The 71,551-nt window shown below is 39.5% G+C and overlaps 4 protein-coding genes, 1 long non-coding RNA gene and 1 pseudogene across 7 annotated transcripts in view; 3 read left to right on the top strand and 3 right to left on the bottom strand.

The window, feature by feature from the left end:
- The window catches only part of LOC143529277 (serine/threonine protein phosphatase 2A 55 kDa regulatory subunit B beta isoform-like), a 6,049-nt pseudogene extending 1,063 nt beyond the window's left edge, over positions 1-4,986 (bottom strand). Inside the window, exons 1-10 of the transcript XR_013134627.1 lie at positions 4,711-4,986; positions 2,954-3,057; positions 2,735-2,833; positions 2,527-2,646; positions 1,905-2,111; positions 1,593-1,684; positions 1,212-1,330; positions 964-1,087; positions 745-868; positions 1-58 (exon numbers count right to left, since the gene is read on the bottom strand). The exon at positions 1-58 is cut by the window's left edge and continues 11 nt beyond it. The product of XR_013134627.1 is annotated as a serine/threonine protein phosphatase 2A 55 kDa regulatory subunit B beta isoform-like (transcript). The remainder of the gene's footprint in view (positions 59-744; positions 869-963; positions 1,088-1,211; positions 1,331-1,592; positions 1,685-1,904; positions 2,112-2,526; positions 2,647-2,734; positions 2,834-2,953; positions 3,058-4,710) is intronic.
- Positions 4,987-30,127: 25,141 nt separating this feature from the next.
- Positions 30,128-31,272, top strand: LOC143529208 (uncharacterized). The gene is made up of 3 exons (XR_013134616.1): positions 30,128-30,458; positions 30,602-30,651; positions 31,174-31,272. It is a non-coding gene; the product is annotated as an uncharacterized LOC143529208 (long non-coding RNA).
- A 3,163-nt stretch (positions 31,273-34,435) lies between these two features.
- Positions 34,436-39,067, top strand: LOC143529276 (inactive protein kinase SELMODRAFT_444075-like). Of its 2 annotated transcripts, none has more exons than XM_077025102.1 (9): positions 34,436-34,921; positions 35,032-35,192; positions 35,282-35,376; positions 35,449-36,473; positions 36,546-36,706; positions 36,824-36,900; positions 36,979-37,126; positions 37,211-37,360; positions 38,757-39,067. In XM_077025102.1, exons 1-9 carry the CDS (start codon positions 34,735-34,737, stop codon positions 38,964-38,966), a joined length of 2,214 nt encoding a protein of 737 aa, XP_076881217.1. In that variant the 5' UTR covers positions 34,436-34,734; the 3' UTR covers positions 38,967-39,067. The 2 variants fall into 2 exon arrangements, with proteins under 2 accessions (XP_076881217.1, XP_076881216.1); XM_077025101.1 differs by having other exon boundaries at positions 34,436-34,927; positions 35,035-35,192.
- A 281-nt stretch (positions 39,068-39,348) lies between these two features.
- On the bottom strand, positions 39,349-40,067 carry LOC143529274 (PRA1 family protein F3-like). The gene has a single exon (XM_077025099.1). The coding sequence runs from the start codon at positions 39,933-39,935 to the stop codon at positions 39,381-39,383; it is 555 nt and encodes a 184-aa protein (XP_076881214.1). The 5' UTR covers positions 39,936-40,067; the 3' UTR covers positions 39,349-39,380.
- Positions 40,068-57,457: 17,390 nt separating this feature from the next.
- Positions 57,458-62,364, top strand: LOC143529275 (phospholipase D alpha 4-like). The gene is made up of 4 exons (XM_077025100.1): positions 57,458-57,631; positions 58,751-59,311; positions 60,451-61,645; positions 61,737-62,364. The coding sequence occupies exons 1-4, from the start codon at positions 57,545-57,547 to the stop codon at positions 62,141-62,143; spliced, it is 2,250 nt and encodes a 749-aa protein (XP_076881215.1). The 5' UTR covers positions 57,458-57,544; the 3' UTR covers positions 62,144-62,364.
- Positions 62,365-63,054: 690 nt separating this feature from the next.
- On the bottom strand, positions 63,055-66,576 carry LOC143529239 (R-linalool synthase QH1, chloroplastic-like). The gene is made up of 7 exons (XM_077025063.1): positions 66,373-66,576; positions 66,008-66,281; positions 64,477-64,849; positions 64,170-64,388; positions 63,942-64,080; positions 63,593-63,841; positions 63,055-63,492 (listed from the first exon to the last, which is right to left on the bottom strand). The coding sequence occupies exons 1-7, from the start codon at positions 66,574-66,576 to the stop codon at positions 63,193-63,195; spliced, it is 1,758 nt and encodes a 585-aa protein (XP_076881178.1). The 3' UTR covers positions 63,055-63,192.
- Between the last annotated feature and the right edge of the window lie 4,975 nt (positions 66,577-71,551).

The raw sequence follows: 71,551 nt of genomic DNA, 5'->3' as shown, positions 1-71,551 counted from the left end.
AATGTTCATGCACTTGGAATGTTGAAACTGGACCAGAGTCCATGTTGATGTCCCATAGCTGCATAAACCATAGTATTAGAAAAATTAGTTATTCAAAATCAGAGCATTTTGGATATTGGCTAAATATCTAAAATGCCCTCGGTAATTGCCCCCCCCCCCCCTTTTTATCAAATATCTGAAGCTAATAAGCCTTTCTAAAAATCAAATCGAACCTGTTGGTCAAGTTTCCTTTGTTTCCTTCTTTTTGTTAACAAGTGCAATAGATCTATGCAGTCAATCTCGGTGGTATATCGATGGTATCTCGGTTATCGGTCCTCATGTGAAATATCGGTCAAAATATCGGTCAGAATATCGGTACCGATAATATCGGCGATATTGACCGATATTTCACCGATATTCCCGATATCAATATTTTAAGTCTTAATTTTCAACTTTTAGTGTTTAATATTGTTTTTTTGAGTCTTAATCAGTTCTTACTTGCTACAATTGTTAGTGTTTTGCAAGTTAGAAAAGGATAATTTGTTAATAGTAGAAGAGTATACTGAATTATATGTGTAAAAGTGCTATATATATACATTTTGCATGATATTAAAATTACCGATATCCCATCGATATCTCACCACGATAACCGATATCTCAAATATCAGTCCTCGACCGATATCCGATATTTTTCCGCATTAACTGCTTAGCAATAGATGAAAAACAGAATCATCATAACTTGGCAAAAAGGTTAACATCACAAACCTTAAGGGTCATGTAATCACGGCTAAGTATATATCTTCCATCCCTTCCAAATTTAATATCAGAAGTAGAGGCTATTATCTCAGTGAAAAATGATTTAGAAGCAGGTGCTTCGTGTTCCACAAACCTGTAAAAAGAAATATATTATAGCTTCTTTCTATACTATATATAGAGGCTACAATGAAATTAAGAAAAGCATAAATTTGACAAAAATAAACTAACAATTTAGAATGTGTATCGCATAGTGCCGATTGACGCAAATCAATAAGGCGAATGGATCCTTTTGAACTGCTGTAAGCTAGTGTGCTACAATGAGTAGGATGAAACTCAGCACATGTAATCACCTCTGCAATTACAGTTGATTAATAGTTGAGGTAGGTAACATAAACAATAGTAAATTGAATCTCCTCCCAATAACAAGGGCATGTATTAAATTGAATGTTAATCAGATAATTTTTAAAAAACTGTACCAGTAAGATCCTCCATGTTGACAGGCTTAACATCCACGATATTGAAACTCTGATTGCTAATTTCCAAATTCCAAAGGTTTATCCGAAGATCATCAGCTGAGATGAATGTTTCGCCATCACTGATGCATACAAACGAATAACAAAATGGACATCAGAACATCGAGTAATCTAAGGTTATAGATCTTTTTTTTGTTTTGACCAAACTGCCCCTAGCCTTAACCAACCTAATTAATATAACAAGGGGTCACCATGAAATTAACAACCTTCTTCCCCTTTCATTCCCGGGAACACGGGTAAAAAAAATCAAAGCATTACATTTTCTATTTCTTCCACCTCAAGAAGAAGCAAAAGATATATTAAAGTAAGAATAAAATACTCAACCTGTTAGTTGCGATCGAGTTGATATGGTAGTCATGTGCATGAGCATACACTCTTCTACATTTGGTAGCAAGACTGGTCTCATTATAAGTCACCTACAATGTATGTTTCAATTTTGAGTGTCAAAGTATCAAATCATTTGAAAATATAATCAAATGAAATAATCAAAACATAGACGGGCCATTAACAGTATTAAACGGAGAGTCATTAGGCTTTCACAGCTATTGGTGGTATATTAAGATGAAGAGAAGAGTGTTTGTTAAATAAGGCAACAAATGTATGAAAAAATATACAGCATGAGTCGAGTAACATTACCACAGGTAGACGCAGTGATGGGATGCCACCTGGCGGAAACTTGAAGTCATTAATCAAATTTGAAGAAGATTTATCTTTGTATCCCCCATTTGCAAGATGAGAACCAGTATTTGAGGAAACACTTGAACTGCCAATGTTGTTCTTTCCAACAGCTTTAGAAGGGTCCATGTTCATGCTTGCAACTTTCTTGATTTTCTTCTCTTGAACCTGTGTAATGTGAAAATAGAATGCCACATGACACTTGCATTGCCGAATAACAATAATAATCATAAAGAATCCAGTGTAAAGAAATAACCACATATATTTCTCATGAATTATATTTATTACCCTTAAATTTAAGCATACATATACTAACCTTTATACCAAACAGTTTCCTGATGATTATATCACTTGTTAGAAATGTCTTTTATTATTATATAGTATCTTCTTGAATTTGTCAATTATTGACGTTAGAACTTAGAAACATGTGAAAGGACAAAAGAGGGCTTGAACATCTTAGTATATCAAATTCATATTTTTATGTTACCTAAACCAATTGACCACTATTGATGATACATTAATATAACTTGATAAAACAAGAAATGCCACTTGCTAATTTAGTGAAAGGAAATAGAGTGGTTACCTTCCAGAACTTAATGGTTTTATCATTAGTCGACAGAAGAAAAAGGGCGCTATTGGCTGTTTGAGACCATCTAATTTTGTTAATTTTCTCCTCAATCTCCAAACTCTTTAAATAATCAAACTGAAAGAATAATTGGAGGCGTAGCATGAAACAAGATATCCATACGCCAGGAAAAAAAACAATGATATGATAAGAAGTTCAGAGAAACCTCAGGTTCGTGGCTTTGAAACTCAGTTTTGTAACGGAACTCTGGATGCTTGCTTGTAGAATGATCAACCTTCTCTAAATCCCTTCTACTTCCGCCATTCTACAAAAATGTTGAATATGCACAAGTAACAAAAAAAACTTCAGTGTATACATTAATCGAATCATAAGTGCAAAATGGAAAACAATTGTAATATATAATACGATATACGCTGGTACAAACCTCTTTTTTATCAGCTCTCTCAAATAATACCACCCTGCCCCCACGATCACCAGTAGCAAGATGATCACCACTTTTATCAAACTCGATTGCTGAGATGATATCAACTGAGAGATAAAGTGCACAACGATCAGAACATGCAATCAGAATCACAAACTTTTGGGAGTTTAGAGAAAAATGTTGAAGAAACAGAATAAGGGCGGTAAACTCAACAATAATACACATGGTACTAGATTATAAAAGTTGGATTTGAAAACACGAGATACATAGATAACATACTACACAAAGGTAACAAAACTATGTAAATAATAACTGTTGCTTGTTTGCTTAATTGCTTCAGAAGAGATCAAGCCATCAAGGCATTAAAGTGTGACAAAGGAAGGGAGAGATATCCAAGTTTTAAATTTTGGCATGTGTGAACTAAACATTGTTTGTCTAAAAGAAATATATTATACATAGTTGCCATCTAATGTTATCATCCTACTTGGCATTTGCTCACTTAAAACATATTGGGACTTAGCTACTTATTTAACATAATCATATCCACCACTAGAAATCAATAATCATATTGATGTGTCTTAATAACTATTAACCAAGAACGCATCTGCTACATTCCTACATTAATGCAAATTTTCCAACGCCCTACATCCAGCTGACAGTCTACCCCATATCATATCAACACAAGATACCTGGCAATTCTTTTGCATTGACTTTCTGTCAGGTCAACTTTACTTTTTAAGGATGCGAAAAACAGTGGAAACCATAGTTATTAAAAGCCCTCGCTTCTTGCGCCTAGGCCCATTTTTCAGGCGATGCTCAATAAATGCGCTTCTAGTTCCTAGGCGAGCACTTCGCCATTGTCTAGGATAGGAACATGAGAAGATAAAAGCCGAGCAAAAGAAACGCAAGCAGTGCTATTGAAACTTAGATCTAGGAGAGGTCAAAGGAATTACATCCAACATTTCGTTATTTAAGTTCTGGAATTACATTTGAATCGTAACTATTTTAGAAGTTTTGGTACTAATTAGATGATAAGAAATGTTATATAAAAGCTTTTATTTATTTTATTTAAGTGCGCTTTTTTTTCTCAGGCCCTCGCCTTTTGAGGCCTTGCGCCTAGAGTGCCCTAACACATTTAATACCTATGGTGGAAACTGGACCAATGTTCCGAGTCGAAGCACGTGGAAAGCCTGTATCAACTAACCTTAACAACTACTAAGATACATACTTCAATAAACATAAAAGCAATAAGGGTGGCAAAACACATATCTTCATGCATATGTCAACTGCCACAATGTCACGAAACCAATGCAACAACTATGTGATTGATACAAACTTTCGAACCTATTGTGAGATTATGGAACTGTTTGATTGGGAAAGAATATATAATTACTACAATTATATAGAAGCACATGAATAATGAACCTAATTCATCTATCAAGTAAGACTAGAGAACCAGGTAACAACATTATAACATTGAAAAGAACGGTTAATGACGGCAACTTGATCCGAGTAAAACCACATAATTTCTGTTTAACATTCATCTGGTTCAACAACTCTCACAAACCACAACTATTAACCTGCTCTAATTGTTAAAATAATCACCAAATAATCATTAATTCATCAATCCGCTCAACAGATCAAAAGCATACTCATCCAAACCCTAAGAGGCTAATATACATATCCGGATCCACATGACAACATAATACGGAATTAACTAATTAATAATAATAATAATAATAATAATAATAAAAGTTTACCTTCTTGTACTTCTTCACCGGCGGTGCGTTCACCAAATACCTGAGAGAATTTCCAGTCAAGCGCCGGCGGTGGCCCCGCCGGAGCTGCGGCGACATTTTTTCCGTCAGCAACGTTCATTTCCTCTATTAATTAATTAACAAATGACCAAAATAGCCCTAAACTGAATCAAAAGACGAAGGCGTGAATTGGATCGATTTTGTTGTGATTAGCATTTGTTGGATCGTGATCCGTGAATAATAATAACAATAATAATAATAATAATAACAATAATAATAATAATAATAATAATGTGGCATTTGGAGGTTGAAGATTGGATTGGGATTGAAATTCAGACAGTGGCTATGGCTTTTTTTTCCTTTGTTTGTAAGCCGGAGGGATAAAATCGGAACAGATGATGATGAAGTCACCAAACCCTGTTTTTCTCTTGTCTTTTTTTTTTTTATTTGTCTTTGAGAACTCCTTCGGTTTAGTTTCTATATATGTGGTGATTTTATTTATCAACATTCATGTCATGTATAGTGTTTAATTATGAAATTTTACAATATTAAAAAAAAAGTATTGGTTTTATTAATCTCAGATATAATCTTTTGATCGTTGTAAGTTCAAACTAACGAATTGGTCAATAACAATTTCATCTTTTATCATATTTGGTTTTAACGTTTCGCGACTAACATAATTCTAACGGCGTTAGTTACGGGTCGTCAAAAACGCTTTTGTCCGAAAAAATCACATTTGTCGCAGACCAATGGAACAAATACGTTAAAAGACGGGACCGTTAGCAGCCAACTCGTTAGTTGGGACCAACATCGACCAACATATGATGCTCGGGAGAATATATATAAAAGAAAAAATTAGTCTAGCAAGACGTTAGAGCCACAATGTGTATAAATACATCCAAAATGACACACGAATAATCTCATAATCAGTTGCCAAATAGAGTTTTATCAGATAAACCAATTAAAGTGTTGATGTTATGCTTTATTCTTTATCGTACTATAAAAGAGTTATTTAAGATTGAATATTGATTATCAAGAAAGCTTGGGGTTTTAAGCTTTTGGTTAATCCTTTTTCTAGCCATTTAATTGCTTCTGTCTAGCATTAGGTTGTCCATGTACTTTTATTTGTATTTTGGTTTTACTCTAAATTTTTACGGGATTCAATGTATGGGGGCAGGGGGCGTGTGTTTTGATTTGGTATTTACATGTGTAGTGTGCTATTAGAGTAGTAAGGTTTTTACATAAAGTGGCGAGCCGTGGTTAGTGATACAAAGTGATAAGTAAGGAAAGTTTAAAATCGTATAGAAACATGCCATGAATTAACTAATTTGCTGATAGACACTCATTTTGGGTGTTTCAATGACAAGATATATATGTGTTTTTACAAACTTAATGACGTAAACGTGACAAACAATGTATTCATCTGCAATATAAGAATTACAAACCATTAAAAAGTTAACCACACATTAATTTCAAAAGTTTAGTATTTTTAAAAATTGTCATTTAGTTAACATAGCATAATTTCATCTAGCCATGTAAATCAGGTCAGACCCGGACAGAACCACAGGAAGAGTTTACCCGATTAGTGGAATTTAATGGAACATGAAAGCGGACAATGAAATTATAAAAGGGCCGGGTAGAGTGGTAGGCAATGGACCCGTTCACTGAGTTAATCTATTAGACCATCCTCTATGGTGGGGGGCATCGAAGCCCCTCCACAGCGCTACGTAAGCACCGGGGGGCATCGACGCCCCAAACAATGTCCCGTTGTGGTTTAAAGCTCGTTGGCGCCCCTATATATACATATATACACACACACACACACATATATATATGTGTGTGTGTGTGAGAGAGAGAGTGAGAGAGGTTGAGAGAAAGGTGCATGGCAACGTGAAGACCCTACCCACCGCGCCCCACTCCCGGCGGTGTTTCGCGCCCTCCGCGCCCCATTGTCGCCCTTCACCGCGCCCACAGTGGATGGTCTTATGGGCTAGATCTAAGGGCTAGATCTGTTTGTTATGCTGCATGCAATAGTTGGGCCAGTTGCACGCATACACCCAGTTGGGCGGGCCGAATCAGTTTGTTATGGGCTTTTAATCAAGTTTTCACTCTATGGTAAAGTGTTACAAGTTACAACCAAAGACATAAACAACACTATATCATTAAAAAACCTAATAAATCTAAATCAAGAAGAAAATAACTTTTTCCATTAAATCAATCATATCCAGTGAAGTCCCACCAATAACGTCTGAAGAAACACGGATCCACTCCCCGGGTATGGGTCCTGGATCCAGTGAGTCCATAGGGTACAATACGATAATTACTACCATGATATGAGTAAGGCTTCCTAAAGTCCAATGACCGGAACCTGCAAAACAGATACCATGAGTCTCGTTACAGGAAGGATAAGAGGAGGGGTCTTCATGTAACCACCCTCCGGCGTGAGAATCAGTAACGTTCGTAAATGAAGAAAGTACTGAAATGTAAAGACTAAGTGTAGTCAGAATGTAGGTGAGTGAATGAATACCTCATACCGTTTGACAAGGTATTTATAGCCGAAGGATGATGGAAGATGATCGGGGCAGCTGTCCTCTTCTAGAAGATCTTTGATAACCGCCTGGACACGTGTCTTCTTGTGATAGGTTGGGCTATACGTCCCATGTGCATGGGTATAACAACCTGGACACGTGTCACCAGCTGATAGGATGGATCGCGTTCTGACCCTGTGCACGGTTATAACAACCTGGCCAGATGTCCTTTGTTCATTGGTTAGTATGTCACGTATTCCCCAAGTAAGAATCATGAGCCTTCTTCTAAAGAGTACTTGAATGGTGACAGCTGTCCCGCAGGCACTGTCCTCCAGTTGTTATGCGAACAGATGTCTTGTCCTGCGGACGACTTCTGAGGATGCCCGGATGCTTCCGTGCGTGTTATGGGGACGTTCCTCCTCTATCGTGATATGCGGGTGACCCATGTGTCCCGCTGGTGGCTTATAAGAGGATTCTCTGAGACCCGTGGGTGGTACTTAAGGGTATTTGGGTCTTTTTGGTACCTTACCTCTACAAGTCCCCCTAGTCCAGTGTTTCTTATGTGTGAAATCTTTATGCGAGTGAAATTCTGGACTTAATGTGTGCTGGGGATTTTTGTTGTTCGAAAGTTAGGTAGAAAATATCTTCTGTTGGTATAGATAATAATGAAAAAGGACAAGTTGACCACTCGCAGGCGCGTGAACAGGTGATGGAACGTTTTTTACGGCTTTCACTGTACCCGACTGTACAACTTTTTCTCTTTTTTGAATTTCCCGCGTGACGTGGCAATCACTGATTAGGTGATGAACTTCTCTCTCCACTGTTCGTATCTCATCGCATTAATTGCGATGGGTACAAATAAGGAGAAACTCCTTCTTTTTGAGGTTTTATCGCTTTTTTCTTCTGATTATCTTCTTAATTTTCTCTGAACTTTTCACCTATCTTTTTTCTGTCTTACCCAATTCCCTCTGTAATGTCGAACGTTCAAACTGAAGTTGACGAGATAGAAGTGGCATGGGACTACTCAGAGTATGAAAAATTACTGGAAACGTATGGTATTCCACCCGAGTGGGAACCAGAGTTTCCTTCTATCGGTTCTATAGCCAGTTTCCCACCGCCTGGAAAAATGGCTTTGTATGCCGATTATTTTGTTCATGAGAATTTCCGTCTTCCCATAACAAAATTTCTCGAGAGAATTTTGACTGCTTACGGTATACATTTATCACAACTACATCCACGTGCTATGATGCGAATACGACACTACGAATTTGTATGTATAGCACGCGACATGATACCCCATATTGACCGATTTCCGGTTTTTTATCGCCTTGCCAACCGCAATGGTTGGTATACTTGTCAAGGGTTTTCTGACCGGAGCCTCGGGTATGAGGTTGAGAAGTTATCCGCAGATTGGCGCAACAAGTTTTTTTGGATATCTAAAGATGCGGTGCCTCTGGCCATGGTTCGCCGTCCGGTGAACTTTGCCCTTCCGGAGGTTGTCACAGTTGCTCATGAGGGTCGTGAGTGGTATCGTGTGCTTACCATGGAGCCCTCGCCTATGCATGCCTTACCGGAAGAAGCCTTTGTGTGGGCAGGCATGAGTCGTCTGTGGCCAACGGACTTCATGGAGCTTATTTTTGTAGATCTGCACGAGCGTAAGTTCCCTTATGTTGTCTCTTCTCTTTCTTGAAAAGTTTAATGATTAAGTTTTTTCTTTTCAGGTCGGAGTTCCATGTTTAATGTTCTTTTTGGGAACAGGGGTTGCGTCCGCAAAAGTATTCGCGAGGCGGGGGACCAACCCATACTTGACAAAACTAAATCTCAATTCTTGTTTCCGAAGAAAGTTCGGGCTGAACCTGTAACTTCAAATGCCACCTTTGAGACAGGTGCGTATGTTCTAAACCCTTCTCCCCTTACTGCCATTACTTCCGGCGGAACGATTTCTTATCATCAAGTGATTATGACGGAGATGCCTCTCAGTTTTCTGCTTCGGAGGAAGAGGGAGACTCTGATGGAGGTGCTTCTGAATTTTCCTCTGTCTCATCTTTATTGGCAGAATTGGAGAAAAAGAGAGCTTTCTTAGCCTCTCAGACAGGGAAAACAGGTGTAAAGGCTACGGACACTGAGGCGGGACCATCAAAGACAAAACGGAAAATTCACCGTCCCAAGAAGCCGCAGTATAGCCTTGCTGACTGCCTTGATACTGTTGAAGGTACATGTCAACCTTTAAATACTGTACTCTTTTATGAGTGTTTGGCTAAGTATAACTTTATTATGTAGATCCGTTGATTTTCAGTGAGGATATATCAGAGAAGTTGTCTACTCCGACTCCACATACTGAAAAGCCATCATCCCCTTTTTCAAGGGGAGAGGCGGAGGATAAACCATCTACTCCGCCTGATGTTGCTAGTGTGGAGGATCGTCCAACCTTCCCTTTGGTTGAGGTTACTGTAGACGAGGGGATGCCGACTCCTCCAATTGGTTTTTCAAGGGAAGGTCCTGACAACCAGTCTGGTCGTGATACCCGTTTTGATTATCTGTTTCAGGGTGGGGGTGGTAGTGGTGATCATCCGGATAATCCTGCTGTTGAGGAGGAGCATATCAAGATTGACGAGCTTCCACATCGACCTCCTCCACAACAGTCTTCTTCTACCCCGGTTCGCCTTAAACCTTCGGGTTCCCGTTATTACGGGGATACAGGCTTGGGGGACAAACATGAGCTGTTTGTTCCTCCATGGGGCATTACTAACGGATCCTGGTTCTCCCAAGGTAAAACTTGTATGGATTTTGTTGAGCATTGTATACCACCTGCTGAGATGGCATATCAACGTGACCTTTCCCGTCATGATCTTCATACGAATGTGGCTTACCATTTGGCTAATGCTTTGGCTGGTAGCCAGGAAGTCTTAAGCGAATGGCGTACTTTAAGCGGGAAGGTGGGGGAGGCTCGTCGGGCGACTGAGGTTGCCAAAAAGGAGGCTGGGGAGCATCGTATTGCTGCCCAAACCGCCAAATGGAAACACTCTGATGCGGAAATCGCCCTTAAAAACGAGCAGGGTCGCAATGCTGAGGCTGCCCGGCGATGGAAAGAGGCTTGTGAAAGGCAAAATGCCATTCGTGAAGCTGATCGGGCAAAGGCCCAGAAGGATAAAGACGATTTAGTCCGTGCTCAGGAAACCAACTCTTCGTTAGAAAATCAAGTGGCCCTTCAGGGTGCACGAATTCATGATCTTGAGGCGGAACTGAAACTGCACAAGGAGCGAGTCGAACTTAAAGATCAAAGTGCTACTGAAATTCAGACTGCTTATGACTCTCTCCTTCAAGCTCATGAGGAAGCCCTCACAGAATCAAAGGAATTCCGAGCGCGGGCAGAGCGTGCAGAGCAAGACCGTCAGTGGTTCCTTACTCGGGGAGTTGATGCTGTAAGTTAATCTTTATTATTTGTTGTCTCACTCTGTTCTTTGGTACTGGGAACTTATGTTTTTGTCTCGACAGGTCGTCCGCCATATTAAAGGAAGTAAGGAGCTGAATGATAGCTTTGCCAATGTGATGGCTGCTTCCTCATCCCTCGGGCGTGTTATAGGGTTTCACGAAGGAGTAAACTATACTCGAAGTGACCGCACATTTAAAGATCATCCGCTTCATGGTGTAGACGTCAAACAGGGCCGTGCGGACCGGGTCCGAGAGCATGGCACGTTAGTGTTTCCCTTACAAGATATGCTTCCGGAGTTTGCTTCCGTATATGACGGCGTACAACTTTTAAAGAATTATCTTGGAGAGGAATCTGAGGACGACTCTTCAGAAGATATGTCGTTGAAGGCTCCGGAAGGCCCATCGGCTTCAAACCCTTAGGATAAACTTAGATGTTTTGTATCTTGTAGTTTTTTCTTTTCCTCCTTGTAATTAATTTTTGGATAATTAATGAGGGAAAGTCTCTTTTATCTTTTGTGTATATTCTACTTGCCTGGTGAAAATACCTTTAGGAAATGTTTTTGATATTTTACATCTCTTGAGAAGATTTTTCTGAAATCTTCGACTTTTTGAAGTGTTCGAAAGTTTTGGATAACTATGATGACGTGGCGGAGAGAGAAACTTATTGAAGACAACTGATAAGACGTTCATGACGCCTTTGACAGCCTGTTTTCATTATCTTGAATTTCCCGCCTTACGTGTCAGTTATCTGACGGTCCGCGGTTTCTCTCTCTTCTGGCAATTTATGAATCGCATTAATTGGTATGAGTATAAATATGACCCTTGTGTCTTCCATTTAACCTTTATCACTTTCAGATTTCTTTCTTTTCAAACGTTTTAAAGCTTCTTCCATCTTCTGAGATTTCTACACTTCTCTAATATTCCTTCATCCTTCTTTTATTTAAATGGCTAAAGATAAGAAAGGTGCCCCTGCCATCACTGAAGTTGTTGTAAACCTTAAAGAAGAAGAATTTAATGATGTCGTCAATGTGTACGGATTGGCGACGGAGTGGGAGCCGGAACGTCCTGCTAGTGGTTCTATTGCCACTAGCCCTCCCCCGAATAAAATGGCTGTATACGTAGACCATTTCACAACGGGGAACTTCCGGATTCCAGTTACTAAGTTTGTCCAATCGATCTTGACAACTTACAGAATTCATCTTTCACAGATCCATCCCTTCGGGATGTTGAGGGTTCGACACTTCGAATTATATTGCCAAACTCACGACCTTGAACCCACCGTTGGCATGTTTGCCGTTTTTTACAAAATGACCTTTCGCGATGGGTGGTACAGTTTTGCAACCATCGAGAAGAGGATCATAGGCACTGAGTGGCTCCGTAGCCTTCAAGCCAAAGTTTTTCTGGATCCGGGAGGACGTTATTCCTTTCCGGATGACTAAACGCAAGGCGGACACTTCTCCGCCTGTTGTTCCTGCGGTCGCTTATGAAGGTCTTTCATGGTTTAAGACCCTGATGTCTACTCCTTCTCCCATGCGTCCTATTCACGAGGGCGCAATGGTGAGTGCAAAGATGAGCCGATTGTGGCCATTCCCCACATTGGAGCCATATTATGAGAAAACTGATAAGAGTAAGTTTGTTTATGGCCTCCGTCTCTTTCTTAATATGAATAATTTCTGACTTTATATATTTGTGTAGGTGAAGGTTCTGCCTTCAGCACCTTGTTGGACAAGGAATGGGGCATGATGGTGCGACGTCCGATCGATCCAAAAGATGGTTCCTTTCTGTATCGGACGAGTGACAACTTTTTGTTTCCTACTGCTCTTCGTCCGGAGCCATTGGTCTCTGGACCAATGTATGCCCAAGGTGAGAAGTATGTTGAAGATTGCATCCAGAAAGGAGAGGGCATTTTGAAACCCAAACCTGTGACTGCTCTTACTTCTAGCGGAGTGATTGTGCTCTTCTCTTTTAGCGATGAGTCATCATTTTGCGAAGAAGTTTATTCAACTGATGCTAATAAAGTTGTGAGCTCCACTGCAGGTCTTACCCGCCAACGAGCCGCGACTAATCAGGCAACAGGCCATGATAACGTTGATGTTACTGCGGAAGTTGAGGGTCCACATCCTGATGACGCTGCTGCTGAGGGCAAACGTCCGGTTGTTGACGTGGGCGTTTCCAAGGCGGCGGGTAAGCGCAAAGTTAATCCTGTGAAGATTGCTTTAAAGAAGAAAAAAATCCAAGAAAACAACTTCTTCCGCCTTGGAAGCTCGTTTGGAACAGCTTGATGCGGAGGATCCTTCGTTAGGTATGCCAAGTTTCTTTTTAATGTTTTATCTGCTTTTGATTGGAGTGTTCCTGACTCATCATTAATGTTTCTCAGTGAATCTGGATAACCTATCGGAGGATATTTCCGACTTGAAGGAGTCATCTGTTCGTCCGCCACCGCCACCTTCAAACACTGTTGAGAATCCGGTCGTTGTGGCGGACGACTCCCCACTGAAGAAGAAGGGGGATGACACAACTGATCATACTAAGGTGTCACCCTCTCACAATGTTTACCGCTTCAGGGATCAAGGGGGTGTGAGCACATTTCCGTATGCTTCCCCAACTTCTCCCTCTCCTGGGGCGGAGGACCCCACCCCTCATCAACCTAATTGGCCCTTACGTCAGGATTCGACATTCCGTGACGTGGACACATGTTTTGAATTCCTGGGGGAGTGTCTTCCGCGCGGTGAAAGGGAGAGGCGTCGCCTTAGCATTCGCCAAGAACTGCTGAACTCCCATTCTTACTATTTGGCGAATTCCCTTTCCACAAGCCAGGAAATAACCAGAGACTGGCTAGCAATGAACGAACAATGGGATGAACTGGCGGCCTCTGCTTCCAATGCTAAAGATGAAGCCCTTAAGGCTATCAATGAAGCTAGGGAGACCGGCCAAGCCCTAGAAGCGGAAAAGGCTGCTCGGTCTGCCGCCGAGGAAGCCAGGGTCGCTCTTCAAAAGCAATTGGATGAACAGGCCAAATTGCTGGAGGCCCTGCGGACTGAATCAGCGGCTAAGGACAAGCGCTTGACCGATCTTATCGCTAAAAACCGTGATCAAGCCTTGGAATGCGCTAAACACAAAATGGAACTCATTCGGGCCAAGGCGGACCAAAAGTGGCTATTAGCGGAAGCGATTCCCAAGGTATGGATTTCTTACTTGCTCCGAATAATCTAAGTGTTTATAGTTACTTATGCATGATTATTTTAACAGGTCATCTCTGATGTTCGGGCTAGTGATGAGCTTGGGAACTGTGTTGCTATCCTCCTCAAAGCTTCGAAGCAAGCCGGTCGCCAACTGGGTTTTCAATAAGGTTATCAGTTTGGCTTATCCTCTAGGCTTCCTGAGGAGTATGTTTTGGCTGGCCAATATATTGTTGCCATCCTTAAACAGAAATCAAAAGACTTTGATTCTTTGAAATTTTCTTTGACGGAGCAGATTTCCGAGCTTGCTGATGAGGAGGATAGCATTCAGCAATTAAAGACTTTTCTTGAACTAGATGGAGGAAACGAAGAAGAAGAAGATGATGAACATGTTGAAGATATGGGAGGCGAAGGTGCGGGGCATAATGATGTTGCATCATGAATTTTTCTGTTCTTGTAACTTGATCTTTTTTTTTGTTGTTGTTGTAATCCCATTTGTGTAAATAAAGAAGGTTTAAGTTTGCATCCGCTACACTTTGTTTTTTTTTGTCATAATATAAGTGTTTTGTAGGATCTTCTTTGTATGCCAATAAAGGATTACATAGTAGTGCAAGACTTAAATGACTGAAATGAAAATTTTCATAACTGAGCCATAAACCAAATTACAAGAAACGAAATTACAAAGGTTTTTAACATCTAATTAGGCACGCAGGCCAAAAGACAAAACCACTAAATGTAGCATTTCTTTAGTTGGGCACCATTCCAAGTTCTAGGGACCTCTGTCCCGTCCAACCTTTCTAGTTTATAGGCACCTTTAGATAGAACTTTCTGGATTCTATAAGGTCCTTCCCAAGTAGGGGCCAACTTGCCCGGAGGCTCTTGCCCTGAGGCTTCGTTACCGCGGAAGACATAGTCTCCCGCATCGAATTCACATCTTTGGACCCGCGAGTCATAATATTTTTGCAACTGTCGTTTGTAATTATGCTCGCGTATCGATGTCATTTCTCTCCTTTCTTCGAGGAGGTCGAGGTTCATCCGGAGTTCATGATCATTATCCTCAATCATAAGAACTCTGGCGGATGGGATACCAATCTCGGCGGGAATCATGGCTTCTGTGCCATACGTTAAACTGAAGGGGGTTTCGGAATTACTGGAATTTTTTGAGTGCGGAAGGCCCATAGTACATGGGGCAATTCGTCCACCCATCCCGTTCGTTTCGTTCCCAATCTCATTTTGATTCCTTCTTTAATTGTCCGATTGGTTCTCCCGACTTAGCCATTCGCTTGCGGGTGGGCTACGGAGGTGAAGATTTGAGAAATGTGCAACTATTTTAACAATCCTTGCAACCTACTGTCCTCGAATTGTGTCCCGTTGTCACTAAAGAGCTCTAGAGGGAGGCCAAAATAGCATATGATGAATTCCCACAAGAATTTTTTAACACTTGCTGCTGTTATAGAAGCAACTGGTTTGGCCTCCACCCATTTTGTAAAGTAGTCGATGACTACTATCAGGAATTTGACGCGTCCGGGGGCTTCAGGGAAAGGTCCCATTATGTCCACTGCCCATTTCTGGAACGGCCAAGCTGAAGTGACTGGGACTAACTCGTTCTTTGGTCGAAGCGTGTTAGGAGCATGGCGTTGACATGAATCACATTTCCTGATTTCACGTACAGCGTCCATATGCATCTCAGGCCAGTAATATCCGGCGTTCATTACCTTTGCTACGACCATCCGCGGACCCGCGTGAAGACCACAAATGCCTTCATGAACCTCTCTGATTAAATAGTTCGCGTTCTCGGCATCTACACATCGGAATAGTGGGCCAAGGAAGGAACGTCAGTATAAAACACCGTCAAGTATCTGGAAGTTCATGGCTTTGTGCTTTATCTTCCGGGCCGCTGTTTTTCCTTCCGGAAGTGCTCCTGATGACAAGTATGCTACAATGGGTGTCATCCAGGATTCTACTCCCGTTTGGATCACTAAAACCTGATGTTGCAGAACAGACGGGCGTTCTAATACTTCGATGCGGATGTCTTTGGCAAAATGTTCGAAGTTCGTTGATGCCAATTTACTGAGAGCGTCCGCTGATTTTTTTTCACTTTTCTTTATATGAATGACTTTATAAGAAGAGAACTGGAGCATCAAGTCCTTTGCTTGTGACACATATGAAGCCATGATATCATTTTTTGCTTCGTATGTGCCATTTATCTGTCCCGCAATCAACATGGAATCTACTCGAGCTTCCAAATATTTAACCCCAAGCTTTTTGGCTATCCGCAAGCCCGCCAAGAAAGCTTCATATTTTGCCTCGTTGTTGGTACTTTTGAAGTCCAACTTTATGGCATATGTAAACTCATGACCTTCGGGATTGACTAGCCTGAGGCCTGCGCCACATCCCTCGTTACTGGAAGCTCCATCCGTAAATAAAGACCAAATCTGACCTGCTTTCGGGGGTGCCTGGGGTTGTTGTTCAATCAAACATTCTTTTTCTTTGTGATGCGGGACTTCTGTTACGAAGTCCGCCAACACCTGCCCTTTGATTGCTGGCCTAGGTTTATATTCTATTGCGTGTTCGCCTAGTTCGATGCCCATTTGGCCAATCGCCCAGACAATTCTGGCTTACTGAGAACGTTTTTCTGGCTTACTGAGAACGTTTTTGAGCTTGTATACGGTTAAGACGTTGATGGGATGCCCCTGAAAGTACATGCGGAGGCGACAGGCCGCATAAACCAGTGCCAGAACAAGTTTTTCAAGCATGGGGTATCTTGTTTCCGGGTCTGATAGCGTTCTGCTGACATGGTAAATCGGTGTTTGGACGTTCTTTCTATCTGTTAGAAGGACAGCCCCGATGGCAATGTCTGAAGCCGATAAATATAACGTTAAAGGTTCTCCCGCATGGGGTGCTGTTAACGTGGGCAATTCCATCAAACGTTTTTTGACCTCCAAGAAAGCTTGTTCCGCCTCCGCGGTCCATTTAAATTGTGCTTTCTTGAGGCAGTTTCTTAAAGTTGAAATGAAATGATGAGACTTAGCTGCATGGTTTGCTAAGAATCGGTTCAAAGCAACCAAACGCCCATTGAGTGTCTGAACTTCCTTGAGGGAGGACGGGGAAGGCATGCGGGCTATAGCTTGAACTTTATCTGGATTAGCTTTGAAGCCCGCATCCATGACAATCACTCCCAAAAACTTTCCTTCTTCCATTCCGAACGAGCACTTGGCCGGATTCAACTAAAAGAAAATTAAAAATCATGTTTCTAAAGAAAATGTTCAAATAAAATATATGTCCGGTCTTTCTTCGATCTTCAAAAGAGCTATCCCATTATTCTTTATCCGATCCTCATGGACTCAATCTTCTCTAAAACATCTAATAAAAATAAGAAGTAGAACTAAAAAAATAAATTGTATTGTGATTGAAAACTAATAATATATACCTTTTGTGAACTCTTCGAATTTCTCATATCCATCCTCATTGTTTATTTTTTTCTCCCTTTTCGTACCTAATCCCGTGTGAAAATCAACACCTCAATAATGGTGGGAATAACAACTACTGTTGAACTAAACTACCTTTGAGTAGCCACCATATCTAGAAAATAATTACTTAGTTGAATTTAAATTGACATAATTTTAAAATAATCTCACCACAAGTAATTATATAATGTAACAAAAAATACAAATGATGCAGTTTAGACTTGAGAACTCATTTGTTTGATAATTACTTTACGTACAACAAATATATTGGTACTAGTTTGATACTCCCTACGGGAGTTTATTTAAAGTTTTTTTTTAATCGTTTTGCTATTTTATGATGATTTATTTTATTTTTTAACGTAGTTCTGTTTTAAATTTAATACATATATATTATTTTGTTATTATATTTTTTAACGTATGAGTTTTATCAGTTGAGATGTTTAGGTTTTTTAGATTTTTAATTAACAAACATAAACGAACACGAGCATATTGATTTTTTAAAATGTACAAACATGAACACAAATATTTTTCTAATGAAAAAAGGGACGTTGATGTAGTTGACAATGGTGGGTGGTATCGAAAGTTAACTGACGATGGAGATGATAGACCAGTAACAAAGAACATGTAACACAGATAAATACAATTAGGGTTTGATGATGAAAGTGTTTATCAATAAATTAGATCTCATAACTCATTTGAGTGCTATTAGAGTTTGGTATGACCCATAACCCGTGAAAATTATTCTTTGATGATTAATGGTATAAATAAATGAGATGTTATAACCCGTTTAAGGTTATCTGGGTTTGGTGAGACCCATGACCCACGAAAATTATTGTTTGATTATGAAATAATTTTACAAATAATGAGATGTTATAACTCATTTAAAGACTATACGAGTTTGGTGAGACTCATACCCGCAAATTCGGGTCAAATGTATGAGAGACCTTCATTTATAAATCAAGCAATCTGGTGGCTCTAGAGAATGGGGGAACAACCTGAGAGCGACACCTAGGATATTATGGTAGACAATTATATAGATAGTTAGATTAAATATTAACGATTACAATATTTTATTTTACTTAAAACAATATCAAGGATGTCAATTTATCTATTATCTCAGTTTTCCAAACTTACTCCGTTTATAAATTACTATAAACAACTAATTATTCAATTATATTAAGTTTGAAAGCAAAAGTTGTACTCACTTCTGTAACATGTTTTGTTACCGCATTAAATCAGGTATAATTTGTATTTTGTTAAACGCATTTAAACCTCGAGTCCACGACTGCAAATCTACAAACTCGTAGTTTGGGCTGAGTGAATGAGCACAAACTGGCCCCATGTCTCATGGTCCTAGAACCAAAACCTACCATTGGGCCTCTTTTGTTATTACTTATTAGTTTATAACCGTAGTACTATAGTAGTTACTTTTTAGTTATTACTTATTAGTTTATAACCATAAGAAAATAAATTGTTAAAAGTTACTTTTTTCTTTGTTGTTTTAATAAAAACTTAAATATTAGATCAAAACTAATTAACTGGAATATTTGTTTGTGATGGTAATATTCAAATACTGGACGTGAGACAAAAAATATATATGATTATATGTCATTGATTTCATTATTGCAAAAACGGTACATGCAAAGGTAGCCCTACAACACATTAAGAAATGAGAATAAATAAAAACAAAGACAAGCATCAGACCTGCCAAACCCATGGACCATAACCTACATACAAGTAAGGCCCCGAACCCGGTAGCCCTACTTTAGCGTCGGATTTACTCATAAACACCGTTCGTACAAATCAGAGTTCATTAAAACTTTCGCGGAATATAAAAACTTTCATGAAACGTTACAGCAATCCAAAACTTGCCTCAACTAAACATTCTTGTCTTTCAAAATAAACGTCAATTACATTAAAACATCTTGAGTCTTCAGATGCCAGTCTCCTATTCGCCCACCATGTGCCCGCTCAAGCTAGCTGTCTCATTCTACTCACCTGCGTGCATACTAAAAGTCAGCTACGCTGAGTGAGTTCTAGTTAATCGGACGCCATACAATACATACACATACATACATATCCGAAGATACATATCCATACCTAACTAGTTACCATTCTGTTCTACATACATACTTACTACCATACATACATACATATCTACAATCACTAACCTCAGTCTACCGAGAGTACGTTCATAGTCCGCCGTCTATACCTGTACTCAAGGTCGAGAACACGTAAAAGGTCCGCAGTCCTTACCTATGTTCACCGTTTATGGTACGTGCAAGGTCCGCAGTCCTTCCCTATACCATCCTACATCCACAACACGTACAAGGTCCACAGTCCTTCCCTATGTTGCAACCTAAACCATAGCACGTACGAGGTCCGCAGTCCTCCCCTATGCTACCACAATACAAATACAGCACGTATAAGGTCCACAGTCATTTCCTATGCTGATGCCTATCTATAATACGTATAAGGTCCGCAGTCCTTAACTACGTTGTCGTCTATTATCTGTAACACGTATAAGGCCCACCGTCCCTATCTACGTTTACATCTATCATCTACATTACGTATAAGGCCCGCAGTCCTTAACTACGCCATCACCAGCCGAGTCTATGTCCGACAAAAGCTAGAGGGATTTGCCATCCTAACTTACTATGTCGAACGTAGAACTCACATACCATTCGTGTACCTGTATACACATACTTCACATATACAATAATTACATTATAGCATAAGAACACTCTAGGCGTTCTTTACATCATTCATTTAACAACCATACCTCTTGTCGATACGTGCAATATCCGAAGATCGTTCACGCCCCGACAAGTATTCATTTGTAATTTTCATACATCTTCGATATATAATATTCGTACCTTTATTTTTGACCTGACAGTACGCGCAATATCCGAAGATCGTTCGCGTACCGACAAGCAATCATTCATATCCATCACATATATCACATATGGCATACACTTATCACTTAGGATAAATGTATTAACAACACATCGAGTATGCACACAGCCCCGAAAACATAACACATAAATGGGGCTAGAAACTCACCTGAATCCTGTTACGCTCTCCGTTAATCGTTATTCCCTTCTTGAGCTGTGCACGGCTAACTGTATAATATTTACATGTATCAATTAACTACTACTACTCATGTTGTATTTCTATCTTTATACAACCCACAACGAACGGGGGTCCGGGGGCAGCGCCCCTTGCAGCGGGGTCTAGGGACGGCAGCCCCTAGCAGGGTCCAAGGGGCAGAGCCCCTGGCTGGGGTCGAGCTGCCACGTCAGCTTGGAAAAATTTTATTTACATTAACTGTCTTAACACATTTTCCATTAGGTTTTTAATTTATTTTCTAATCGAACTTGACTTTAGGCGAAGTTAAACCTTAGGCGAACTTAGCTTTAGGCGAAGTTAAACCTTATGCGACCTTAGCTTTAGGCGAAGTTACCAGCTAGGCGAACTTGGTCGTAGGCGAAGTTAAGCTTTGAAGGCGAAGTTACCAGTTTGCAGGCGAAGTTATCAGTTTGCAGGCGAAGTTGCCCAGTTCGCAGGCGAAGTTGCCCAGTTCAGCTACGGGTTTGGTTTTTATCAAGCATTTTGGCGATTTTAATACCCTTGTTATGGTTCGACATCACCCACTAACGTTCCCTAACCATTTCGTTCGTATATATATCCCGTATATACTATAAAGCTTGGATCTTTAAGCTTAAGGACATTCAATAAAACATAAACTTTAAAGGTCAAGAACATACCTTTTGTGCTCGTTTGGATCTCGTTTAACTTGTTTAATCACAACTAATCGTTTACTCTCTCTCGGATCTCGCTCGTTTCTCTCCCTCGGCCGCCGGCCGTATATGGCGGTGTGTGGTGTGTGTGTGTTTTGGAGTGTGTAGAGATTATGATGGAAATGAAATGAGGGTTTAGGGTTTTAGGTTGGTTTAGGGGATATTTATATCCCTTAAAGCCCATGGACCTATAGCCCATTCTCATTTAACCAATCTCAATTAATCTAAATCCATGATCCGTTCTTTACTCGATATTAATTAATTAATAACGCGGAAATCACTAAACGTAACTTTCTTTATTCAACATTATAAATTTTAGGATGTTACAATACATACGTGTTATTATTTTTAAATAAGTTATAAACAATTAAACATAATACATTTTTTAAAATTAAACACTATATAGACATATAGTGTAACATAGACTTCAAATCTAGTAACATGTTTGGAATAGTTACATCATTTTTGAAAGTGAATAAAGGTTCTAGTTATGTTACCAAATGGAGTACGTGCAAGTGTGCAACCGATAGGCTGCAAAGACGGTTGATTGCAAAAGGGTTACGAAGCGTACCCTTGCATGTATATATCGCGATATTCATGATCAAGAGCTATAATTTTTGACATTAAGGTGCACATGCAAACACCTAATGCAATTGAGAGAGTCATGCATCTCTATGAGTCGTGCGTACACAGAAAAATGGAGAAAGGCAGTTTATGCATGTGCACACTTTTATCATAACATTTGGCCGCACAACGTTAGATCAGTGGATGTTATTGAAGCCATTATCTATACATGTATCTATTATTTTATCCTGTAATTATCTTATTGAGTTGTTTCATAATTAAAATCTATTAAACATACAAATATTACGAATTATAAAATACAAAAGCATGATTGTATATAATCCAAAATGGATATTTAAATTTGTGATAAAAAGGTGATTGGAAATTGTAATATGACAGCAGGCTTACAAAAATCGTACACAGATGGTTACATGGGGGGAGGGGTAGTGTTGTTTTCAACAGCTATCAGCACATGGACGACTGTACGAAATATATTACTCGCCCCCCTTTATCTTTCAATTAAAATTCACATATATTTATTTAAATTCATGATCAATAAACTAATAACCATTATCAATTAAATCCTTAAAACTATATACCACGGTATCGTATTTGTTTTATATTTAAACAAACAATCGAGGCAATCTGGTCGCTCGTGTTTTCTTATAATGTCCTTGTTAAATCAGTTTTTTATTTACATAAAAAAATATTACAAAAAAAGAGAAAAACAAAACAAAGGCCAGGAAAAACTTAAAACTGAACATAGAATGTCACTTTTAATGATATAAAAAGCATGAAATTAATTTGGAAAAAGAATAGGAAGCATTTATTCAAGTGGTCCAATAATAAGAACAGGATAACACATGGCTATCCATCTCAAAATGATATTTTGAAGAGGTATAGGAACATGAAATGGACAATAGAGACTATGGTTATAGGGTTTGGGGCTTTCATCAAAAGAAAACGACCCTCCATTCGCTTTATATAATATCTAGAATATTAATATATCTTTATACATCCTAATAATAGGTTTATGCAGCATTTAAGATATTTGATGTATCCTAAATTAGCATTTTAACGTTTAGAAAGTTTATTATTACAAGGGAGCTACTATTTTGATACTCGTATATTTTTCTAGAGATGACGTATGTATGAAATAAAATGTATATGAAAAAGGTGTGAATAGCCATAAGGGTGTCTGAGTAGACAAACCCTGTTACAATTCAATTAACCGTAAGCAGAAAATAGTATGCCTTTATAGTCAAATTAGAATTAGCCAGTTAGAGAAATTAGTAGCGGCATGGGTGGATTGATGCATAGATAAAAAGGTGGACAGGCATCCATTCAACAAACCCACTATTTCTACTAATATTAGAACATGTGTAATGGTTCGTGACCGTGAGATGGAAGGGTGCTATGCCATCCTCACTATCACACAAGCATCACGTTGCACCCCATGAGAGCCTCTGTGGCAGGGCCGGCTCCAAAAAGACAAAAAAAAATTTTGGGCCAAAGTCAAATTTTTTTTTTTTGGCCTTAAGTAAAAGGAACATTTTTTTGGGTTTAAACAATTTTATTTTAAGAGGGTTTACTTAGTTATGATTTGAGTTATGTAAAAAACTTGTGTATAAAAATAAACATGTGAAAAACTTGTATATAAAAATAAATATAAAATGTCTCAACTAAGACTAGAACCCACAACCTCTTGGTTAAATGTCATACATCTTTGCCACTAGACCAAGCTAGTGACTATGAAATTATGTTGAAAGATTGATTATACATAAATTTTTTTCATAGTAATACATATAATTTAAAAATAAAAATAAAAATTCGAGCCTAGCGGGATGTCGGGCCTGTGGCCGTCGACCACCCAGCCACACCCGTTGGCCGGCCCTGCTCTGTGGCCTTGTGATTGTGAGCCCACTTGTGACGTTTGAGTGACCTGAAATAGTTATTACTACAATTCAAGTAGCATAAATGTAGAGTGAAAAATAAACCGAGTTAAACTTGAGATGGGCTTGTTGAATTTAAAAGAGCTTAACCTCAAATCATTTTGAGTTCTATGTCAATAGTTCACGCTAGGCTATTTATAAAACTTTTCAAGATCAAAGTTGACTCAATAGTTGGTCGTTTATTATTTCAAATATCGAACTAGTTTATTTGTATACATATTCGGTTTTTTTTACACATCAACAACTATATTTTTATATAACGAAATGTATGTATTTTTGTTATTTTAACCATAGTTTTAGATAAACTAAAATTTATTTATTAGTCTCAAAATCCTACTAAAGCTCAATATCGGAAGTTTAGGCTTGAGCTCAATCACAAAATAAGCTTCAACTTAGACATGAGCTCACAAGTTTAGGTGGCGGTCTATACACAAAATCAAAATTGTTTGTTGCTTCATGTTTAATTATAGTTAGTTACGTAATTCTGATTTTTTTTTAAAAAAAAAACGTCTATGATCAACTCTTATTACTACATGCTTTTGTTCTCTCTTATTACCTTCCCATTCATTTTATTATTTGTCTTTTATGTAGAAAATTGTAAAACTTATATCATATACTACGTAGTTTATAAAAGAGAGCTAGAAGTACTACCGAGAGAAAGGGAGACGATTACATAATTCACATATATTTTTTTTAAGTTTTGTTCTTAACGGGACATCTAGATAGTTAAGTGGTGTGCCTAACAACCGAAAGATTGAGAGTTCAAATCCTGCCGCATATAGGTTGTAGCGTATATGATTATTAAATAAAATTTATTTTATCCTTGATGTTTTCTATTTACGTTTGATGATAAACTTGGCTTTTCACGCCAATATTTAACACATCCAGTCAATGGTATTTATCTCAACAAGTATTGGAAGAGAAAATGAATATTTGGGTTGAAATGATCACAATGTCTCAATTCTCAAGTTCAAATTCGATCCCATCCGGGTTTTACCGCGGTGGGCCTTCGGGCAGCGGGTTTTCCTCGGAACCGGAGATGATAGGCTTGAGGGCTATCCAACGCTATTTGTGTTCTCGAACGTATGAATATGCATTTTACCATTGGATTATCCTGAGTAGTCGGATTTATTCGTTCACGGTTCATTCAAAAAATTATTTTACAAATCTCAAGAATAGAAAAGACGAGGAAGTACATAGAAATTAGGGCAGAGGATATTATGTTTGGTGAGCTTGCAATTAATTTCATTAAAGTTGATGCCTATCATGTACTAAATAGTTAAGACATGTCGGGCCACCTGCCATGGCCCGTTGTTTCCTGTTTTTCAAATATTAATATTTATTTATTCCATAAAACTCAAAATATATAAATACTTTCATGAAGCATGATTTTAGTCCCAAAATAAGTTAGTTAATTAATTAATATGTTCGAAACCTAATTAGTGCAATAGATAACTAATTTTAAACAGAAACTAAAATCATAAAGTATGGACGGTACTCTTCAAAAGCAAGAAGTAATCCTTGCGCGAGTCATGTAGACAAAGTTGGGTTGAGCAAACGCGGGAGGCAGTGGCGGACCCATGATTTTTTATCAGTGGGGTCCCAATTTTTTCGGTTTACAAAAAATTTCGGGTCGGTCGTTATTCGGGTCGGGTCGAGGCGAAGCTATGAACATAATAAAACATGAAAATATGATGTCATTGGAAACAAGTAAGGAGAAAGAATCTAGATTAGAAAATAAATAGAACATAGACTTTTAACTCATTTTTATTTATATTCGAAAAACATAAACGTAAGCTATATATATTGTCTTACATACATGACCAAAATATAAAAAACTAACTCTAACACAAATAAATGATTAATTATAATATACATACACAATTTAAATAATAAAAGAATATGCAAAACTCATGTTGTCATTATATATGTTGCATGGTGATAATGACTATATGGGAGAAACTAAATAAAAACACAAATACTCAAACTAAATAACTAATATTGACTAGGATATAAAAAAAACAACAAAAACAATAACAACATAGTATGGTGAGGCTTGAACATGCAACCTCTCAATGAAAAAATAAAGGGACTTTTCACCAGACCAGTTCAACATTAATATTATGGGTTCCAAGTATTAATTTTTATGAGGGCCTTACAAAATTTAATATACCGCCTCTAAATAATTTTCAAAAAACATTGGTGTCCCGGGACCTCAATCGGGTCTATGAGGGTCCGCCCCTGGCGGGAGGTATTGGGAAATATTTCCATTTTCCCGACATGAAGATATTTTTGTGAAGAGCGGGAAGGGTGCAAGAGAGGAGCCACGGGATGTACTTGGTATCACCATCCGCCTCTATTGGGACAGGATGCATGACTTAAAAAATAAACACGAAACTAACATAAAATTCACGGGTTTGGATTATGGCTAAGATTTGGGTAAAAATGATGAACGTACAGTTCGTGTTTATATTAATCTAGTAGGCTCACGTTGACCCGCTTAATGTTGTATCGTGACATAATTTAAAAACTAATGAGTATCCAATGTTTATGATTTTTTGTTAATTTTATATACATTAATTTTTAACATGTAAATTTAGAGAATGAAAAACAATAAAAATAAAACTTTGGTTAAACGGGTTGTGTTGGCGTTAACTCAAGCAAAACTCATCAACATGTGAACACGGCCCATTTATCACATGTCTAGCTTGATTTTCAATTTTTGTGCCAATCTCGGTTTGTGTCAAATTTTTTGAGTGTGTGTCAGGTTTCACCTGTCAACATGTGAACACGACCCATTTAACACAACCCATTTAACATGTTATATCAGTTATATAACCGTTTATCTTATTTATATAGACAATACACCATGTAAATATTATACTATAGTTTCTTGTTAACAATTTCTTTTTTCCTGTTTTTATCATTTTACTAGATAAACAAAAGGTAGATACAAACAAAAAGACCAAATAAATATTGAGACGTGCGTGTTAATGGGGTGCTTTAATTAGAACCCAGTGATTTATATTTATTTAATAAATAATTGATAGATAAACATTGAGCAATGCATCAACATTGGCGGCTACGTAGGTCTAGATACAGGGATGGAAGAATAATATATGTGAACGTAAAATATATATAAAAATTGAACAACATCATTGATTCATTTCAAGGAAATTAATATATATAGAATTAATTATATAAATAGTTAACGTGGATCATTTGACACATGATCATGCCATCATGGTATCATTAAATTTTTTAAAATGTATAAAGTTTGTGTTTTTTTATATGACCGACAATTAATGTAAACGCAAAATAGACACTCCATGACATTTGACACAGAAACTAGCTTTCTTGAACGGAATAAAGGTTGTGTTTTAACACAAATGTTTCTTAAAATTTCTATTAAAGTAGTATAAAATTACTATTTACCGTATAGTTATTTCATATAACTAATTTGATTAGTCTAATCATATATATGACTTCTAGTCTTCTATAGACTATTTAGGTAACGCCTAATCCTAAATCTACATGCGATGTTTCAGGCTATACCTCTAGGCTCCAACAGCCACACGACACCATCAGCGCCACTAAAATCCATTCACCCTTAATCAATCGGTAATTCCTAAATCAAATCGGCTCGAAAAACATATAACTAATGTTTAAATGCTCGATTAGTTTAACTAAAGAGGTAGTATTCGGATTGACATGCTCATATCATTTAATTAAACAAGTCAATCCGCTTGAACAACTAACTACAACTTATCAACCTTATTAAAACGTTTTCAACTTAATTACTACATGTAACACTTTTGACGTGTTTCCTTAAATGCATTGTTTCACGGTACACCATTTTAAGTACGCCAATTCTACGAATGGTGACGTTTTCTTTAGGCTTTACAAAGTTGTAAAACAAGTTAAGGTATATACGTGAAAGTATAATTATATTCGGTACAAGTTTTGAGTTTGTTCAAAACAATAAATAAAAAACCTCCACAAGGGTAATGTAACATTAATAACATGTTTAGTAGGTTCGAAAGTTATGTGCAATGTTGTTGAAACCGGACCGGACCGGCCGGTAGAACCGGTTAGATCGGGATTCGGTCCACCGACCGTTTCGGTTCACATAGTTCGCTCGCCTGTCAGGGAACCGGCCGGTCGGACCGGAAAACCGGACCGGTTGAACCGGTTTTCTAAAGAAACAAATATTTCTTTTTGAAAAAATCATTTGTTTTAAGCTTGATCCGTTATTCTTGACTACATTTGTTCGGCCGGTCCGACCGGTTGAACCGGTGACCCGGTAAGCTTCCGGTTCGGTGTCCGGTCCAGTTATGAAAACATTGGTTATGTGGGACACGATCCGTAGAGAGTGGAGTGGGCCCACTCGCACCACAACTGACAGTCACGACCGTGTTAGACTACCGTCAACTACCGCCGTTTATTATTTATTACCACCACCATATTTAAATTAACGGCGTGACATCTATAGGTTTGGACCAATAGACCATTTGTTCATAGTTGATACCTTCCGTTAGGTTGGACTGACGGAGATGTGTAACGGTGAGTGGGGTCCTTGAACTGGAATTAAATGTGTCATGAACATTGTCACCATTGTTGCATTTATTAGGATATTTAGATTTCAAATCTTTAGGGGTTTAATACCAAAAGAGCCACTGAGCCACAGTTTACTCTTTATTTACGGTTGTGCCCGGTATAAACATTCAAAAGATGCATTGGGCGATATGGTATGGTTTTCACACGCATTTTAGAGGAGATTATATGCATCCGTAAATTGAAAATAGTTTTAGACCATGTTGTACTAGATAGAACAAGCCATTACGATTGTGTATTAAAATGTATATGATGAGTCAGAATAGATCGAACTAACTAAAAAAAGGAAATTATTGAAACGGGTTGACATTTATTGGTTTTTTTTATGGAACGAGAAAAGCGGAGAAAACTTTTTAGTATTTTTACTTTTTTAGTTTTTGATTTATATTTCGAGTTATAATGTTTTAATTATTTTTTTTTGCATTTTTTGGTGAGAAGTTTTGAGGTGGGTCAAAATGGGTTGATATTTCAAAAACCCCTCACCAAAAAATTCAAAAAAGGTAATTAAAAAATTATAATTCGAAATATAAATCAAAAACCTTAAAAAGTAAAAATACTAAAAAGTTTCCTCCGCTTTTCTCGTTCCACAAAAAAAACCCGAGAAATGTCAATCCATTTTGACACGTTTCAATCATTTTCTTTTTTTAGTTTAACACATTCTGACTAATCATATACATTTTGATACAACTCATTCAACCCATGGGTCACAATTGTCACCCCTAACTGTGATGATCAGGGTCGTCCTCAAGATATTATAAAAAACTTCGAAACCTGATGCAAGTATAAAAAAAATGGGGCTCAAAGTTGGAGCAAAAAAATCGAGTTTAAATAGCTATATGAATTGTGAGGTTTTCCTAACATTGTAACCGAAGTTGTTGATTAAATCTTATAATTCATACTCTCAAATATCACATTATTAATTGATAGATAATTCACAACCTTATCAACTAGGTTGCATTTCAAAAGTTTAATATAGAACAAGACAAATAATAATCAAGTTATTAAAAGGATGTCACTCAAGAGAATTAAAGGTTTAAAGGTTTCAGCTTTAATTCTTGGACGGTTGTCATAAATAAACTCGTCCAAACTATTTTTATTTTATTTAAAATATTTGCTCCAACAAGTTAACTGCTTCAAAATACTTGTCCCTGAAATTTTGTTAGCATAAAATAGTAGTCGCGACCAGTTTTGTAAACTACCCGTTGACATCAAGAATCTAGTCGTCACGACTAGTTTAATTGTTTAAAATACCTATTTATGAAATTATTTACAAATAATACCTAAAGCTATAAACTTATTTATGAAAATACCTATTTTGAAAATTCTCTTATTGTCATTAATTATCACTATTTCCAGTTTCTATACCACCATAAAATCATTTTGTAAGGTTATGTTTTAAACTTATGTATAAGATATATAATTTTTTTTAACAATTATTCCCCATCCGGTACACGAATCCGCCTGACACTGGCAATAGTATTGTTTGTTATACTACATACATGAACAAATTGAACGCACACCATGTATTTCAAACATTTTAAAAAACAAAATAACATTAATAAAGGTTAAGCAATTCGAGCTGAATAATTAAAACTATCAAACCATCAAAACCGAACCATGAACGTATCGGCTGAATTTTAAACTGATGACTTTGATTTGGACAATTCAATAGGTTTATGAATTATGAATACACCTACTTTGCTTAAAAATGATACTTATGGCTTGCGTCTTTTAGGGAAATTTGTAGCTGTTTTCACAAAAATGGAGATGAATGCATGGTTCCAAATTTCAAACATATATAGCTAAAAAAAAGCGACGTACCAAACACATTATTGAGCAATTTATGTGGGTCCATATCTTCCTATTATAATAAATAACTACTCCTATATGTCACTTGTCACACTCTCATTGTTTTTAACCTATTTTCTAAAATATGGATCCTACATAGGTTATACTCACCCACTTAATTGTTATTCAAACTTGATATCTAATCAAACCCTGATCCAAGATTTCTCCCACTCCATCAACCGCTATCGTACTCTCCATGGCTTCCACCACCACCTATCGTCCTCTCCATGACGTCCACCACCACCCCGGTGCCGGGAACAAAATAGCCCCTATCCACGGCCACCACCACCACTATTGCCCCTCCCTACTTTCTGTTTTTCTATACCTCGTGCCCTAATCCACAAGCAAACAAATATCTTCTCTTTTGGTACGATTTTCGTTCAATTTATTATTTTAGATTTATTTATCAATTTCAATTGATTTATATACGATTTCAATTTCAATTGATTAATACACAGACCATTTACCCTTTTTGGTTATTTACATACATGTGTCTGTGTTTTGTTGTAGGAAGAAATTGAACAGTTGCAGACCTCGAACAACTCATCAATGGCTGCTAGGTAAATAACTTAATTGTACTGAGTTGACTCACTTATTTTTGGAACCGTTTATTTTTGTTAATTAGGTTGATCTATACCGTTAGATTTGTTAGTTTACAAAATTGAATATTATTATTATCATGAATCCGACTTCTTATTGCTTGCTTCAGTTATTTGTTCCTGCTTTTGGTTGTCACTTCTGTCCCGTATAAACCCAAAGAGAATAAACCATTGGATACCTTATAATATTAATTTCAAACCGTTTATTTTTGTTAATTAGGTTGATCTACACCGTTAGATTTATTAGTTTACGAAATTGAATATCATCCGTTGGTGTGTCAAGTTTGTTAAGATCTTGCCGTTACTTTCCGTTGTTAATCTCCGGATTCATGACGTGCTAATTCCCAAACAGCGTATTCTAGGGCAATTACTAAAATGCCCTCAGCTTAAGAAGTCGAAAAAATAATATTGTAGTTTGGATTTTTATTCCAGCATTTTTGTTTTTACAAGTTATATCATATTATTTTTTACAAATTCGTGCAGAACAAAGGAAATTGAAAAGTTGAATGAAAATGCCGTTCAAGATGCAGAGGAGGTTGTCTCCATGTTGAAATGTACGCATCCATCCTCTATATTTATATGTATATATTGTAAGATTATAATTATAATATTTTATTAATATATAAATCTATTTTCATGTTCTATTAATGTAAAATCATTTTAATTTTCGATTAGCTTTAGGTCAGACACTCAGACTTACAATTCCATTTACTTACTTTATGATTTAAAGTTTTTACATTTTAAATGTTTTAGATTATTCTATTATGATTTTATTTAAGGAATCTATATATGATTTTATTTATTATTCTGTTCTAACATAATATTTATTTAAATGTTGGTATACATTTTAAATTTTTGTAATTATTTTAACTAAATTCCATAAATCAAGGATTAATATATGGACTTACTAAAATGGTTCAACCTGAATTTGGAAACTACAATTACATATTATTCACTAATTTAATCACAATATACTTATACTAATTTAGACCTAAGAAAAAGTTTACACTTGCTCAAGTATTTATATCAAGTTGACCAGGTCATATTAATAATAATACTATATTAAAAGTTGTGTAATTATAAATCAATAAATTAATTAACTTTGACTTTTATATGGAATATATTAATATCTATAAATAATTTTATAGATTATATTATTATTTAACATCCTATCGCTCAAAATAAAAAACTATCTATTTTAAGGCTTAGCCAACATGTGATTAAATTTAAAATGAGATTTGTTAAATATATCTAAAGTTGGGATGATCAAAATATATTTTATGTAACAAAATAATGTATTGGTGATGATAGGATGATCAAGTTTAACTTTATTATGAGTACAACTCAAAGTTATTATAAGTATGATTATTATCTAATTTAATGATTATCTGCTTATTTTTTAATTAATTAATATTAATGTGATATGTTTAAATTAATAATTGTTTTCTACTAATACAGATTCTCTCACAGTCCCCAATGGAGACAAATAAAGAGGATGCGCTGTCTTATTCAAATTTCAGCTATTTCACTTCACCCCCTCTTTATATTGTTATCTTACAAAACCTACCCTCTAGTTCATCAAAACTTTTCCATCCATTATTTGGTGTTGCATATTTTGAAATGACTCGATACACAGTTTTACATGTTTATTACACGAATAATGTGTCTAACTGATTGTGTTAAATGAGCTAACACGTCAACTCACGTTAAGACCCTTCAATTAACAAGACATAAATTTATATATTTCTGAGAGTTATACATACCATAACTAAATCACCCTTTCCCTCCCCCCTCTCCACTAACCACCCCTCGTAGCTTACAAACGGTTTTATAGATTTAATTTTTTAGTTCGCTCGTGTAAATAACCATGGCAAACATGCCAAGTCATTCGTGTTATGACTTATAAAACTATTGATGTTTAATCATTTTAAACGTGTTGTGCCCAGGGCCGTCTCGTGGGTAATCTGAATGAGGTAACGGCTTTAGGCTTCCAGATTTATAGGACCTCCATCTTAAATAAAATATGTACTCTGAGATTTTGAAAGTAGAGTTTTTTTAGAATTAGTAACTCAATGATGAGCCACAAGATAAGGATAATTGCTTCATATCCATTATCACGGCATATCATCCATATTCTATAATTCTTGTATACTCTCTAGCGCTATACGCATAAAGAAAATAAAATAAAAAGGCCTCAACATTTTTGTTAGTTTTAGACATCCGGGGACATTGAGCCGGTCCTGGTTGTGCCTTATCACTCATGAATAAAACTGTAATTTGTACTTAATCGTGATTCAACGTGTCCTATCTCAATTCCCCTTACTAAACGTATACTTCTAGTGACGAGACATTAAAATTAAACGAGTCATACTTGAATTAAACATATCATACCAAACACGACCCGTTAACCTAACTCGACACACTTTACGAGGTGTATCTTATTCCTCAGCAAGGGTCCAAAAAGACTACAATCCCAAACCACAGCACCCAAAACAAAAAATACACAATTTTCAATAGCAAGTTGTCGTAAGTAGAATTCGGTGTGCATTTAATTAATAAAACTTTTTCATGTTTCTCGATAACAGTAGCTTTTACTGAAAACGAAGACGAAGGTCAGTTCGGTAGATCTGTCCACACCCAAGGGCATTTTCGTCATCCAAATTTTCCCACACAACAAAACCGTGAAGAAGATGAAAACAACACACACTCACACTCATACACCTCACACCTTCACACACACACACACATTAGATAACCGTTTTCATAATTACTTCATTAATATCTCCATTTTCAGCTTCATGAATCTCAATCCAATTTGTTCGGTAATTAATATTCATTGTTAATTTTGAAAATTTTGATTTGATGTTTTTGTCGAGGTTTTGTAGCGTCGAATTTGATGGAAGATATTATTATTGTGATTGACAGACGAATTTCATTATTATTGCATGATTGTATTTGTACGTTTATTATTGTTACGTTGAGTTAACTCATCAATTTGCTGGCATTTGTTTGTATATATATATATATATATAAAGATATATATACCTACTTGATTTGAAATTGAATCCATAAATCGTGATGTGTTATGAAATTGTAATCTACGGTCGATATTCAACTATTCAGCTGATGATGAGCGACTAAGCGAACACTGTTGAGGTCATATCTGCGTTAGTTAAATCTAGTGATGAGATCTGTACCGTACTCGAAAATACCGATACTGAAACAAGTAAAACTGTACAATTTTTTTCAGTTTGGTACCGAAAACATGATAAAATGAAACCGGTACATCTGCCAATTGTGTTCGGTCAGAACTGGTACCGGTATTCGGTTGAAAATGCTCATCCGTGGTTAAAGCGAAAGCTACACTTCGAACATAGATGATGCCGGAATTCATTATATACGAAAAAATGAATACCGGTGTCTGTTGTACCGATTGTATCGTGTCGGTACTTGTATCTGTATTCGGTAAAAAAAATGCAAATTTGTATTTAAAGCAAAAGCTACAGTGACAGAGAGTCAATCAAACTCTGAATGTCATGTCATTTGATTGATTTAACTGACAGAGTGTTTCTTTGCTCTTAATATTATTATTATTATTATAATTGATAACTTAACTGTCAATAGGTTTGTGATTTTATCTTTTGATTCATATCCTAACAGTCAATTTGTCATAAATTTGTTTCAAACAGATCCATTGATTTGTAGACATCAGCTTCAATTGAAATCAAGGCATTGAAAATTTTGGAATTATTTGTTTAGAACCTTGCAGACACCAAATATCCTTACTAAATAAGGCGAATACGAACTCACTTTCCATTTGGATTCCTTTACAAGTGTTCTACATTTTTAGAAACCACTTTACTGGATAAAAATTTCACCATTCAAAAGAGTCTTTTCCCTAAATTTGGAGGTATTCAATTCAGCTTTTTGTTATAAGCCAGCTTGCAATTTCTATGAAGAATCAAAACCTTATGGTGGGGGCCAATTGACTCCCTACAATAATAATAATAATAGGGCTAGGGATCTTTTGAAGTGGTATCATTAATGGGCTCAATGAGTAGAGAAGAGAATATGGTGAAGGTGCAAAAGGGTTCAGATGCTGCTGCTGAGAAAATAGTTGTTGCTGTGAAAGCATCTAAGGAGATTCCCAAGACTGCTTTAGTTTGGGCTTTGACTCATGTTGTACAACCAGGGCACTGCATCACATTGCTTGTGGTATTACCTGCACAGAGTTCTGGTACTGTTTTCAACTCATCATGAGATATAACATATTTTATTTTTATTTTAATTTATGGTTTTGGTTTTGGTTAATCAAGAAATTTGTGTTTTTTTATTACAAAGCAGGTAGAAAATTATTATGGGGATTTCCAAGATTTACTGGTGACTGTGCTAGTGGTCACAGGAAATCTCATGTAGGAACAAGTTTAGACCAAAAAGTTGATCTTACTGATACATGTTCACAAATGATTCTTCAACTTCATGATGTTTATGACCCTAATAAGGTTTGTTTGTTAAAGGGTTACTTATTTCTTGATATTTAGTTATGTTTTTGGTTAATAATGTAATCCTCATTGTGCTGATTATGTTGCAGATAAATGTGAAGATTAAAATTGTTTCTGGATCTCCATGTGGAGCAGTGGCTGCAGAGGCTAAGAAGATTCAAGCTAGCTGGGTTGTGTTGGACAAGTATGTTGTTAACCTAAAGTTTTATTTTTTTTTTCACTTTTTAATTTTAAGTAAAATTTAACATTTTTGCAGGAAGCTTAAACATGAACAAAAGAGATGTATGGAAGACTTGCAATGCAACATTGTGGTGATGAAAAAATCACAGCCGAAAGTTCTACGATTAAATTTAGTTGGATCGCCTAAGACGAAGCCCGAAGCTGAGCGTCTGTTACCTTCAACAAAGCAATCATCCGAAAAGCAAGCAAAAAACAAAAACTCGTCTCTGGATTCCATTCGCGGGCCCGTTGTTACTCCAACAAGTAGCCCGGAAGTATTCACTGCAACCGAAGCCGGAACCTCATCAGTGTCAAGTTCTGATCCGGGTACTTCACCATTTTTTGTCCCGGTAACAAACGGTTTGTTAAAGAAGGATAAATCATTATTAGCTGGAAAAGAATGTCAAGATATAAACGAGTCGAGTTCGGACTCTGAAAGTGAGCATTTATCCTCAACTTCATCTAGCTTAAGGTTTCAACCATGGATGGTGGATATGATCACATCCAGCAGTCAATCGTTTCAAAACAAGGAAGAAAGTTCACAAAGATATAACTCTCAAGAAACTTCTAGATCTCAAGACATGTTCAGGAGGTTATCTAGGCTTGATAGAGATAGCGAACACGGAAGCCATAGAAGTGATGTGGAATTTAACGGTAATGTTAGAGACGCGATATCTTTCTCTAGAAACATACCTTCCGGCCCGCCTCCTTTGTGCACAATATGTCAGCATAAGGCACCGATATTTGGAAAACCGCCAAGGTGGTTCAGTTATGCTGAGCTAGAACTTGCCACTGGAGGATTCTCTCAAGCTAATTTCTTGGCTGAAGGAGGGTTCGGGTCAGTACACAGAGGGATACTTCCAGATGGTCAAGCGGTTGCTGTTAAACAACATAAGTTAGCAAGTTCTCAAGGGGATCAAGAATTCTGCTCAGAAGTTGAAGTTTTGAGCTGCGCTCAGCATCGGAATGTTGTTATGTTGATTGGATTTTGTATTGAAGATGGAAGGCGATTGCTTGTTTATGAATATATATGCAACGGATCACTCGATTCTCATCTTTATGGTAATTTTATTTTAACTAGAAAGTTATGTTCAAGTTTTTTTAATGTAAGACTAATCTTTATATTATTTGCAGGACGCCATCGAGATCCTTTAGAATGGGCTGCCCGACAAAAGATTGCGGTTGGAGCTGCACGAGGCTTACGTTATCTTCATGAAGAATGCAGAGTCGGTTGCATTGTTCATCGTGACATGCGACCGAACAATATCCTAATCACCCATGATTTTGAACCTTTGGTATATTCATCTTTTAACTACATTAGTGTGAAATATAACCCCTATTGTTCAGCTTTCAAAAATTGAAATATGGACTTTTAAGAGTTAAAAACTCAAAACCTCGGTTTTCTTTACAAGGTTGGAGATTTCGGTCTAGCGAGGTGGCAGCCTGATGGCGACACCGGAGAAGAAACAAGAGTTATAGGGACATTTGGGTTAGTCTTTAATGAGAAATTGTATCTTCTGGTTTGTGAATAGTAGTGGTAATAATAATGTGTGTATGATTTCATTAGATACTTGGCACCCGAGTATGCACAAAGTGGCCAGATCACCGAGAAAGCCGATGTGTATTCCTTTGGAGTTGTACTGGTGGAGCTTGTTACGGGACGAAAAGCTGTGGATCTTAACAGACCTAAAGGCCAACAATGCCTCACAGAATGGGTAAGTTTTACGCAAACATGATGAGTTAGAACATTAAGTCAATTGTTTTGTTTTTTGATTTTGGGTTCTTTTATATGTCAACAGGCACGCCCATTGTTGGAAGAAGATGCCATTGATGAGTTAATCGACCCACGGTTAGGGAACTCTTTCTCGGAACAAGAGGTTTATTGCATGTTACAAGCTGCTTCTCTATGCATTAAGAGAGATCCACAGTTGCGCCCTCGCATGTCACAGGTACTACATTAATCATATCACTCATATCTTTTGATACATATATTTCACAATTTTGGAGAATGTGAAATAACTTGTACAATTTAATCATAGAAACAATATAAGAGCATCTGACCGTTGGTTTCTCCTTTGTCAGGTGTATTTCAAATCACTATTTTCACTTTTCTGTAGAGTTCTTTAACCTTTAACACACAGTAAAAACACTTTACAAATAAAATGACAAGGAAAAAGCTAACTCATGTGAAAACTGGTAGTCAGACCAAAAGTTGCTCTTATCTGTATTTTTATACTTTTGGTACAGCATGCTTACCACCTTTGACCCAGCTCCCCATGCCAATGTGGCATAGTATGGGATGGATATTAGCAAACGTAGTTCCAAATCCGTTTGTAAAACAACGTCCCCGTTCGTTCAAATACCCGTTTTATACCCACTTTGTAATCATGAGTGGGATTTACCATTGTTCAAAATTCATATAGTCACCTTTAACTGTTTAAGACCCCCTTTAAACATCAAATACTAAACCACACTTATATCCGTTCTATGTTTTTATAATTACATGACTTTATAAATATGTTAATTTTGACGATGGTAAATATTGAGGTGTTCAAAATCGGATATCCGAAATTTTGAATAGTTGATATCACTATCCGAAATTTTGAAATCCGAATTCGTGTTCAAAATTTCGGATATCCGAAATCCAATCGGATATCCAATTTTGAAAAAAAAAACTATTTATAAATATTTCAGATATTCGAAATATCCAAAAATTATCCGTAATAGCTGAAAAATTATCCGAAAATTCTGATGGATTCGGATTCAGTTTTTCTTTTTGAACACCACTAGATGTATATTGAGATGCCCAACCCTACACGGGTACGGTTTAGTCAACGAAAAGTCAAGCGGTTTACGATCCGGTTGAAACCAGTTTTGGCCAGCTCCATTTTGGTTTAAACCTGTTTGGAACTTGTTTCATCTGAGAATTGTAAACCAGTCCTGAATCTCTGGTTTCTATTTGGCTTCAGTTTGGGTTGGGTTGTAAGTTCGGCTTGGTTAACCTTTTTCAGTGTGCACCTCTGTTGGTAATGGGTTGTAAGTTCGGTTTGGTTAACCGTTTACAGTGTGCACCAATGTTGGTAATCGTTTTCAGTTTGCACCTTATAAATGACATTGATTTTGAGTAATGGGCAGGTATCACTTGATACATGGGCTTAAATTTTTTTTATAAACAGATTTAATCTCATACCCTTTCCATACCCGAATACTAGTATTACACGTCATAAAGACTCGAGTTTTCAGCCATCCCTTAACTATTTCATGTGTAAACTGTACTCTTAAATTCAAATATGTTCATTTTTAAGGAAGTTGACTAAGTATTTAACAATAAAATTGTTTGTAAAGGTGTTGCGCATACTGGAAGGGGACATGATAATGGATTCAAGTAGCGATGTCGGGAACCGAAGTGGTAGGATCTATATGGATCACCAACAGAGTCCAATGCGAGATTCACTAGTGAACGAGTTGAGCAGCAAAGTTTCTCTAGACTCAACACGACCTTCTTTTCGCCAGAGAGAAAAGACCACCACCAGACGAAGTGAAGACCGAAGGTGATGCTGCAAAATCCTACATGCCCAACATGACCAACCTTTATGGCTCATCATCTTGTATGCTTTTGTCCTTGTCCAGGACATGATTAGTTTAGTGTTTTTGTAATTTGTAATTTGTAATTCATTCCGAGTGAAAAACCGCTGCACGAAGTGTTGGTGAATAATAATATAGGTTTATGCAGATCTAATCATCCAATTTATCATTCAAACAATAATCACTTTATTCATTGCATAATCGCCCATCGATTTCAAACACAATCAAAACACAACATATGAGTAAAACTGGATATCAACACACATTAATCAGCAATTGGTGCATAACTACAAATATAATTTGTGTTTAAAGATTCTAACAAACAAACCGAATCAACAAAACCATAAACTAGCAAGCAAACGAACACAGATCACCAATTACCTACTACGAAGACGATGCAGCCAAATACCCACCGGCTTCCGCACCATCTTCATCCAAAAACAAATCATCCGTCCGTCTCACAACCGAATGAACCAATACTACCACAACCCCAATCAAAACCGCCATCAATATATTAACCGTAGCACCAGTCAACAACAGCAACACAAGAGTCACAACAGACAACACAACCAACACCACACGGTCATCAACCACACGACCGAAAACCACCAACGGCTCATCACGAAGAAAATACAAAAACAACCACGCGGCCATCAACACCACAAACACAATCAACGAGATCGGATGCCACAACAAACTTAAAAACAGAATAATAAGCATAATAATGGCGTAGTTCATACGGAAGTAACCTATATTGGTTTTAACTCTCGGAAAGGCTTCCGAGATGTTATGTGGGAAGTTGAGTGAGTGGAAATTGAACATCTCTTTCCATGGGCGGCGCGTGCCAAGTCCGGTTTTGATGCGGGATTTGGCGCGTGAGAGGAATTCGAGATTGGAGCCGCCGCCGGTGGAGGTTGGAATGGTGCCGTAAGTGGTCATTACGGCGGCAAGGGTTTGTGAATTTGGGGCGGTGGGTGGTGGTAAAGAGGAGTGGATCACGAGGAAGTGTGATTTAATTAGGCGCGTTACTGGTATGGACTATGGAGTATTGTGTTTATTTTAGTAGCTTTGTTTTTGTGAATAATAAATAGGTTATTATTATTATTATTATTATTATTATTATATATCCAGAATCGCCTCGAAACTAGGCCAATTGTTTTTCTTTAAATATGTTTAGTTTAGATTATATCATAATCATAAAATTTAAATTTTAAACTGATGGGATGATAAACGATTGAATCAATTAGAGATAAGTAGATAAGATAACATTCTCGATTAACTGGTTACTAACGGTTATATATCTCTATCTATATGTGATTATAGTTTTCAAACTTTTCTTTGAACATTTATTTGAATCAATTATGGTTATTAACCCATCAAATCATCTATGTAACCGTAGGGTGGTAGGCTGGCAAGTCTCTCTGGTCCCAACCCGGAGATCAACATTAGAAGAAAACACAAATAGATGAGAAAACCTCCGGTCAAACTTGGAACCGTCTATTATTTGTCAGATGTGAGACTTGAACCCAATGTATATCATTTTCTAATTTTTAAATAAAGTGTTTTTTATGTGACTAAAATTGGTGCATTCTGTAAGGTTATGTGTAGTGGGCGAGTATTAGGGACGCCGAGGGGCGAGAAGGGGTTGGAACACCGCCCGGGGGCTATAAAAGAGGCGATAAGGGGCGGGGCGAGGAGATTTTATCGGGGCTACAACACCATTACATTCTTAAAACACAACCACTCATTTAATGATTGGGCGCCACATGTCACAAGTCGTCATATTTTCTAGCTTTTCCACTACACAACCTATATTTAACATATTTGTTTATCCAATATTTATTTATTATATAGATATGATAATAACACATTAAATGCTCCTAAATTCATTTATTAGAAGAACACTAACATAAGTGAAGAAACACTAATCGACCCCGGGCAGATTACGGATAATCTGGGGGTTAAATAGATGTTTTCCACGAGGGTTAGGTCCGGCAAAGATGGTTGTTCTTCTGGTGACCTGCAAAACAGACACCGTGAGCTCGTCACTGAGAAGGGGGGGTACCTCCTTGTGACCACCCTCCGGCGTGAGAATCAGACTAGATTGCTCTTGAATATAAGTGTATATTAAGAGAAATGACTAGAGCAGATATCAGATAATATATGGAGATATAAGATGTGATGATACCGTTCCAAGGTGTTGGAGTATTTATAGCCGAAGGTAGGTTTCCAAGCAGGTACAGCCGGCTGAATAGTATTCCTGTTCTACCAACTGTGGGCTACGCACGTGCCATGCTGATGGTTGGTGGGTAGGCAGCGGCTGATAGTGACCAGGCCGGCTGTGTACTATTCCTTTTCCACCAACTGGAGGCTATGGACGTGCCCCGACAGGGGTTGGTGAGTAGGCAGCGGCTAATAGTGACTTTAAGTACTAGAGCGTGCTGCCCGTCGTACTGTTTGTCAGTGAGCTGTCGCAGCTTTGGTCAGATCTTTTGTCCATACCTTGGCAGGTACAGTACAAGAGATCCTCCAGTATCGTACGGACTGGCTCATTTGGGCGGGAGTATTCCCGGCTTTGGGCGGGAGTGTTCCCGGCTTGCTCATTCCCTCTTCAGGTGACATTACTGAATTATTTGAGAGTTAGTGCCTTGTGCGTGTAGCCTTGCTGTGCGGGTAGCCTTCCCTGATGGCTAGTATCCGCAGCTGCGGGAACAGGCGGAGTACGTCGACCGTTGGGAGGCTTTTCCTGCGGGAACAGCTTGCGTACTGCGCGTAAGGACGTCACGTCTCTGAGCATGGTTGGTCCTGCGGATCCAGTTGGTCTTTGCGCAGACGTCCCTCTAAGGTGTCTTGCGAGTTCAACTGCGCAGACGTCCCTCTTCGAGGTGAGTCTTGCGGGTCCAACTGCGCAGAAGTCCCTGTTTGAAGGTGAGTCTTGCGGGTCCAACTGGGCTCTGCTGGGACCTACCTCTTCAAGTCCCCTCAGTCCAATGTTCTTCTCATGAATTTTTAATAAGTGAGGTGAACTTTTGGACTTAAGCAAGGGGTTTTGAGAAGGGTTTAGTTTTAAGGTTTTCCATGGGGATTCTTCCCGCGGAAGTCCTAATGCCACGTGCAGAAATTCCCGACTTTTCTGCTTGATCTTTGGGTATGATACGGGTAGGTCTGTAACCTCCTCGCAAGTCAGGAGCGTTGAGTTCCACTTGTGTAGATTCTCCATGAGGTTTTGGTAGTTTTAAACATAGTGATCAATTATGTTAAACAACCAATTCCATCTTGGAGCTTCAAACAATCTAGTTCTCAACGTTCCCGCTATGCGGGGATGTTATTTCCGTTTCCGCAAGCATGGCCCAGAAGATCCTTCTTGGTTTCAATTCCCTGCGGAGTGCTAAGTATGTGAAGGGTTTTGCCTTGACACTGTACCCGCACTCGTCTTATAGTTACTTTACTTCCAAGGTATTCCTGGCGTCAATTCCCTGCAGGTGCTAAGTATGTGAAGGGTTTTGCCTTGACACTGTACCCGCACCCGTCTTATAGTTAGTTGGTTGCCGAGGTATTATTGGCTTCAATTCCCTGCAGGTGCTAAGTATGTGAAGGGTTTTGCCTTAACACTGTACCCGCACCTGTCTTACGGTTACTTGGTTACCAAGGTAAGGGGGTATAGTCCCGCTTACTTTTGAATCTTTTTGAATCTTTTTGAAATTCGAAGAGTTGGTGAAAGGATAAGAACAGTCCAACTGTTGAAGGGACGTCAGCGTGGTCTGACGGTTTCTTCCGACAGTTTCAGGACGTGCCTGAAGTTATGGCGACGTGACAGTATAAGGTCATTCCAGACGCTTTTTCAGGCGCGTGGGCGCGAGTTTTCGGGCGCGTGGCCGCGAAGTTTAGGGCGCGCGTCCTGTCGACAGTTGTTGCCAGCTTGCATATTCCACGTGTCATAGTTTCATTGCACCTGCGCTTTTCCGTCTCTCCCGCATTAAATTCATCGCATTCATTGCGATGAGTATATAAAAGGGAGGAGATGATGCATCTCAACTCACAGTTTCACTTCTTCTTCTAAGCGATTTCCGCGAATACTCTAACTTTTGTCGAGCATTCTCCTGAAATCGTTCTTCTTTCCATCTTCCAAAACATGTCTTCCATTCGTGATCCTGAGGCTATTGCCGAGGAGTCCGAAGTATACACCGAGAATCCGATGTCCGCGTCTGATAAGGATGATAAGAGTACTGCTGGCGAGTGCCAGTGTGCTCTTTCCGTCGACCTGTACCAGTACATCGTCAAGAAGTTCATGCTCGAGCCTTTCGAGCCTGAGTTTCCTGAGTCTCACCAGACGGTGTATGATGCCCCCAAGGGCAAGATAGGGGTGTATGCTGGATTCTTCGTCTATGGGAATCTGAGGTTCCCATTGACGAAGTTTGTATACCGTGTTTTGGAGAGACACGGTGTACACCTAACGGAGGTGCACCCGATGGCGATCGCAAAGGTTCGCCATTTTGAATGGGTGTGCCATATTCTGGGTGTTGAGCCCCGCGTCGACCGCCTGATGACCTTCTACTCTTGGAGGTGCATCCAGGGCTGGTATACCTTGGTCAATCGGATCAAGGGTTTGAAGATCTGCGCTACCGAGCGCACTCTTCGTTCTTGGAAGCGGGAGTTTTTCTATGTCTCCGCTCGCGTCGTCCATATCGCGATGACATTCAAAAACGGGAGGGCGCTCCCTAGCCTTCACGCCTCCAATTACCAAGAGGCGGAATGGTTCGCCAAGATCTCCCAGACTCCGGTTTACCGCTTTGCGGAGTCTGGGATGGTGATGCTTGGGATGAGCCGGGTATGGAAGGATGCTGGGGCAGAGGCGCCACAGATCCCCATCGTTCTCGAATACGGTTTGAACTCTATCCCTTACGGTATGCTTCATATCTTTTTGCTGATTTAGGGTTTTTCTTCTAACTGCTTTTCTGTTTATTTTCAGAGGGGAACAATTTGCGGTCGCTTCTGCAACCGCGGGAGAGCGGTGGTCCCGCTCGGTTGGGTACTCGTGCTCTTGACGAGAATGAGTTGCCCATCCTTGAGAAAACGGCGGATAGGTTCGTGGAGGTCTACCCGCCAGGCCACGAGATTCTAAGCGCCACGCGGCCAGGTAAGGGATTATTTAACCCTCGCTCACTCAATGCTCAAACCTCTGCTGGAATTCCTCTAATTTTGTCATCTTCTGATGAGGAATCCGCAGATGGTCCTTTCTTCGCGAGGAAGAAGAAGGCTGCTGACGGGAAAGGCAAGGCGAAGGTTGCCTCCGCCGATCAGGGAAACCGGTCTGAGTCGGAGACCGAGAGCGAGGAGGCGGCGGGGAACCCTGGTGGTGGTAAGACCACTGTTCCGGAGGCTGAGACGGCTGAGACAGTTATCACCTCCGGGCAGCCCAGTGCGACGACGGTGACCGGCGTGAAGAGGCCGGCTCCATCGGGTTCGTCCCCGCCTGTCAGAACCTTAAGCTCAAGAAAACTCGTAAGTGTAAATTAGTCTTACCCGCAATTCTTTCCGCCATTGTTTTTAATATCTTGTCTTCATGCAGGCGTGGATGCTACTGCATTCCAAAGTGATGCGGGGAGGAGCAGTTCTGGACCCATGACGGTAGGTTTGGTCAACCTACCCGAGGCGATGACCCAGGCGGCTACGCCTGTTTGCAGTATTGGTTCAGTTGCTCATCCTGTTGAGGCAACTGTTCCAACTGTAACATCATCCCCGCCGGCTGTCAGTGCGATTTTCACGGAATCCTTCACTGAGCCGGCGGTGATTGTTTCCGCGGGCTCCTCCGCAGCGGTGGCCACGGTTGTGAGTTCACCTCCAGTGAGTTCACCTCCGATGGTCTCTACCGCGGCGGCTTCAACCGTGCCTCCGGCACCGGCGACTACGTCGTTCCCGGCCGGTTCAGCAGGTATGTTCGGGGCTTCTAGCCAATCTCTGCATCCTTCCCATCTGCCTGACCTCTTTGATGGTTATCCGTTAGGTTCGGGTGATGGGTTTGGCGGCTACCGGCCTGTTGTCGACCCTACAGGTGCGTAGGGTTATTTTGGCCTTTTTATATTTTTATCATCTTTTCCTAACTGCTGTGTATGTTCCACGGTGGAACATCCGCCGGGGAACAACCCTTCGGACGGCTGTGGACTGCGTCGAGTGGGCGCGTCACGCGGCCCCAAGTGGCGCGTTGGGGGAAGCCATGTCTAGCTACCAGGAGGGTAGGCTGACAAATGAGCTTCGGATTCTCCTTGCCCGGATGCAGCCACGCGTCGAGTTGCTTTGTCGTGAAAACGACAAGTTAAAGGCTGCGCGTATCCAAGAAGTGGCTCAGGCGCGGGCTATCCGGGAGGAGAACAGGAGACTTTCCGCAATTGCTGCGGAGAAGGAAAAGGCCTTCAAGGCCCTCGAGGTTGAAGTGCAGGCCCGGCTCGAGGCCCGTTCCAAGGCTACCCAGGCTGTTAACGAACAGCTTCGGTTGGCTAAGGAAACTGCGCGGAACGCGACCGAGAGGGCCACCAAGGCTGAAGCCGTTGCTGAACCTCTGCGCGCCGAAAATGAGGAGCTTAAAGCCAAACTAGAGAGACTTCAGCAGGCTCATGATGCTTTGGCTATGGAAGACGCCAAGAAGCTTCAAGAGATCTTGGATCAGAGGGGTATGCTTGACCATACTGAGCGTAAGCTGAAGGGTGTTGAAGAGGCTGCTGCTAAGGAAGTGTTGCTTTCCAACCTTAACAAGAATGAAGCCGAACGCGCCCGTGACCTAGCTCTGATTACCAAGGAATGGCTTCTACGAGAAGCGTTGTCGCAGGTATGCGTAGCTTCATAATATCTTTACGCTTTTCTTTGTGCTTAGAAAAGGTTTTGATACTTGTATTTTTTCTTCTTATGACGATGCCATGAGCGCAGCCCTCAACGCTTCCCATGAGGATGGGGAAAAGGCTGGCTTCCTGCTTGGTCTAGGGTTTGTTGAGAAGGGCATCCCGCTTTCCAACTTCCCTCTATATGATGTGGATACTGAAGCTGCTTATGACCAAGCAGTGAACCAGTATGCTGCCTTCCCGCATCCGGTGGTGGAGAAGGTGAACGAGATTGCTGCTGCTGATGATGGGCTAACCATTCTCAAGACTTTCCTTGAACCGCCACAGCCAACTGATGGTGCGGGTACAAGTGGGTTTGGAGGGAGTGGTCCTGAAGTTTGAACCTTGAGATCCCTTCCCACCGTTAGGATAGATTTATATTTCTGTAGGCGGGTAGATACCCGGCCATTCTTGTAATGTTTGAATTTTTTATGAAATATAAATGTTTGTGCGGGTAGGACCGCCAATTTCACTGGATGACTTGCTTTATAACCGTTATATGACCTGCTCATGCATATTATAGCTTAATTTGGCACTTGTTTTGCCGCATAAACAATATATGATTTGCTCGTGCATACATTAGTTTAACTTAGCAATTTTCCAAGTGTTTTGAATAAGTTAACCGTTCGACGCGCGGTTGTTAATAGGTTAGTGTTCAGTTTCCTCTCATGATTGTGCGGGTAGGACCGTCACTTTCATTTAGTGGGATGACCAATCTTCACCTATAACTGACCTGCGTGAAGGTTTGCCGTTTTTTGTGTTTATGCGAGTTTTGCCGCCGTCCACACGCAACGACTTCTCCACTTATTTATGCGGTGAATACCGGCATCAGTGTTTTGAATAAGTTAACCGTTCGACGCGCGGTTGTCAATAGGTTAACGTTCAGTTTCCTCTATCATGATTGTGCGGGTAGGATCGTCACTTTCATTTAATGGGATGACGAAACTTTACCCATAACTGACCTGCGTGAAGGTTGTCCTTATCTGTTAGAAATGTTTATCGTTTTTTGTGCTTATGCGGGTTTTGCCGCCGTCCACACGCAACGACTTACTTCCCCACTTATTTATGCGGTGAAAACCGGCATATCAGTGTTGAATAAGTTAACCGTTCGACGCGCGGTTGTCAATAGGTTAGTGTTCAGCTTCCTCTATCATGATTGTGCGGGTAGGACCGTCACTTTCATTTAGTGGGATGACCAAACTTTACCTATAACTGACCTGCGTGAAGGTTTGCCGTTTTTTGTGTTTATGCGGGTTTTGCCGCCGTCCACACGCAACGACGTCTCCACTTATTTATGCGGTGAATACCGGCATATCAGTGTTTTGAATTAAGTTAACCGTTCGACGCGTGGTTGTCAATAGGTTAGTGTTCAGTTTCCCCTATCATGATTGTGCGGGTAGGACCGTCACTTTCATTTAGTGGGATGACCAAACTTTACCTATAACTGACCTGCGTGAAGGTTTGCCGTTTTTTTTTGTGTTTATGCGGGTTTTGCCGCCGTCCACACGCAACGACGTCTCCACTTATTTATGCGGTGAATACCGGCATATCAGTGTGGAAAGTTTATAAGTATAAATGTAAGACCATCAGCGTCAATGTGGTAAGGAGAATCATTTCCATTAGAAGTGGCTCTGGGCCTTTTCTTTACAAGTTTGGAATTGATCTACATGCAACCTGTGTAATTGAACTCCCTTCCATGTTCTTGGGATGGGGGTGTCATCGAGCCTTTCGAGCCGATATTCACCTGGTTCAGAATCTCGTTGTTTACGCACTATGTAGTCTCCAACATTGAAGCTGCAGTTTTATTCGTGTTTTCCCCAACTGGGGTTCTACACGCATTAGCCTGCTCAGCGTTCATTACGCCACGAGGTGCGTGAGCGTCCCATCTCTGACAAATGCTTCGACGATGTCCTTCAAGTCTAAGCATTCCTCGGTGGTGTGGCCTCTTGTCCTGTGGAAGTCACAGAATTTGCTTTGATCAGCGTTTGGACGCTGTCGGATAATTGGAGCCTCTGGCCATGGGAGCCTCTCAGTGGCGAATATCTCGGTGACGCTTTTGGTGAGTGGCGTCCATCTGGAGTTCCGGTTCGACTGCATGTTGTCCTTTCCGTCTAACCGAGGGTGCGAGCCGGATGAGGTGTCAAAGTTTACCCTTGACTGCCAAATACCTAGCTTCCTCTTTTTGTTTAGTCGGGCGGTAAGGACGTTGTTTTCTCTTGTTTTCTGGGTGTAGAGGTTTGTGCTTTGGGGAAGATCTCTACCCAGTTGCTTTTCAGATTCCGCGAAGCGTTTAGCTGCTGTCATGATGGCATCCCATGTGGATGGCATGCCGTCTTTACCCGTTAATGTGCGGATGAGCTCTGGATCTTTCGCGCCATGGATGAAAGCAGCGCGAACAAGATCTTCGCTAATAGCGCCCAGACTCAGCTTCTTTTGAGTTGAAGCGAGTGATGAAGTCTAGCAAAGATTCATCTTCCTCTCGGATGCAGTTGAGGATCGTCCATTGCTCTTCAGTGTACTTTCTTTGTTGACTGAAGTGTTGGTTGAACTTCTGTTGGAAGTCTGCCCAATCGTAGATGTGGTGGACCGGTAGACGGTCAAACCACGCTCTAGCCGCTCCAACCAGCGTCATCTGGAACATATAACACCACGTGGGTTCCGTCCAGTTGCTGACGGTTACCCCCGCTATGAATATGTTCAAATGATCATCTGGGTCAGATATACCATCATAAGTGCCGATGTTGGACATCTGTTTGGCACTTCTCGGGGCGATTGCTTCCGCAATGTCCCTTGCAAACTTGGATGTTCCCGCATTTGCAGCAGTTGGTCTAAAGGTTTTAGAGAAGTCGCGTGGGTTTCCCCCCGCGTTCCTTGGTTTGAAGGTGTCTCCGAAATTCCTTCTCGGTTGGAAGTCGGTTTCCTTACGCTTCCCTTTTGCCCTATGGCGAGAGTTTGCGTCGGTGTCGGATTCCTCCCGATCATCGTCCGAGTACTCGCACTCACTGCTCATGTTGAGCTGTTGAGTGCTTCCGAATTCGTCAGCCTGTCGGAGTGAACGCAAGCGTTCATCCAACTCAGCTTGGAATTCTTTCTGACGTGCTTCGGCCCACGCTTTAACTTGATCGAGTGTTTGGAGGGGGAGCCTCGCCTGTTGTCTCTCCAACTGGGTATCGGTGAATCCCAGTGAAGGATTGTTTACTGCACTTGGCCCGGCTCGGGTAACCGGGGTAGTGTTCGTAAAATTTACTGCACTTGCCCCGGCTTGGGTAACCGGGGTAGTGTTCGTAAATATTGTGTACTTGCCGGTGTTCCCCCCAGTAGCTGGGGTTGTGGTTACCGGGGTTTCTTGGTCACTCGTTGGCCTTGGCAACGGAGTAACCTTAACAATCTTTCCAGAAGTTTGAAAAAACTGAGAATAAGTTCTAGCTTTTATGCACGGATGGCGCCAATGAAGAAACACTAATTGACCCCGGGCAGATTACGGATAATCTGGGGGTTAAATAGTTGTTTCCCACGAGGGTTAGGTCCGGCAAAGATGGTTGTTCTTCTGGTGACCTGCAAAACAGACACCGTGAGCTCGTCACTGAGAAGGGGGGGGGGTACCTCCTTGTGACCACCCTCGGCGTGAGAATCAGACTAGATTGCTCTTGAATATAAGTGTATATTAAGAGAAATGACTAGAGCAGATATCAGATAATATATGGAGATATAAGATGTGATGATACCGTTCCAAGGTGTTGGAGTATTTATAGCCGAAGGTAGGTTTCCAAGCAGGTACAGCCGGCTGAATAGTATTCCTGTTCTACCAACTGTGGGCTACGCACGTGCCATGCTGATGGTTGGTGGGTAGGCAGCGGCTGATAGTGACCAGGCCGGCTGTGTACTATTCCTTTTCCACCAACTGGAGGCTATGGACGTGCCCCGACAGGGGTTGGTGAGTAGGCAGCGGCTAATAGTGACTTTAAGTACTAGAGCGTGCTGCCCGTCGTACTGTTTGTCAGTGAGCTGTCGCAGCTTTGGTCAGATCTTTTGTCCATACCTTGGCAGGTACAGTACAAAAGATCCTCCAGTATCGTACGGACTGGCTCATTTGGGCGGGAGTATTCCCGGCTTTGGGCGGGAGTGTTCCCGGCTTGCTCATTCCCTCTTCAGGTGACATTACTGAATTATTTGAGAGTTAGTGCCTTGTGCGTGTAGCCTTGCTGTGCGGGTAGCCTTCCCTGATGGCTAGTATCCGCAGCTGCGGGAACAGGCGGAGTACGTCGACCGTTGGGAGGCTTTTCCTGCGGGAACAGCTTGCGTACTGCGCGTAAGGACGTCACGTCTCTGAGCATGGTTGGTCCTGCGGATCCAGTTGGTCTTTGCGCAGACGTCCCTCTAAGGTGTCTTGCGAGTTCAACTGCGCAGACGTCCCTCTTCGAGGTGAGTCTTGCGGGTCCAACTGCGCAGAAGTCCCTGTTTGAAGGTGAGTCTTGCGGGTCCAACTGGGCTCTGCTGGGACCTACCTCTTCAATAAGGATCGAGCTTGATTCGACCTTTTATTAAACAAATAACAAGCAGTTAAAGAATGGCTTTCGGCTTGACTATGATTTTAATTAGAGTGTTAAGAAGGACGTGACCCTGGGAATCTTGTAGACACAACACCCGGCCATGCACCTTTTCAAAATATAACTCGTTTGGTATCATAATCACCAACACCAAGATCTTGTGAACATACACCACAAAAAGGCCAAAAGACTACCCTTAAAATTATCAACCTCTACACGAAGTGACGAATGTTACTATTTGACATTATGCTAATGACCAATAACACACTCAACTACTATGGTATCTACTTTACACTCACTAGTATTTAACAAAATATAACTCTTACATAACTTACAAATTTCTTTCTAAATTAGTAGCTTAAAACCTTATATTGGTATATGTTTACCGATTTAATATGTAGCATTGAGTCCTACAAATTAATGTAACTATATGTTTTAATTTCAAAAACAATAAATGAAACACTTATTTGAGAAACAAACCTAACAATTAAAATCTATAGCGTATTGACGATAAGTATCGCTTATTAAAGAAAACTTTAATGTTGTGACCAGTCGGCAGGGGACGCCGTATGGTGGCATACTGGCATAAACCATTTTTATTTAAGTATGTATTTTAAGACATTTGACCTAATAATAATCAAACTTTAAATTTCCCTGTTTAACTGGTTTGGTCGATTATAATTATCAACGTATCCCAAAGAGGCCCATAGAAAGCAAGTGTATTACTAGTTCGAGAAGTAATATAAAAATACCGAAATAACCATAAGTTAAATAAGTTTTTTTTTAAATGTTCTTAAAACAGTGAATTATTTTGTTAAAATACCGAAATAATAATAATAATAATAATAATAATAATAATAATAATAATAATAATAATAATAATATCTCAAAAGAGACGTGTAACATTATTAAAACATTTACAAGAATTGTTAAATTCCAAATTGAAGTCAAACACTCCATATTTCGTGGATCAGATGATCTCTATAAGCTAAGCAAGAAGCATACTTAATTTAGTTTATTATTATTTTTTAAAATATTAACATTTGATGGCTTAAATATATGAACTAAACTTAAAATATAATTAACCTCTTAGAAATTATTTTATTAATAAACCACTTATTTAAAGCCTGGCAATTACGAGTTTAAATAATCTCAACCTATAAACTCGAGTTGATGTAGGTTACTTTCCAAACTGATATTTGACAAATGATTAAATCGACCTAACAAACTCAATGGTCCTTAAAAGGAGTTTACTGAATAACAAACCCCACACATGTGGGCACAATGAACACGTATAACATAGAGACCACAATCGACATGGGTAACACATTGATACAAGTGGCTCGTACAATTAAGTGTCAATATATGTAAGCACATGTGGTTGGGTCACAACTTAAAAAGCCATTAGCATATGGAGGAGCCAATAATGAGGTGCCAAAAAATAGCATGTCAATGATAAACCCAAATAAAAAGTGCTTTCATGTCTATAATTCTCCTTAGCGGTCCACAACAAAAAGAAAGTATTATAATTTATATCCACGTGACTACTTTATAATTTTCTTGATATTTTTGTAACAAACTTAAACTATATACACATAATTTTGATAATCTTGATTATGAATATTAAATGGGTTGACGTATGAAGAAACATGGATCTAAATTGGAGTCAAGATGGGTATTTCCACATGGTGAGTCGATACTGAGAACCTTGAATCCTAGCGAGTGACCTAGATATGCAAAATTAACAACACCGTTAGTCTCATTATAGGAAGGCGGCTTCCGGTAATCATCTTTAGGCGTGGGAATCGGTATGACGAGTCATAATTATGAGAGAGTATGTAGATGGCCAAATCATTTACCTGTTTGTAATTTAGATTATGAAACTTAAACGATATACATATATATTCTACTTATAACTTGTTACTTAGAAAGTCATTTTTAACATCCGTTTGATAGACTTTTAAGATAGCCACTGATCGCCATAACTTAGACAACGTGTCATACCAAACTCTAGAGATTTAGTTATATATGCGAAAGGATTTATCAAGATTATACGCGTAATCAGGTAATGTTGATCCTTAAAGTCTAATGGTAGACATACATATACTTTCTCTTGCAACTTACCACTTAGAAAGCCACTTTTAACATGCATTTTATAGACTTATTATCTTTGTACGTTGTAAGCATATAACAAACTAGAGACAATTTGAAACAGAAAATCCGACACCTTGAGTTAACAAACAAGAGCAACTTGCAGGTTGTGCAGGGCTTGGCGATCGTCTAGCGGGAACCTGGAATAAAGAAAATAATTTATTTATATTTCAATAAAATTTCCGTCAAAACAATTGGATTGTCAATAAGTTCCTAGAAATCAAGGTGTATCGGCACAAATTGGGTTATCTCGGACTCATTAAAGCTTAAACATTGACGCAATTGGATTATCTTAGGCTCATTTAAACTTAAGCAATTATATATCATAACACAACTGAATTATCTCGGAGACATGTGTGAGTCGTGACAATCAACCAATAAGTGATTAGCAATTCCATTATGTTACATCAAACTTCATTATCTTGGTGTATGACTATTTAGGATATATTTATGAAGAAACACTAAATGACCCTGGTAGATTAAGGATTAGCAATTCTATTATGTGGACCCGGCATTCTTAAGTCCGAATGACATCATTTGATAACAAAATGTGCCATCGGGCGTCCGAAATGCGGTTTTGTCCTGATCGTCAACGGCCATGTGGATTTGATGGTATCCTTTATACGCATCAAGGAAGCATTTAAGGCGAAACGGTGCCAACGAATCTACCTTAAGGTCAATTTCGGGTAACGGGTAACAATCCTTGGGGCATGCTTTGTTTAGGTCTTTGAAGTCTATGCACATGCGCCATTGTTTGTTGGATTTCGGTACCATGACGGGATTTGCAACCCATGTTTGATATTTACTAACGCGTACGATGCCTGCGTCAAGGAGTTCCTTAACTTGGGTTCTACACGCGTTAGCCTGCTCAATCCCCATCACGCGACGCTTTTGTATGACCGGCGTAAACGCCGGGTCACACTTGAGCTTATGCTCAGCCCTACTTCGGGGTACACCAGTCATGTCGGCTGGTGTCCACGCGAATATGTCAGCATTTTTTTGCAACAAGCGTTTGAGCAGGGTGCGTGTGGGATGAGTGATCGTTGGGCCAATGGTAACAGCCTGGTCAGGGTATTTGCCATTGAAGGCCCATTCTTCTGGCTCAGAGGTTGTTGGTTTAGCCATCTTTGGTTTAGGTTTGGATGAGACAGATGCGATGCATACCTGGGGAATGCCCGTGATCAAAGCAACGCCCGCAGCTGTTGGCCATCCCATCATACCATGGACCGACGACACCACAGCATTGAACCTTGCCATCCCATCTCTCCCGAATAGAATGTCGTACGTGTGGTGTGGCTTCCTCATTACGACGAATTCCACGTCTTCTGTGCGGGAGTACTTCCCATCTGTGAGAGTGACGGGGAAGGATAGGATCCCCAAGGGGGTGTTTGTGCTGCCGTCAAACCCTTCCATTGAGGCGTAGACCGTTTCTAGGCGTTCTTTGTCTTCGTCGTCTAGCTTGTCGAAGAATTGCATATACATGACCGTTGACGAAGCGCCGTTATCAGCAAGAGTGCGGGAAGTGATGTAGTGCCCCAGCTGGCTTTTGATCACTATGGGGCCTTCTTTGTTGGGCCCTCCTGGTACACGCGGGAAGCGCACTTCAGCTTCCTTCCACGCACTTGGCTCTGTCATTCGTCGTTTTCTTCCTCTGACGTTGCCATGAACCATGTGGATGCTGATGTCGACGGGCTTTCGTCCGTTGCCCTTGTACCGATTGTCATTTCTCCCTCCGTTCTTAATCGACGCCACGAGGTGTGTAAGTTTTCCATCTTTGACGAATGTTTTGACAATATCCTTCAAAGACGTACACTCTTATGTGGTGTGGCCTTTGGTCCCGTGGAAGTCACAGGATTTGCTCTGATCAGCGTTATGACGCTGTCGGATTATTGGAGTCTTTGGCCATGGGAGTTTCTAGGTGGCAAATATCTCGGTGACGCTTTTGGTGAGTGGCATCCATCTGGGATTCCTGTTTGATGAGTGCGTGTTGTCCCTTCCGCCTAAGAGAGGGCGAGAGCTGGATGAGGTGTCAAAGTTTATCCTTGACTGTCAAATACCAAGCTTCCTCTTCTTATTTTGTCGGGCGGTACGGACGTTATTTTCTCTAGTCCTCTGCGTGTAGAGATTTGTGCTCTGGGGAAGATTTCTACCCAGTTGCTTCTCTGTCTCGGCAAAGCGTTTAGCTGCCGTCATGATGGCATCCCACGTGGATGGCATGCCATCTTTACCCGTCAACGTGCGGATAAGCTCTGGGTACTCAGCGCCCTGGATGAAAGCGGCGCGGACAAGATCTTCACTGATGGTGCCCAGACTTAGCTTCTTTAAGTTGAAGCGAGTGATGAAGTCTAGCAAAGATTCGTCTTCCTCTCTGACGCAGTTGAGGATCGTCCACTGCTCTTCAGTATATTTTCTTTGTTGACTGAAGTGCTGGCTGAACTTGTGCTGGAAGTCTGCCCAATCATAGATGTGGTGGACCGGTAGACGATTAAACCATGCTCTGGCTGCCCCGACGAGCGTCATTTGGAACATGTAACACCACGTGGGTTCCGTCCAATTACTGACGGTTGCCCCCGCTATGAATCTGTTCAAGTGATCGTATGGGTCGGATACGCCATCGTAAGTGCCTATGTTGGACATCTGTTTGACACTTTTTGGAGCAATTGCTTCCGCAATGTCTCTTGCAAACTTGGACGTTCCCGCATTTGCAACAGTCGGTCTAAAAGTTTTGGTGAAGTCACGTGGGTTTCCCCCTGCGCTCTTTGGCTTGAAAGTTTCTCCAAAATTTCTTTTCGAGCGGAAGTCTACTTCTTTATGCTTCCCTTTCGCCTTATGACGAGGGTTTGCGTCACTGTCAGATTCTTCCCAATCATCATCCGAATACTCGCAATCATTGCTCATGTTGAGCTGTTGTCGAGTGCTTCCGAATTCGTCATTGGCTTGTTGGAGTGAACGTAAACGTTCATCCAACTCAGCTTGGAATTTTCTGACGTGCTTCCGCCCAGGCCTTAACTTGATCTAGTGTTTGGCGGGGAAGCCTTGTCTGTTGCTTCTCTACCTGGGTATCAATGAATCCCAGGGGAGGATTGTTTACTGCACTTGTCCCGGCTTGGGTAACCGGGGTAGTGTTCGTAAAAATCGTATATTCACCGGTGTTCCCCTCAGTAGCTGGGGTTGTGGTTACCGGAGTTTCTTGGTCACTCGGTGGCCTCGGCATCAGAGTAACCTTAACCATCTTTCCAGAAGTTTGAAAAAACTGAGAAAAAAGAAAGATTAAGTTCTAGCTTAATGCACGGATGGCGCCAATGAAGAAACACTAAATGACCCTGGTAGATTAAGGATAATCTTAGGGTTAAGTAGATGTTTCCCACGAGGGTTAGGTCCGGCAAAGATGGTTGTTCTTCTCGACCTGCAAAACAGACACCGTGAGCTCGTCACTGAGAAGGGGGGGTTCCTCCTTGTGACCACCCTCTGGCGTGAGAATCAGACTAGATTGCTCTGAATATAAGTGTATATTGAGAGAAATAGCTAGAGAGAAGATAAGATGATATAAGATGATGATACCGTTCCAAGGTGTTGGAGTATTTATAGCCGAAGGTAGGTTTCCAAGCAGGTACGGCCAGCTGTATAATATTCCTTTTCCACCAACTACGGGCTATGTACGTGCCACGATGGGAGTTGGTGGGTAGGCAGCGGCTGATAGTGACATTTTGTACTGGAGCGTGCTCCTCCTCGTATTATTGTCGGTGAGCTGTCACCCTGTGATTGATTCATGGGCTGCTTTGGTCAGATCTTGTCTATTTTGTCCATACCTTGGCAGATATAGTACAAAAGATCTTCCAGAAGCGTACGGACTGGCTCTTTTGGGCGGGAATATTCCCGCCTTGCTCATTCTTTCCTCAGGTGACATTGCTGAAGTATTAAGAGTTAGTGCCTTACGTGTGTAGTCTTACTGTTAGTGCGGGTAGCCTTCCTTCTTGGCTTGTACCCACATCTGCGGGAACAGGTAGGGTACTGTACCAAGGGAGGTTTTCCTGCGGGAACAGCTGGCTTACTGCGTGTAAGGTCTTCATCTCTGAGCATGGTGGGTCCTGCGGATCCAGTTGGTCTTTGCGCAGACGTCCCTCTTTAAGGTGAGTCTTGTGGGTCCAACTGGGCTTTGCTGAGACCTGCCTCTTCAACTTAGGATAGAAAATGCCACGTTTAAGCGATTTATTTTATACACATTAATGGATTATAATATAACAAAATTGTGTAAATATTAAATAATCAATGTGTGAAACCTTAAGGGGAAAGAAATAGCCAAACAAATATATTAGAAATTGACAGGTATGTTGTCAAAATCACAAATAAATAAAAAATAAATATAAAGGAGATATTGCCAGCACAAAAACATTTATTTTTCAGTCTTAGAAAAAAACTAAAATTTAAAAATATATAAATAAAATGGTTACTATATTACTTCAATTGTTCGTTTATGTATAATATATTCTAATTATTATTAATAAGATAAATCATGTGCCACATGTGTTACGTCTCTTGTGTTATGTCAGAGACGTCTGCTCTTGTGATGACATAAAGACTATAGACTGACCAATTTAAGAAGTGCGGTAGCCTAAACACAAGAAAGTCGCCGTTCAAAAAAAAATATATTATTTTGTTCTCACAACAAATTTAATGGTCTGGAGTGATCTTACCATATATGTATAAACATTTATCAAAACATAAGATAAAACAAGTTTAAGGTAGATATGATGTTTGATGTAAACCTTGAACTAAATAATATAAAACAAACTGAAGAACCTGTACTTGAAGAAAAAGCAAACAATGTAGGCTTAAAGGTTGCCTCTAAGTTTCAAACTGTAGACTTGTATAAGTTTTCCAAAACTGTAGCTCCACTCAAAATGCAATATTTGCTATCATATATTCATTACCTCTTTTCTATAAAGATTGGTTTCATTGTATATATGCTACACAAACAATGCAGGGAAAACCAATGTTTTTTCATGGAACACTTGAAGCTACAATCTTCCATGCCACGCCTTATTCACCGCCGTTTCTACTCAATGTACGTATCACGTTTCAAAATCTACCTCATATTTGTGTAAATGATTATGGGTTTATTATGGTTTTTAACCTTTTATGACTTGTCTACTTGTAAATGAGTCGATTCGTATTATAGCTGGCCTTCTGAGGGTGATACTGAATAACATTAGTTTAATAACTAAATAGATTAAAGAGTAAACTGCGATTTTGGTCCTTGTGGTTTGTCTAAATATGCGGTTTTAGTTCTCAACAGTTTCAAATTTGCGATTTTCGTCCATGTGGTTTCATTTCACTTGCAATTAAACCCGACCCCACTAACCCCGTTAAGCCTTGTCGTTAAACCCATCAGCGTGTCCCTCATGTGAGGGGCAGTTTTGTCTTCTTTTTCCCCAAATAATCCACAGTTCTAATTCGCAAGCCCCTTCATGTGAGGGGTTGGGGTGTATTTGGAAAAAAAACGGACAAAATTGCCCCTAACGTAAGGGCACGCTGATGGTTTAACTACCAGACTTAACGGGGTTAGTGGGGTCGGGTTTAATTGCAAGTGAAATGAAACCACATGGAAAAAAATCGCAAATTTGAAACTATTGGACTAAACTACATATTTAGACAAACCACAAGAACGAAAATCGTATTTTACTCTAGATCCTAAATCATTTTATTTAAAAATTTAGATTATTAATGAAATAACAAAAATTTTGTAATTCTGTTTGACACACTAAATGATTGTGCCCAAAAAGTTTTTTTTTAGGTCAACCGAATCATCCCGTTTGACCTAAGGGTGACAATTTTCGACACAATTAGTACATGACACAAAAATAATCAGGTTTTTTGTTGGTATCTCAAACCTGTTTAAAAAACTAGTTGGGTTGGGGTTGACTTGTTTAATTAAAAAAGTCTTGTTATGGTTCACTTGTTTATAACACGTTTAACCCATTCTTTTACACCCCACCAACTCGATTAACACGTTTACAGTTATCACTTGCCAACCCGTTTAACACGTTTTAGGTAAATAAGTTAAGCGTGTGCGTTTGGCTTACCCAATTTTAAGTGTGCGCATTAGAGTTGACGTTTTTGACACGAATAATAATAAGGGCCATGTTCGGTTTGAACACTACTGATCGGTGTTTAGCTTTTACAGTGCATAAATCCAACTGGAGCGCCAACATACGTTACCATCAAAATAGACCACAAAAAGATAGCATCAACAAGTCACGAAAGTGACCGCGTTTGGAACCAAACATTACGCGTTCAATGCGCCCACCACATAAACGCAACAATAACAATCACCCTCAAGACAAAATGCACAATACTCGGAAAAGCCAACATCCAAGCTCATCAATTACTAGAAAAGTCAAACCTGATTGATGGTTTGTTTCCAGTGTGCATGGAAAATGGGAAGCCACATCCACAAGTGAAAATCAGACTCATGTTATGGTTCAAACCCGCACAACTTGAACAAAACTGGCGGAAAGTTATAAATAATAACCGATTTAATGGGCTGAGGGATGCTACATTTCCACAAAGGAGTAACTGCAGTGTTACATTGTATCAAGATTCTCATCATTGTCTTATGTTTCATCCGCCGGTTGATGTTTGCGGGTCACCTAGAAACCTTTGGGAGGATGTTTTTGTAGCCATTGAAGGTGCCAAACATTTTATTTATATTGCAGGATGGTCTTTCAATCCTCACCTCATTCTGGTAAGCAAATAAAAATCTTGTCAAAACTATATTGGTGAAAATATTAACACTTTTCATACGGGCCGGGTTAAGTTGCCTTGCAAATATGTCAGTTTTGAATATGCTAATTATATTCCCAAAAGCTTAAAATCTTTTTGCAAACATATATAAATTTTTATGCATTAGAAAGACATTTTGGTGAATTTCAAACCATTTGATTTGACCTATATGAGACAACCCAACTCAAATGGGTACTAACTAGTAACTACTAAGGCTATGTGTAGTGGAGAGGCTACAAAATGGGGCGATTTGTGCCGTGTGACGCCCAGCCAGCAAATAGGTGGTTTTTGTTTTAGTGGTGTAGTAGCCCAATATATATATATATACATATATATATATATATATCACACATTATATAATAATAATAATAATAATAATAATAATAATAAACCAAACAAACAAGCAGGCGACAAAAAGAACCCCCCCCCCCCTGTCGCCCCATTTATTGCCTGGGGGGGGGGTGTTCCCTCCAAAAATCGCCCCTCGTCGCCCTTATATTATTGCCCATTACGGATACCCTAAGTGACACATCTAGAACCATCAAAGTTTTTAACTTTTTATGTGTAAACGAGCTGCGCCACTCGTGATTAGTTTGCTAAAAGCTCGAACAGCTGAGCTTAAACGAGCTCGAGCCTGTAATGCAGCTCGTTTAATAAACGAGCTAATACCTGACAAAATGAACGGGTGTCATCAGGATGATTATAAAAAAGGGTTATTTGGGTTAGGTCAGAACAGACTAATTTAAAAAATGTGTATTTTGAAAAAGAATATGTGTTTGTTCTCTTTCAAAATAACCGGTTTGAGCCAAAATGAGTCAAATAATAATAATAATAATAACAATAATAATAATAATAACAAATTTAATGTTATACATAAATTATAAGTATAAAATTTTATAAATAAAATAATTGAATGATTAAGAAAACAATATTTTAGCCAAACTCAAGTCTAAAACACTACTCACGGGCCAAACTTGAGCTTCAGAAATAGTGCTAAAAATGAGCCGCACTCTAGCTCTCTTAAGTTAAACGAGGCGAGCTCAGGCTCGTCTCCTTCCCCCCTAACCGTAACACAACTTACCTGTAAATTACATACCACAGGTAAGGGATTTGGAAACCGAAATTCCACATGCAAGAGGAGTAAAGCTAGGTGACTTGCTAAAAAGAAAAGCAGAAGAAGGTGTAGCAGTAAGAATCATGATCTGGGATGATGAAACCTCATTACCAATCATCAAAAACAAAGGCGTAATGGGAACCAACGACGAAAACGCCCTCGCCTTCTTCAAACCAACCAAAGTAGTATGCAAATTATGCCCAAGATTATCCCACAACCTCCCAACAATATTCACACACCACCAGAAAACCATCACAGTCGATACACGCGCGCACTTGTCCTCAACCAAACGAGAAATCATTAGCTTCATCGGTGGCATAGATTTATGCAACGGTCGGTATGATACCGAACAACACTCCCTTTTTAAAACTCTTGTTAACGAATCACACGCAAATGATTTTTACCAAACAAGTATACCTGGGGCCAGCTTTAAAAAAGGTGGGCCCCGGGAACCCTGGCACGATGCACATGCATGTGTCAGGGGAGAATCTGCATGGGATATAATGCAGAACTTTGAGCAACGATGGGTCAAACAGTTTGACCCATCGTTACTCATTCCCGTTAATAAAATAACGGAACTTGAACATGACTACTCGGTTAACTCAACCGAGAGAAACTGGAATGTTCAAGTTTTTAGGTCAATAGACCACGTGTCAGCTTCGTTCAACGGTAAAGGGAACTTTACCGTTGAACGAAGCATACACGAAGCGTATGTAGAGGCAATTAGGCGAGCCGAGAGGTTTATATACATTGAAAACCAGTATTTTATTGGAGGATGTCATTTATGGGAAAATGACAAATATTCGGGATGCGGGAACTTGATCCCTATAGAGATTGCACTTAAGATAGTGAGTAAAATCAAAGCGAAAGAGCGGTTTGCAGCGTATGTTTTGATACCCATGTGGCCCGAAGGCGGGCCCGAGAGCGAGTCGGTGCAGGATATATTGCATTGGACAAGGGAAACTATGAAGATGATGTATGGTTTAATAGGAGAAGCTATTAAAGATAGTGGTGAAAATTGGCATCCAAAAGATTATTTGAATTTCTTCTGTCTTGCTAACCGCGAAGGCGAAAACCGAGGCGAGTATGTCCCGATGTACCCGCCTCGTCATGGTACACAATATTGGAATGCTCAACAACATAGAAGATTCATGATTTATGTACATTCAAAACTCATGATTGGTAACCATTCATATAAACCTTTTTTTTTCTTTTTTTTTTAAAAAAATTTATTCATTTTTTTTCATAATCTAAGTGTTGATTAAATTTGCAGTGGATGATATTTACATGATAATAGGATCAGCCAACATAAACCAGCGGTCAATGGATGGTCAACGGGACACGGAGATTGCAATAGGATGTTACCAACAGACAAATAAAGGAGATATTTATGGTTACCGTATGTCGTTATGGTATGAACATACTGGACGAACAGAAGGTGTTTTCGAACATCCCGAGAGTTTGGAATGTGTGGTGATGATGAGTCAGTTTGGGGAGCTGATGTGGCAGATATATTCGGGTGATGAGGTTATAGACATGGAAGGTGTACATCTGGTTGGTTATCCTGTTAATGTAACGCGAGAGGGGAACGCTGAGGACCGGTTGGACCACTTTCCGGACACAAAAGCACAAATAAAGGGGAAGCGATCGAAAGTTCTACCACCGATCTTTACTACATAAACATACAGGTATGCAGCAGATTGAGCAACTCAAGAACATGTGTTCAGATGATTTGAAAATACTTGTAAATTGTAATGCCTTTAGTTTATGACAACAACAAATTTGAATCTAAACATTCAAACTAGTATGTTGTACATTCATTAAAAACTAACTTGCTACAAAATTATATTGTACTTATTTTAATCTTACCTGACACGTTAGTTATTATTAATAATAACAAAAGCTAATCTTTTGGGCGAAAAGTGGCGTGAGTTGACTTATACATAAAAATAACCTGTTTTTACCCGTTACCCGACCTGCATAGTAAATTTTGGATGTTACCTATTTGGGAACTTCATAAATAGATTAAACTTCTTGTTCCCAAACCATCAGTAAATGTATTTCCAGCATCTAGAATCACGTTAATCTGCAACGCAACATACAAACAACAAATATTACATGGGGAAATAGTTCTCGTGGTTCCAAACCGTTGCACAACCCTATATATATTCATCCCATATATTTATCAACCATATAATTTAAAGAAAATCTTAAGATTTTTTTCAATTTTGTCACTCCATCGGATTATTTATATAGGATGAATATATATAGAACTTGTGCAACGGGATGAATATATATAGGGCTTCCGAAGAGATCTTTTTGGCTTTGGACAAGTTTCTTGGATAAATGACAGAATCATGTCGAGTTATGATTAAATGCTGTTGATTTGACAAGATTTAGAGGTGGAAATTTTGGGAATAAGATAGTCAGATCTACTTTTTATTGACTTAGACAGGTCAAATGGACATTTTGGTCGTTTTCGCTTAGTCAAACAAGTATTTCGTGTTTTCTTGGAAGCAGCGCTTTCAAGAGGCAGCTATCATAGGAAACTAAGGAAAACAGTCATTGTGGCAAACATCCGGAACTAACATTCAACATAACCATTCGATCTCCATTACAGTAGACTAAGCTATTGCTACTTCTTGGAAAGTTAAAAAAATATGGATTTAATGTGATCTTATTTTACTAATAAGTCCACGTCCAACAAATACTACACATATTAAACCTGGCTAGTTCGCGCCCTGAACTGGATTGAACAATAGTGATAACACATGAGACTCGGTAATATACGGATGACCGTGCCCATCTCCATCATTGTACATGAATTGTGTCATCCTAGGTATGTTTGAAGCACAGTCGATAAACTCCTTTGAAAACTCACAATAACCACAAGCTCGTTCTTTGTTAAGCTTCTTCCACGTTGCTTCGATCAAACCTTTGATGTACACTCTAGCTTCTTCTTCGTTTGCACCGGTGTCATTCATGTAACACTGGATTGATTTTGGAATATCTCCCCTTGCAATTTCCTCCTTCAAGTAGCAAGACAAGAAAGACAATGCTCAAGTGGTGTTGTTATAGGTTTTTAATGAAATAGTCAGTTAACGTAATTTAGGTATGTTAAAGACATACCGACGACGTCCCCAAGTCATTAGCAAGTCGGAATATTGTTGATGAGTAGCGAATTATATTCTCAGCTCTTTCCATGCTTGTCAACATTTCTTCACTTGAACTAAACGGTGTTAAACAATTAACGGTCATGAGTATGATAGGACCCCCGATCGATACATAAGCATTGTCCAAATACTCTTGGAGTGTTGGTTTATGTCCACCGTGGTACCAACGTGCTTCTACCATGTATGTCTTGATATAGTCTGCCCACTGCATGATAATTAAATCCGAATGTCATTCGAAAAATTATATTGTTGAAGCCAGCAATCACATAGATATTTAAAAACAAGAGGATTTCATAGTTACTTACTCCTTTCTTAAGATATGGAAGTGCCAGGAATCCTGTCTCGGTAAGTATGTTATACGAAATCTCATTTATGGTATTATAGAATCCCAAAAATGCTATCTTCATATAATCTGGAAGGTCTTTCATTGCATTCACATCCCATCTACAAATTAGAACCCATAAATAAGCTTAGCTTGCGGGTTGATAAACGTCCACAAGAAATTAATTAAGGGTATATAAATTAGTTTTAACCTGTCAACGATATCAGTAAATCGTTCAAGTTCGTCCAAAGTACCATAGACATCGTACACATCATCGATGGATGTAATCAGGGAGTTAACCATTGTAAGTATTCTCCTTCCAAGACTAAACTTTGGGTCGTAACTAAAACCAAGAGACCACATAAAATGCTCCACCAATCGGTCTCGAGCAAAGCTCAATTTCTCATCCCATCTTGTATTGTTCCACCACCTACACATATACATGTATCATTTGCACACCTTAATTTATTTTTGTTTAACTAGAATATTATATATAAAGAAGCATAAATGAATGATACCGTGATGTGTGCTTTAGATCTTCAAGGTGGATAGCTTGGCTCATATCAAAATCAAGTTTTGCAAGCTCGGTCACAATGGAAATCGATCCATGTCGTTTTTCATATTCTTCAATGTACCATTTTGCCTCAACTCTCGGGACTCTCCAATGCAATGGAAACTCCAAAGCATGGCTTACTAATGACGATAAACCACCGCTACTATTTCCCAGATTTTCTTTCAGATATTTGGTTGTCAACTCTTTAACCTCGTCTAAAATGCTTTCATTCTCAAAACAAAGATAAGAAGCCTCATACAAGTTAAGTACGGTCACCATATCCTCTGTTGGGTGTGGCTTAGCATTTTGAATGGTGTCCTTGAAGTTGTTAAGAATCTCTACATTTAAACAGTTAAAAACCATCATATTATCTTTTGTTGAAAAATAACCGAAAGTTTTAAACAACATAAATAATATTTTCCATGTAGACAGTTGTTTGCAACAAGTGTTTATAGGGGTGTAATAGAGCCGAGCCACTCGTGAGCTACACGAGATCCGCTTGTGAAAAAGCTCGATCGAGCCGAGCTTAATCAAGCTCGAGCCTATAATTAAGCCCGTATAACAAGCGAGCCCGAGCCCGAGCTTCACTTATTGAGCTCAAGCCGGCTCGTGATCCTAAACGAGCCTGTCATTTATATAATTGCTAATATAAAAAAATAACTAAATAATATATATTATTTTATATATAAATTAATAATTGAAAGAAAGATATATAAAAATAATTACAGATATATAAAAATTAATTAAGAAATAGCAAACAAGCCGAGCTCGAGCTTGACAATCTACCCACGAGCCGAACTTGAGCTTTGAAAATAGAGCTCGAAACGAGCCGAGCCCGAGCTCCGTGTAAGTTAAACAAGCCGGCTTTTTTGCATCCCTATGTGTTTTCCATACTCATGAGTGTGTAATAAGACAACATACAATAAAGTTTTTATACCAACAAAAGTGTACATGATATACATATATACATGCAAAACAAACATGTGGTCCAAAAGATATGTACTTATTACTCATGAATGTGTACTAAGACAACATACTATAAGACAACATGTTACTTGTTTTGAACATGATTATTCTTAGTTCTATACATTTGAAGAGCTTTTAGGTTATGTGTGGCGGAGGGGCTACAAATTGGACGAATTGTGACACGTGGCGCCCAGTAAGCAAATTGTAGGAATTTGTTTTTAGGGTGTAATGGTGTTGTAGGCTTATATATATATATATATACCACACACAAACATATATAATAATAACATTTAATTATTATTTTCACCACATTTCGCCTGACAAATAGTTGCCCCCCCTATCGGCCCACATTTCGTGCGCGGGGGGAGGGGGGGGGGGTTGTTGTTGCCCCTATCGCCCAAAAATTGCCCCCACAATTAGCCCACTACGGGTGGCCTTAGTTACACTTTTATTTAAATCATTTTATTATGATTTAAATAAAAGTGTAACTCCTAAAGATATGTACTTAATGTTAATAATATAAATAATACCTTGAGGAACTTGATAACCATGTTGTCTCAGTAGTCTAAATCCAAGTGCTTTAAGGTTCAAACTCAGGTCATCCCACTTGGCTTGAGTTTGATAATAACTGGAGTAAATCGACTCCAATGCATCTCTTATCTCATCCTCAAAATGATAACTGATTCCGAGTCTTTGCAAATCATCAATCAGCTCGAGAGCTCTCGAAACATCTCCAACTTGGCGTCTGATTAACATCTTGACGGTGTCCTTTAACGCATTCGCTCGTGCCACATAACTTTCGCCCTGCATGCATGTTTACGAGTCAATTTTGAACGTACATGCATGATCAAAACAAGTTATTTGAAAAAATAATAAAAACAGTCGTCGTACTTACTGTGTAATTACTGGAGAGTGACTGAATGTGATCAAATGACCATAATGTGGGGTCATAGTTTGCAGATCGTCTAACAACGGGTGGTTCGACCGAGATTGTTGTCGATTGTGACGAATGCGGCTTGTGAGCGTTAGAACCGTTTCTTACGATTGTAGAATTTTTATAACCTGGGATAGGAAAGGCGAGCAAGCACATGGAAGCCATTGAAATTGAAGGAGAATGTAACAAGTTGTGGTGAGTTATTATCTGTGATTGTCCTTATATAGGCACACTTGACACTTCAAATAAATTCTAAGGATAATTCAGGTGGCATGGCAGTTAGTTATAAATGTTGTTACCTAAAAAAGTAAAAGGAGTTAAGTGGTCAGGTTGCAGGTGGTTGGATGTGGTCTAGGGATATGCTTAGTGCTAACCATGCATTGGTTGCATGTGGTCTAGACTCTGGGGAGTGTGTCAGTCTGCAATATGCTTGTTTGCCATTAAACTGTTGCATATCCACACAAAAATATTGCATTCACTTTCCTAAAGTCACTCCACTCCATGACCTTAACCGATAGTGAGTGTCTCTCAGTTCTCATGTGTAATATCCGGGTTACTTTAGGTGCTGTTTGTTTTTCCTCAGAAGGACTTCTCCACCTCTTTTGTCTGCACTGAGAAGAGGGCGCGCAGACGTTGGGCTCTGCAGTGTGTTTGTTTTTTCGAAGACGTTTCATTAAAAAACGTCTGCGCGCCCTCTTCTCCCAGAAGTGTTGGTATTATTACTTCTTTAACCTCTTCTCCCAGAAGTGATGAGCCAAGTTGCTACTGATGACTCCACCAGCAATTCTTCACTCTTCATTTTATTCTTTTCATTTGTTGTCACCATAATCTTTGTTTATGGCTGTGTTTTTCTATCGATTGCCGCCATCATCGCCGATTGTTACCGGGTTTGATTTACGAACCCTAGGCAGCGATCGTGTGGTGGTGGCAGCTCTCCGATGTTGGGAAATTACGGTTGTTAAATCTAGGGTTTATGACCTCTGATTGTTACTGGATTCGGTGTGGTGGCTGTACTCCGGTGTGGGGAAGTGATGGCTTTTAAATCCACGGTTTCTGACGCCGGTTGCCGCCTCTGTCGATGTCGATTGACATTTGATTTGGGTTTTTTGGATGGTTGTTTGAAATATGAAATCAGGTTTGTGGCTGTGATGATCTAATGTTGTTCGAGTTAACATCAGCTCAGGATATGTGCCTGGCGTGGCAAAAATGCAGGATGGCAGGTACCCTTACAGCCATGGCACTTTGAACCTTTTGCACCAATGTTTCGATAGGTCTGAGCCTCTTTATAGTGATTATTAAATCATTGATGAATTTCAAGTTTTAGTTTCTTTTGATATTTATAGATGATGGTATTTGAAGATTTTTGAGTCATATATTTCACCCGAACCATCATCGTTTATACTACTTATTTTTCTTTAATTATTTAAATTTCAGCTTATTTTAGCAGTCTGCAGATGTTAAAAAACAAGCAGTCTGCAGAGTTTTGGTCCATCTCTTCTGCTACAGATGTTGGCAGATGTGGTTTCGCAGTCTTCTGACATTTTACCTCTGAAAAACAAACAGCACCTTAGTCATTATCCACAGCTCTTTTCACTTTCTACCTTTAATGTACATTCACAACTTAACTGTTGTAAATATTCACTAATATATGTTTATAACTTCATACATATTCACTACTATTAAAACGCATGAGTGATCTTTTAGACATCAATATATACTGCTTACAATAATTTTTTATTTATTTATTATAGAGAGTACAAGAATATATACCTCGTTATCTTCATCTTCTTGGGCTTCACTCTTCTTTTTGAAAAGTTTTATCTTTTTTGTTAGTCTTTTTACTTTTTAGGCTTCACATAGTCATTAGCCTCCAACAGCTTGTAAGTCAAGTCCTCTGCTTTTGGGCTAGCATTGCTGCAGGCTCTTATTGTTATCAACAAAGCTATTATACAAAAATAACAACAATACTATCAAAAATCAAGAAGAATGGTAACACTAACATGCCATCTGATTTGAATAATAAATGAAAACAGAAAGAAAACTCACGTTTGATCAGAACTCTTGCGTTCAACCTTCGTTACCAGACGTCCGTGTGTCGTTTAAAGATGACACCCCCATGGCTTTAAGATTATTAAATACATCAGAATTTTTATTTTTTTTCTAGTTACCTAAAAACACATGCCATTTGAATAATAGATTGAAACAGAAAGAAAACTCACGTTTGATCGGAACTCTTGTGTTCAACCTACGTGAGGAGTTCTTTAGCAGAGGTCCGTTTGTCATTTGAAGATGACACCCCCATGTTTTTAAGATTATTAAATATATCAGAAGGTGATGAAGATTTCTTAGCTGAAATAGAATTTTTTTTTCTAGTAACAAATATCCATCAAAATCATGATAAAACAATATGAGATGAGAAGTTAACAAACAATGCATGTACACAATCAGGTTCAAAGATAAGTTACTTAAAGTAGTCGTGTACTGGACAACGGTTGTGCATACCACACAAAGTGATCAAGTTATGTGACACTGAAGTCTTCAAGTCAGTCACCATATCTAAGTACATTCAATTATTCAAAAGGCACGAAACCACAAAAAATGTGAGTAAATCATATCATGATAGATAGGGAGGGGGGACCTAATAATAATCCAAAATTCTCAAATGAATTACATTCGCTCACGGCATTAAATAGACAACAAGGAAATAAGGACTAAACATCAATACTATAGAATTTATGCTAGTGCTAGTGCAAAGGAAATAAGCCCAACGCACCTAAAAACACATGCCATATTACACAAGAAGTTAACGTAATAAAATGAGGTACACCTAGCTAACTTTATATCAATAATGGTGGCAAAAGCTAATGGTAATGTACGTATAGTGTAGACAACATCTTTAATTACAAAAACAAAAAACAAACGCCTATATACATACTATGTAAACACATGGCTTAAATAGACAACCACAATTAATAGTAAAGAAACAAAGAAACATATTCATGCGTTTAAAACCGATGCTTCAACGGTTACGAAAGCAACTGACATTTCATCGTACACATGGTGTGCAGTCAAAAAAACACAGCCTGCCTAATTTCAACTAAGTTAAATATCTTCACCAATATATGTATGTAGAGGTAGGGTACCAAAAAGACCCAAATACCCTTAAATATTACCCGCGGGTCATAGAGAACCCTCTTATAAACCACCCGCGGGACACTTGGGCCACCCTCATGTTACGAGTAAGGAGGAACGTTTTCATAACACACGCGGAAGCATCCTGGCGTCCTCAAAAGTCATCCGCAAGACAGGACGTATGTCCGCACAAATAACAGGAGGAGAGTGCCAGTAGGACAGCTGTCACCATTCAAATACTTTCTAGAAGAAAGGCACATGATTCTTACTTGGGGAATACGTGACATACTAACTAATGAACAAATGACACATGGCCAGGTTGTTATAACCGTGCACAAGGTCAGGGTGCGATTCATCCTATCAGCTGGTGACACGTGTCCAGGTTGTTATACCCATGCACATGGGACGTATAGCCCAACCTATCACAAGAAGACATGTGGCCAGGTTATTATAACCGTGCACATGGTCAGGGTGCGATCCATCTTATCAGCTGGTGATACGTGTCCAGGTTGTTATACCCATGCACATGGGACGTATAGCCCAACCTATCACAAGAAGACACGTGTCCAGGCGGTTATCAAAGATCTTCCAGAAGAGGACAGCTGCCCCAATCATCTTCCATCATCCTTCGGCTATAAATACCTTGTCAAACGATATGAGGTATTCATTCATTCACTCACATATATTCTGGCTACACTCAGTCTTTATACATCAGTACTTTCTTCATTACGAACGTTACTGATTCTCACGCCGGAGGGTGGTTACAGGAAGACCCCCCTCTTGCCCTTCCTGTAACGAGACTCACGGTGTCTGTTTTGCAGGTTCCGGTCACTGGACTTTAGGAAGCCTTACTCATATCGTGGTAGTAATTATCGTATTGTACCCTGTGGACTCACTGGATCCAGGACCCATACCCGGGGAGTGGATCCGTGTTTCTTCATTGGCGCCATCCGTGATTTGTGTTAGAACAGCTATAGTTTTCGTTGGTTTTTTGGTTCGTTTGATATGAGTAAACTTCCTGAAGGGCCGACGGAAACCCCTGCAACTGAGTCACGTGTAACTAACACAGAAGCACCTCCGGGTCTTAGTGTTTTTGCACGCATCACGGCTCCAAGTGGCCGTACTCTTGAGCGAGTCACAGCTCCAGGGTCACGGAACATTGATGTAACACCTGGGGGTTTTACCCTAGAGAACGTCATAGCACCAACCGGTACCACCCCCAGATATGGGACGGACCTCGGCACCGGAATGTTCTAATTTGGGTAATCTTAGACGGATTACGGAAGAAACTCGCCGAAAGCGGTCAGTGTTGGATCTAGAAAATGATCCAGGTGACTCTGACGTGGCGAGATCTCATAGACGTAATTCCAGATCCAGAGGAGCCTTGAATCCTGAAGAGTGGCTCCATGTGCAGCAACAAAGTTTGGTGGCTGAATACGAGCGTGGAAAACGTAACGAGCAACTTCACGCCCGCACGTTGGATTATGAGGAATCCCCTAGGGGATCTCCTTCTCCTCCACCAGAGGAAGTCAAACCCGTAACAGTCAACAGACGGAACTAGAGTTTGGCGAACCTCCGAGGCTGCGTCCTCGTCCTCGCATAAATATGCGGATGCCATCTTATTTAGATGAGTTTGACGGTTACGATTCATCCTTCCACCCGGGAGACTATAGTATGTATACCGGAGACAGTAGGATGAGTTCTCAGGCAAAAAGCATCCGTCCGCATGACATAGTCCGCTATACCGAATACCATAGCAATGCGGAACAAGACTTTACTAAACCATACCGCCCCGCGGCCTTCTCTGAAAAATCAAAGTTCATAGCAAGTATTGCCACAGCACCCTTTCCCGTTAATGCTAAGATACCTACATCGGTGGGTAAGTATAATGGTATGACTGATCCAAGTGATCATTTCCAAAACTTTATTGCGATAGGTGGTGTTAGTGGTTGGACGCTGCCTTATTAGTGTCACATGTTCGCATTGACACTAATAGGGGCAGCAAGAG

Source organism: Bidens hawaiensis, unplaced genomic scaffold, assembly GCF_021521415.1.
Source record: "Bidens hawaiensis isolate Kalapana, Puna unplaced genomic scaffold, B.hawaiensis_p1.1 tig00008515_1, whole genome shotgun sequence".
In the NCBI taxonomy this organism is placed as follows: Eukaryota; Viridiplantae; Streptophyta; class Magnoliopsida; order Asterales; family Asteraceae; genus Bidens; species Bidens hawaiensis.
Note: the sequence above shows the minus strand (reverse complement) of the source record. Positions and strands in the feature narration are given on the sequence as shown.

What these genes read in the sequence shown, in the direction of transcription:
- LOC143529276 (XM_077025101.1), top strand. Translation starts at nt 34,735, where the DNA reads ATGGGCTCAATGAGTAGAGAAGAGAATATGGTGAAGGTGCAAAAGGGT. An exon ending in AGCTGGGTTGTGTTGGACAA is followed by an intron (nt 35,377 to 35,448) that starts GTATGTTGTTAA and finishes ACATTTTTGCAG; the next exon opens with GAAGCTTAAACATGAACAAA. An exon ending in TGCGCCCTCGCATGTCACAG is followed by an intron (nt 37,361 to 38,756) that starts GTACTACATTAA and finishes TTGTTTGTAAAG; the next exon opens with GTGTTGCGCATACTGGAAGG.
- LOC143529274 (XM_077025099.1), bottom strand. Translation starts at nt 39,935, where the DNA reads ATGACCACTTACGGCACCATTCCAACCTCCACCGGCGGCGGCTCCAAT.
- LOC143529275 (XM_077025100.1), top strand. Translation starts at nt 57,545, where the DNA reads ATGCAGGGAAAACCAATGTTTTTTCATGGAACACTTGAAGCTACAATC. An exon ending in CACCGCCGTTTCTACTCAAT is followed by an intron (nt 57,632 to 58,750) that starts GTACGTATCACG and finishes TAGCTTTTACAG; the next exon opens with TGCATAAATCCAACTGGAGC. An exon ending in TCAATCCTCACCTCATTCTG is followed by an intron (nt 59,312 to 60,450) that starts GTAAGCAAATAA and finishes TACATACCACAG; the next exon opens with GTAAGGGATTTGGAAACCGA.
- LOC143529239 (XM_077025063.1), bottom strand. Translation starts at nt 66,576, where the DNA reads ATGGCTTCCATGTGCTTGCTCGCCTTTCCTATCCCAGGTTATAAAAAT. An exon ending in CACTCTCCAGTAATTACACA is followed by an intron (nt 66,282 to 66,372) that starts GTAAGTACGACG and finishes ACATGCATGCAG; the next exon opens with GGCGAAAGTTATGTGGCACG. An exon ending in TTCCATATCTTAAGAAAGGA is followed by an intron (nt 63,842 to 63,941) that starts GTAAGTAACTAT and finishes ATTATCATGCAG; the next exon opens with TGGGCAGACTATATCAAGAC.